Source organism: Gracilinanus agilis, chromosome 4, assembly GCF_016433145.1.
Source record: "Gracilinanus agilis isolate LMUSP501 chromosome 4, AgileGrace, whole genome shotgun sequence".
NCBI lineage: Eukaryota > Metazoa > Chordata > Mammalia > Didelphimorphia > Didelphidae > Gracilinanus > Gracilinanus agilis.
This window is the reverse complement of record NC_058133.1, coordinates 190,435,912-190,499,751: the sequence shown is the minus strand read 5'-3', so window position 1 is coordinate 190,499,751 and position 63,840 is coordinate 190,435,912. Positions and strand designations below refer to the sequence as shown.

The window sequence follows — 63,840 nt, the reverse complement described above, 5'->3', positions numbered from 1 at the left end:
GGAAGGAAAGAGGGAGTTTCTAGGGTCTGAATATACCTCCAAGTTCCCTCATTTATTTGTTCATTCCATAAGCATTATCAAATGCCCACTATGTGTAATGCATCAGGGGAAGCACAAAGATGAGATCCATGGGTGGCACCTAGTGGCCAACATTCTGGTGATAAAGCTTTCCATACTTAACTGGACTGAGCCTCAGATAACAGATTCAGAGCCAAACACTGACTGGAACCCTGGCCAAAGACTTGCCATCCTAATAGGGCCTGCCACAGCTTGCACTCCTCTGGTATTTATTTTTAAAGACTGTAGGGTCATGCTGGGTAATTGGCCTCAAAGAAGAGATGAGGAAGTATCATCAGAGAGAAGAGGGACTAGAGGCACTAAATGTTATATACTGATACAGTCTCTGTTTTGCTTAAATATTTTTCTTTGTCACAAGGAAGTGTTCTTTGACAGAGTATTTCCCATCTAAGATATAAAAACAAAAAAGCACCCATAAAGTTTTTTTAGTTTTTGTTGTTGTTGTTTTTATTATTAAACCCTCACCTTCTGTCTTGGAATCAATACTGTGCATCAGGGCTAGGCAATGGGGTTTAAGTGACTTGTCCAGGGTCACCCAGCTAGGAAGTGTCTGTGACCACATTTGAACCCAGAAAGATGAGTCTCCTTGACTCTAGGCCTGGCACTCTATCCACTGTATTAAAGACTAACCATTAAAATCCCAGAGTGAGAGGGTAGATACAATCTCTGTCATCAGATAGCTCACAGTCTAATGGGAGGAAACTTTTCTTGTTCTCAGAAAGCACCAAACCCTATGGATGGGACACAGTTCCTCGTAGGGGAGAGACAGTCTCTGCCCTCAATCAATCAACAAGCATTTGGTTGATTGGCTTTTTTTTTTTTTTTAATTTTAAACCCTTAACTTCTGTGTATTGACTTATAGGTGGAAGATTGGTAAGGGTAGGCAATGGGGGTCAAGTGACTTGCCCAGGGTCACACAGCTGGGAAGTGTCTGAGGCCGGATTTAAACCTAGGACCTCCTGTCTCTAGGCCTGGCTCTCAATCCACTGAGCTACCCAGCTGCCCCCATGGTTGACTGGCTTTTTAGTTTGACTTTTAAAGTTTTTTGTAAGTTAGTCCCTTCCTACCTTTCTAATCTTCTTTACTCCCTTCTCCTCTCCTACTACCAGGGACACTGGCCTCCTTACTTCACCAGGGGGCACTTCATCTTCCAGATCCACATTTCACTCTCTTCCCAGGCCTGGACCGCTCTCCCATCACCCTCCACCATGTGGCTTCCCTAGTCTCCTTCAGTCTCTGCTCACATCCCACCTATTGTCACAAGTCTTTCCTAGTCCTTCAGATGGGTGCTCTCTTCTCTCTGAGCTTACCTCTCATTTATCCTGGATCTTTTTATGACACTGGATCTATTTTTTACACTTTATCCATTTACATGTTGTCTTCCCCTCTTCCCCTTGACCTTCTTAAGGACAAGAGCTATCTTTGCCTTTTTTGTATCCCCAGGGCTTAGCGCAGTGCCTGTCACATAATAAACATTTAATAATTTCTTGTTGATTGATTGACTTTCAAGATGAAGTCTCTCCACCCCTCTGGCCCGCCCCGCCTCCTACTGCATCCCTCCCATCTGGTTTGGTGCTTTCTGAGGACAAGAGAAATTTCTCTTCTATTAGACTTTGAGCTCCCTGAGGACAAAGATCGTATCTTCCCTCTCCCTCTGTTGGATTCAGTCTAACACTCCACCGGTTGGGAGGCTTAGGATGGAAGGGCTGACTGCTCGCCAGCCACCCTAGCCTATGCAGCCAGTTCTGGGCTGGCATCCCGTCTCCCCCAGCCCTGAGAAAATGCATGGCCTGGGCACTGATCTCCGGTGCACACAGTCACAGAGCACATTCACATGTCCCAACACACCTGGAGCCACAGCACAGCACTTACAGCAGGTTCTGGGCCACACAGATGGAGCCTTGTGTGTTTGGGTCAGACGATGAAGGCAATTATGAACTCTCAATGGAAGGTCATGAGAATATGATCTCCTTGAGGGTCTGCTGTTCAGTCATTTTCAATCCTGTCCAACTCTTTATGATCCCATTTAGGGTTTTCTTGGCAAAGATCCTGGAATGGTTTTGCAATTTCCTTCTCCAGCTCATTTTACAGATGAAGAAACCGAGGCAAACAGGGGTAAGTGACTCACCCAAGGTCATACCGCTAGTCGGTATGTGAGGCTAGCATTGAACTCAGGAAAATTAGTCTCCCTGACTCCAGGCCAGGCACTCTATCCATTGCACCACCTAGCTGGTCATTTCCTTTGCAGTCCTTCATATTTTATTTTATACATTTTAAAACATGAATCTGAGAAGGTGTCCACAGGTCTCACCAAACTGGCCCAGGGCACCACGGCACCAAAAGGTAAAGAGCCCCTGGGACTCGGCGGTCTCTAAAAGGCCTCCCAGCGCTTAACCCTGAGATCCTATGTTTCCTAAGGCCTCAAGGGAATGGGGTCTTCTCTAGTCTGGGATCCCAATCACCAACCTTTGGTCTAAGGTCTGACTTGGCTCCTGGCAACCCTTCAACCTACCTTCTCAGCTGGTTTTCCTTGGGCTGTGCCCAAAATACAGCTCTGACTAATCCAAAGTCAGCTCATTTTCTGTGCCTCCACCTTAATCTGCCTTCATTCTCTTCCTTTCTTGTCTCCCTCTTTTGACTTAAGGTTTTTCTAGAGGATCCATTTTACTTTAGTGGCACAATGGGTAGAATGCTGGACTCGAAGTCAAGAAGTTTTGTTGTTCAATCGTGTCCAACTCTACGTGATTCTATTTGGGAGTTTTCTTGGCAAAGTTACTGGAGTGGTTTGCCATTTCCTTCTCCCATTCATTTTATAGATGAGGAAACTGAAGCAAGCAGGGTGAAGTGACTTGCCAGGGTCACACATAGCTAAGATACTGGAGTGGGTTGCCATTTCTTTCTCCCATTCATTTTATAGATGAGGAAACTGAGGCAAACAATTAAGTGACTTACCCATGGTCACATACAACTGGGAAGGGTCTGAAGCCCATTCTGAACTCAGGAAGATGAGGAGTTTTTTTGTTTGTTTTTTTAAACCCTTACCTTCCATCTTGGAATCAGGACTATGTACACAAGAGCAATAAGGGCTAGGCAATGAACGTTAAGTGACTTACCCAGGGTCCCTGAGGCCAGATTGAACCCAGGACCTCCCTATCTCTAGACCTGGCTCTTGATCCACTGAGCTACCCAATTGCTCCCAGGAAGATGAGTTCTTGACTTCAGCCCTGGCACTCCATCTAGCTGCCTGGAGTCAAAAAAAAAAAAAAAAGTTTAATTCCTGACCAAGATACTTCCCTAGCTGTGTGGCCTTGAGCAAATCACTTAACTTCTCTCAACCTCAGTCTCCTCAACTGTAGAATGAGGGAAATGGACTCCTTGTGCCCTAGGGCCCCTTCCATCTCTAAATCTATGACCCTAGTAATATATCGCCTTCCCTTTCCTTGGTCACCACTCAGGCTATGCATTTTCTCAGGGCTGGAGGAGAAGGGATGCCAGCACAGAGCTGGCCACATAGGCTAGGGTGGCTGGCTTCAGGAGAGGCTGAGGACGGCGAGCAGTCAGCCCTTCCATCCTAGAGCCTTTTCTACTTCTCTGAGGTTGACTGACTGACTGACTGAACCCTGCGTCCCACTGAATAAGTGCCTCACTCTCCAAGAACTTCTGTGCCCATAAGGTCTGACCCAGAGGTTTGTGTCATTTAAAATCACTTGAGATACTTGGAACTACATTTCCTGTGGTCCAATGGGTTTCCTGTTTTGGATTACGTATTCAAGGTGAGGGACTGTTTTAAAAAGAGGGGGAAGTGACTTGGAAGCTCTTTAGCTACCTGAGCGCACGGGGAGAGGAAAGGTAAATGGCTGAGGGTGAGGTTGGAAGAGGTTTCTTACAGGCGCGTGGTCAGTTTATCTCTATCAGCATGGCTTTTATTAAAATACTATTCTCCCTTCAAATCTCGGCCCTCATCATTTTTAATCATAATAGGTTCCCTCTTGAGAACAGGGTTCACCAGGACCAGCCTCTTCACAGTGTCTCCACCATATGGGCTTCTCCTTGCTCCATTTGTATAAGAGCAGGTTAAACACATCCCAAACAATCCTAGCATTATCTCCCACTGACTTAAGCCTTTCCATTCATATTGTACCCCAGCTTCCTCTACAGGAGTCCCCACCCAAGCCCAAATTCTAATTCCCAGTCATTTCCTAGGAGTGATTTTCTCTCTGAGAATACAAACACACCCCATGAACTCTAGAGCTTCTAACTAGGTTTTCAAGACTCTCCACATAACCTTTGTCCTAGCCACCGGCTCTCCCATGGTCCACAAGCTCCCCTCCTCCCCCTGCCCACGGAGGGAAGGGTCTCTGCACCCTGATTCATCCCTTCAGCCACAAGTCACAAGTCCAACAAAGCCCCCTGTTTCTAGGTTGATTCATCCCCCTCCTGTTCCCCAGCTCCACCCTAGGCATGCCGAATGACACTGGCTGAGTCAAGACATCTCTCTTGGTCTCAGTGTCTTAATCCATACAATGGGGAGACTCTTCCCAATTATTTCTCTGGTCCTTTAGGATTGTTGGGAGGATACATGAGATCACCCTTTGGGTTCCTGGGAAGGGTTGGGCAATGAAAACTTAAGACTGGTTCTTTAGATTGGGAAATTTGCCTCCCACCCCCAGCTGCCAAAGGAGAATGCTTTAGAATCAGCAGCAAAGATCCTCTCCTACCCGAGAACATCCTCTGCCTCCTCCTCCCTCGTTTCTGCCCCCGGGGAAGTCCTCACGGTCTGAAAACAAGCTACTAGAAAAGAAAAAATATACATATATATTTATTCCTTTTCTCACCTTCTAGGGCTCCTTCTTCTACCTCCTCTTTGGAGGGGAAAACTTTTTAGATAGAGTCACTGCCCCAGTTATATCAGCCATCCCAGGAATCTCTAGGGCTTATAAGGGTAAGTCATAGATGCTTTGTCTCTCATGGAGCTTCCAAAACTTAAAAGGCACAGAAATGTAACATTAATTCACCCGTACCACTTAACCGAATTTGTCCTAATTACCGCTTAGGCCATTCATATACTGTATTAGCCTGGATAAAATATTACCCCCGATATAGTGCGATCCCACATATTTTGAAGAGTAACTTAGAAAGAGGAAACCCTATATTTGCTCCTTTTAAATGACAATTTTCTCTTAACCCATGAATAATGCAGGCACTTTGTATTCGAAGTTTTTTCAAGGTCCTGAAAACAAGTTAAAGAAGTTTTCATGCCAACACTTTTATTAAATATGTATTACTTTTATAGATACTTGTGAGAAACTACCTTCCAATATTTAATCATGTTCTCCTCCCTCTTCTATCTCCTCGTCTCCCAAAGTGGAAGCATCATTGTTGTCATTGCCATCATCCTCTTCTTCCCACAAAACACCATCTTCACTATCATACATCCTGTTTGATATACAACATTCTTTAAATCCAAGCACAGTGGACTCTGTGGAGATTTTGTCCCAAACGATTTTGATTCAGTTCCCTACTATTTCTTTGTTTTTCCAGATGGTTTCCAGCCAACTCATTATATTCTTTCCTCAAATGATCACACAGAGATTTTTCCATCTCCCCTTCCCTTATTCAAAATGGTGGGAGGAGAGACCACAGCAGGCCCAGATGGGACTAACCCATTCTTCCCAACACTCCATTTCTTCTGTGACCACTGACCTCAGTGCCCCCATCTTGTATTCTAATCTCCCTTTCTTTGACTAATTTTTAAAGCTATCTTGTTTCTTGTAAATAAAAGGGGAAAGTAGGGGAAGGAAAAGGAAAAGGGGAGCAAATTGTTCTCCTCCAACAGTAAGGAAGAGGATAGATTCTTAACTCCAATAGGGTTAGGGAGAAGCTGGCAGCAGCAGTTATCAGGAGATAACTGAGTCTGGAGAAAAGATGTTTGGAGGATATCTTGAAAGTTAAAGTTAGAGAAAACGATTCTGGGATGGGGTCCAGGTTTATGGTCTTTTTGCTATCCTGAGAGCCTTTCTTTATACCTTCTGCCTAGCAATGTCCACAGTGAACCTGATCCCAGTTGTCTGGGCATCAGAGACACTCTTTAGGGTCTCCATGTCTCCATCTTTCAACATTCCTCCTCATTTTAACTGGCTATCATTTCCCTCTTGGTGCATTAGAATGAATACCTGGCTTCACATCCCACCTCTGATACTTACTCCCTGGGTGACCTTGGACAAGAAGACCTCAGTTGTCTCATCTGTGAAATGGGACTGTGGTGGGGAGGGGAGGTTTGAGCTAGATTCAACTCTCTCTGACATCCCTTCTAATCCTAGGTCTAGGATTAGAAGAAGACTGCTAAGATTTCTTCTAGCTCTCTATCTATGTGATCCTAGGATTTCACTGGAAGCAAGAAGAGGCCACATGGCACCTTTCTCCTTCTCCCACCACCTTCATCACCTTATCTGTGAGTCTGGTTTGAGGGAAAGGTTCCAGCCAACAATCACAGTCACCACCCAAGAGAAGTATTTTCCTAAAAAGAAAATAGATCTGTCGGTGTCTGCTCCCAGCCTCTCCTCCCTAAGCGGTGGGGCAAACCACTTCCGTCTCCACCCTCCTCCTCTTCCCTGGGGCAGTAGAGGGAGGAGAGTAAGACTTCCAGTCAAAGGAGTCTCCTGGAATCTCCCCACATACCATTCCCCAAAGGAGACAGTGCTCCCAACACCCTACCCCAAAGCTAAAGGCCCTTCCTGCTCAGGGTCTATTATACCAAGATGACAGTGCTTATTTCAAAAGTTAAATTGATCCTTTTCAACAAAGCCAACTTGTGTGTTCCCCCAGAATGCCAGGTGTCCAGGCACATATCACCATTGTTCCCTACCTACAAATAAATAATATTGTCTCCATCCCCACCCTGGGCTCTTCCGGAGTTCTTGCTCTCTGCCTTTGCTACAGGGAGGTGTTAGGATAGGGGGGTCCCCAGAGGGAGCTTAACCTAAATTAATGCTTGGGTTCTGAGACTGGGAGACTAGAAATTCGCAGAATATGGGAAGTCCTTCCTCCCCATTCCCAACAGTCTGTGAAGATGACACTTGGCAGAAGTAATGTGGCAAAGATGGTCATCTGTAAACTTCACTGCTTTCTCTTCCTTTCCTTCCTTTTTTTTTTTTTTTTTTTTTTTTGGAATTATCTCTAGAGCCTGAGATAGCATCTCTAGAGATATATGTAGAGAATTCTCTCTAGAGCCGCCTCCCCATCCTTAGTACTTTTCCTAGTTTCTGGAAACTTCTCTCTGAGCCCTAGCCTAGATCATAGGATTGAGAGCTAAGAGATTTGTCCAGAGCTTTCATTTTATAAATGAAGAAAGTGAGACCCTGGAGGTTTAACGGAATCACTCAAAGTCATTCTCCTCCATAGTTGTAGGGGGAAGGATTGGGAAGAGTATTAATGAGTCCTCTCTCCTACCCCATCCACCTGAGGGTTTCTCTATAGGTTAGACCCAAGACTCAGACTGGAGCCATGGACCTAAGTTATCTGAAGCAAAAGAGGGGGAGCATGGACCTCCAGTCTGCTCTCTTCAGACTTTCCCCTAGAGCTGGGCTTCTTAACCTGAGCTCTGAAGATCCCCAAGGATGTGTGCATAGATTTCAGAGTATCTGTGAATCAAATGAGGAAAAATGTGACATCGGGATTTTTAACCAACCTCTAACTGAAATTTAGCATCTCCTTCAATTATGATTTTGTTTTTAAGCCCTTACCTTTTGTCTTAAAAATCAAGGCAGATGAGCAATAAGAGCTAGGCAATTGGGGTTAACTGGCTTGCCCAGGATTGAACAGCTAGGTCAAATTTGAACCCAGGACTTCCCATCTCTAAGGCCTGGCTCTCAATCCACTGAGCCGCCTCATCCCCCCGCCCCCCACTTATGAATTTAAGTAACAAGATGTTTTGATAAAGAGGTCCATAACCTCCAAAAAAGTTAAGTAACCCTACAAAAGAAGGTTGTCAGATGTAGTCTCTGATCTTTGGATTTCACGCTGCCCACTGTCCAGACTGCATCAGGGAGCTGATACGTAAGGGACAAAAGATAAAGAGAAGGAATAACGAAGAAACCTAAATAACATCACTCTAGCCCTAGTCAATGAATAATGGCTTATAGGAGCAGAGATATAGAACTGAGGGAGGGAAGGACACCTCAGAAGTCATCTGGTTCAACCTCTTCATTTTACAGATGAGGAAACTGAGGCTTAGAGAGTAGACTATAGAGTTCTTTCAGGACTCATCCTATGGGAGAAGCCTGAAGACACTGATAGAATTTATCATTGTGAAGAATCCCTGTCCCCTCAGGCCAAGTGCCATGTTTCTAAGAAGAAAGCGTACTGGGCAGAAAGCTGGGTCTCAGGGCCCCTCGGTTCCTTCCTCCATGGTCCCAGGCAAACAAGAGAGGTTCTCCTTCTTCTCTCCTGGACCCACTCTTGGCAGTTCCACAGGGATTCCACCTTCTGGGTCAACCAAGAACCAAGACAGGACTCCAATTTTCTCTCTAAATCCACAAGCTTTATTGTTGGGAAGGGTAAGAATCTGAAGATCAGAGGCATGAGCCTGGGGAGGGAAAGGGGCTACATCAGGAAGCTGAAGGAGGGAGAGACATAAGCAGGGTCCCAATCGAAGTCACTGAAAAGTGACTTTCCTGTTGTTTCTCCCTTGAGCCAATGAGGTTCCCTCAGACTGCCAGGTCTTAGCGGGTGGATTGGTGGACCTGCTCCCGGGAAGAGATGACCTTGCCATCCTGCACCTCCTCCACAATGGTGCGAACCTGGCGAGTGGTCACAGCTGCAGAAGAAGCCAAGAGATTAGACATTTGGTGACGTTGCCAAAACCAGGTCAGAATCTACCTTCTGGCTACAGCAGAGGTCAGCCAGCCAAAACTCCCATTTAGACCAGAAGCCCTTGGATGTTGCTCATGTGTTGTTCTACTGTATGTACGTAGATGTCTGTGGGTTGTCTCCCCCATTAAAATGAGAGCTTTTCTTTGCCTTCATTTGTATTCCCAGCTAGCTTTGTTCCTGGCACATAGTAAGCACTTAATGGGTGTTTGTTAAACTGTTAACTGTCTGACCCTTCCCACTCTGTTCCCAAGCCTATGACATCAGCTCCTCAGCTTGACATTCAAGATTCTTCTACCAACTGGCCCCAGGCTCATTGCTCCCTTCCTCCTCCCTTTTTCAGGACAACTAATGTGATCCTCATCTCCAATGCAGATCACTCCCTTTGTTTTCTACATGCCCTTCAATGTGGCCATTCCTCCCACACAGAATGACTGGGTAAGCCAGTGATGGTGAACCTTTTAGACACTGAGTGCCCAATTGCAACCCTCATGCCACATGTGAACCCTCTGGCTTACCCCAGACAGAGGAAGGAGGAAGAGCTCCCATTGGGCGACTGGGCAAAGGGGTGGGTGATGAGAGAAATGTCCTCAGGCACACATGAAAGGGGGAAGGGAGCAGCCCCCTCCAGCACATGTGCCATAGGTTAGCCAACATGGAGTTAGAAGACAGGGATGGTAGATGAGAATCAGAGCTGTTTTCATGACTATAGGGAACCCCCAAGAGAGGAAACTCCCTCTATCAACCAAGATCAGCACCTTCTCTGCAATTTATTGCCTTAAAGAGTTGCCTAGAACACTGAGAAATTAAGTTACTTGCCCATATACAGCAGTATTTGTCAGTGGTGAGACCTGAACTCAGGTCTTCCTGATTTCAGGCTAGCTTGCTATCTACTTTGCCACCCAGACTCTCATGGCTCCATTTGTGCTCTTAAATTATCCTCTTATGTGTCACCCTGCCTTTACCACTAAAGTGCAAGCTTCCCCAAGGCAGGGGCTGCTATGTTGCCCTTACCCACCCACCAAATGGTCTGAGAACCCTTTGAGAATGGGAATTTTGTCTCACATATTGGACTGAGAAGTCTGGAAGGGCCAGACTGAGATCTCCCTGCTGCCTTTCCTTTAATCCCTACACAGCATCTCTCACAGGACTCTGACTGGAGTCTGGATGGGTGACAGTAACCAATGAGTGACTAATGATCCCTCTGCCTTCTTGCCACACCATTGTGGTTTTGTCATGGTTTCTCATGCCACCTGGACATAACTTTACAAGCACCCCACTGAACCTCTACAGATGTGCCCAGTGCCCAAAAGGTTTCCCTGCCCTTATTTCTGGCTGTTACTCTACTTACGTTCTTTGGGCTTGTACTGAGACAGGCTGTGGAAGAAGAAAAAAGAAAGTATTAGATGTGAGGTACCTAGGATTGAGACTCCTCAGATATAAAGGAACCCACCTCCCTTCATACATACAGATTCCACTGTTCCCATAGGGATCACAGACAGAGTATCTAAAAGGGCAACTATTACAAAGATAAATGGATGGAGAGGGCCTGGTGAGGGATATTTTACTTTTCAATATTATGTTTGACAAATGCATGATTTTTTTAAATTCTTACCTTCTATCTTAGTCTGAGTTCTAAGACAGAAGAGTAGCAAGGGCTAGGTGATCAAGGTAAAGTGACTTACTCAGGGTCACACAACTAGGACGTGTCTGAGGCTAAATTTGAACCCAAGGCCTTCTAGCTCCAGATCTGGTTCTCTGTCTGCTATGCCACCTAGCTGCCCATGTTTTTAACACCAGAAAATTCTGCTCTCCCTGCCACAAAAGGCATTTTTTTAACCCATACCTTCCCTCTTAGAAGTAATACTAAGTATTAGTTCCAAAGCAGAAGAGCAATATGGGCTAAACAATGTGGGGTTAAATGAATTGCCCAGGGTCACACAGCTAAGAAGCATCTGAGGTCATACTTGGACCCAGGACTTCTTGTCTCAGGATCTGACTTTCTATCCACTGAGCCTCCACCCCCACTATGCACAGAAGTGTTTATTTTTCTACATGTCAAGTCTCAAAATCTCTGATGGATACTGATGCCCAGGGGGTTGCTCTCATCCCTAGTCATGGATCTCACCATCAGACTCTCACCCACCCCCCTACCCTCCCTCAGACCACCTCACTACTGGGCCACTCACTGGGCATCCTCTCCCTCCAGCAGGCGGCGGTAGGTGGTGATCTCCTGCTCCAGCCGGGTCTTCACGTCCAGGAGGATCTTGTACTCTTGGTTCTGCTGTTCCATCTCACAGCGAAGCTGAGCCAGCTGCTCCTCGACACTGCTGATGAGCCCCTGGATCTGGGACAGCTGGACACAGTAACGGCTTTCTGTCTCAGCCAGGCTACCCTCCAGGGAGGCTTTCTGTAAGAGGAGAGAGAAACAGGGAGTCACTGATTTGTTCTCCATCCAACTCAGAAGATCATAGGCTTAGAACTGGAGCGGGCATCAAATCCGATCTCCTCATTTGATAGATGAGGAAACTGAGTCCCAGAGCAATCACACAGCTACTATCTAGGATGGAACTGGAACCCAGATCTATATCACGCTGCCTCTTTTTTTCACTGGAAACCACATCTAGTAAATATCTAAGGTAGGACTTGAATTTATATCTTCCTGACTCCAAGCCAATCCTTCTATCCACTACGCCACCACTAGTGGTCTAGCCTCCAATGAGGGGCTGGGGGGACCTACCATGAGGCAACAAGCATGGGATACTTACCATGCTGAGTTGAGACTGCAGCTCAATCTCCAGGGCCTGGACACTGCGACGGAGCTCAGAGATCTCACTCTTGCCACTCTGTAGGAGCTCACTGTTGGTAGCTACTTCTCGGTTCAGCTCTTCAGTCTAGAAAGGAGTAGGAGAAATTAGTTTGGGCCCACTCCCTACAATCTGACTTCAGAGCCCCTGATCCATTTATCTATAAAGGTTAGCACCCCTCCATCAAATGAGCAGACTCAAGTCCCACAATGCCAGGCCACCAACAAGCCACCAACAGACACCAGATGTCAGAGCTCTGATAAGAAAAACAAACAAGAGAGACCCCCCCCCTTCCTTAATTCACAAAGACACTCTGGTACCCACCTTGCTGAAGAACCAGTCCTCAGCATCCTTGCGGTTCTTCTCTGCTATCTTCTCATACTGGTCTCGCATCTCAGATAGGGTTCGACTCAGGTCCACACCAGGTGCTGCATCCATCTCCACGTTGATCTCACCACCCACCTGGCCTCTAAGGGCATTCATCTCCTGTGGACAATCATAGGGGATATCTCAAAAAACTCTTCAAAGATTATATTGCCCAACCCCCTCATTTTACAGATTAGGAAACTGAGGCCTAGAGGAAGCTATGTTATTTGCCCAGTGTCACACAAGTCATATTTAGAAGATTGGAGATTTGAACTTAAGTCCTTAGATTCTAATTCCATCATCATCATCATCATCATCATCATCATCATCATCATCATCATCATAGCATTGGGCCATTTAAGTAGCTCAGTGGACAGAGAGCCAGGCCTGGAGACAGGAGGTCCTGGTTCAAATCTGGCCAAAGATATTTCTTAACTATGTGATCATGAGCAAATCACTTAATCCCAGTTGTTTAGTCCTTACCAGTCTTCTACCTTGGAAACAATACTTAGTATCAGTTCTAAGATAGAAGGTAAGAGTTTTTAATAATAATAACAATAATAATATTTATATTGCTCTCAAAGGTTTGAAAATCACCTTACATATTTTATCTCCACTGCTTTTCACAATAACTATACAGTAAATACTATTATTATCCTCATTTCATAGCTGAGGAAGTTAAAGGTCAAGTAATTTAAACAGCTATTAAGTTTCTGAAGTTGGATTTGAACTTAGGTCTTCCCAGATCCAAGTCCATTATTTAGCATCTAGCTGCCTTAGACTGGGAGTTGGAAAGATCATTTTTTAAATAGGATACTGAGGCAAATAGGATCAAGTGATTTGGCTAGGGTCACATAGCAAGAAAATGTCTAAGACCAGATTTGAACTCAGGTCTTGCCTCTAAGTCCATCACTTTCTAGTATTTCAAATGGCCTCTTTTATCATTGTGTCATGCTAGGACTTTCAGCTCTGGGGCATGTCTGACTAATGACTCCCCAAGTTGGTCATCTCCTGGATGCTTGGCAGAGAACATATGATCTTTACTTCTCAGGTCAGCTTTCATCCATAGGACTTCTGAGGTTAAGTATTTTCTAGTTTCCTTAGAAAATTCAGGGCTCTGAGGCTTCATACAACCTTCTTCTGGCCATTCTTTTCCTTCAATCTTTTGGAGCTCAATTTGTACTTTATTTTCCTTGCTCCTCTCTCTGTCTCCCCTGTGGTGTGTCCAGTCTCCCCCATCAGACTGGGAACTCTCTGGGGTCAAGGACTTTGTCTCCATCCCTCAGAATGGAAGCTCTCTAAGGACTCGATCTCCCTCCCTAACCTTTACAGGGTAGATAGCACCACTAGACCGTCAACCTTTGACATCAACTGACAATCCTGAACTCTAACTGTACCTTTCCAGCTTTCTAGTCAGTCTCCTCTAATATCCCTAAGCCTGCAGAATGTGTAATTCACATTGTCTCCATTTTAACCTGTCTTGGGTTCCCACTGCCCCTTCTTTAGACTCACCTCATCATGGTTCTTCTTCAGGTAGGCCAGCTCCTCCTTCAGATTTTCAATCTGCATTTCTAGGTCAGCCCTGGCCAGGGTCAACTCATCCAGCACCCTCCGCAGGCCATTGATATCAGCCTCCACGCTGGTACGAAGGGCCAGCTCTGTCTCATACCTGCAACAGGAACCAGACTGGTCAGGAAGAAAGGCATAACAATCCTAGAAACTGACCTTTCCTTAGACCTTCCCAGGAAACGAGGGCCTAGAAATGGTTAGTCCTGGAAGATAACTAGAGGAACTGAGGCTGTAGAGATGTCATCAGTGGACTCAAAGCAACTGAGGCAAAGCCCTACCCCTTACCCACTCTTTTCTCTGTCTGTCTTCTGTCTGTCTGTCTGTCTGTCTGTCTGTCTGTCTGTCTGTCTCTCTCTCTCTCTCTCTAATAGGATTTAGAGGTAGAAGGACCATTAAAAATTACTGAGTCATTTGAGACCCAGAGTAGTTAAACAATTTGCCCAAGGTTACACAATTAATAAATAACAAAGTAAGGATTCAAACCCAGATCTTCTGATTCCAAATCCAATGGTATTTTCCCTTTGCAATGCCCCCTTCTCCTCATTCCACTTTTCTCTCTCTCCTTTTTTCCCCCTCTTCCCCATCTGAGATTTTCCAGAAAGTTCCAGGGTCCCCACTGACATAAAAGTTGCTGTCCTAGTGACTAAGGGATGGGAAAACATCAAGTCTTCCACCTTTAGGGTCCCCCTCCTTGGCCCAAAGATCCTGCCAGGAACTCAGGAAAAGAGCTAACCTGAGAACAGCCCAGCTGCCCCAACCCCTCTGGATGAATATGCTTAATTGTGAGGTACTAGGGAGATCCAAAACCACCCAATCCAACATGCACATAGTGGAGACAGAGAGAGATAAGATGGCAACCCATAAATGGCAGGATGCTCCCAAATCCAGCCCACAACTCACTTTGTCCTGAAGTCATCAGCAGCCAGGCGGGCATTGTCAATCTGCAGAAGGATGTTGGCATTGTCCACAGTGGCTGTGAGGATCTGAGGGAGGGACAGAGGGAATGGGTGAATGGAGGGGAAGAAAGAGTTGGCAGGGATAGACTGGATCCCAGATGACTAGATTCTCCTTTTCCCCACTCCGCACTGTCTTCAGCATCAGAAAAAACAGGACCCCCCCCACCCCCACCCCCTCTGGCCTTAACTGTCATATTCATAGGTTTCAAAGGCACAGGATATTGGCATCTCTTCCACCCAGACCCTCCCTCCCTAACTGCTCCTCTTTCTAACCCACCAAGATAATTGCTCAGGGGAGCAGACAGGAGCTGAGTAGGAGTTGAATGAGCTGAAACTTGCCCCTCTTCTCCCAAAATTGGCCAACCCCCCCTTGCCCTGATTTCTATGAAGAGAAGGCTTCAGGCTAAGTGGAAGGAAACCTGAGGATCTGAACCAAGGATGTGGCAGATCCTAGACTTGGTTTGGGGCATAGAATGAATTGGAAATTTTGGAGCAGTAGGAGAACTTAGAGCAGCCAGGTAGCATTGTGGAAACAGCACCAGATTTGAAGTCAGGAGGATTTAGGTTCAAATCTGGCCTCAGATATTTTCTAGTTGTATGACCCTGGGCAAGTCATTTAAACTCATTTGCCTAGCTCTTGCCCTTTTGTCTTAGGGCTATTAATAAGATGGAAAAATAAGTGGGAGATAGAAAGAGAGAGAGAAACAGAGAAAGAGAGACAGAGACAGAGAGAGAAAGAGAGGATGAAAGAAAGAGAGAAAGGGAAAGAAAGAGAGAGACAGAGAGAGGGAGGAAGGAAGGAAGGAAGGAAGGAAGGAAGGAAGGAAGGAAGGAAGGAAGGAAGGAAGGAAGGAATATTACAGGAGAATAAATCATTTCATCTCATTTTACAGAAAAGGAAACTGAGTCTCAGTTGAATTGGTACCCAGATAGTAAACTGTTGAAGCTACATTTTGAACCCAAGTCCTCAGACTCCAAATCCAGTGTGCTTTCCATGACTTCATTCTGCCACTCTGGTCCAACCCCATCAGGGAAAGGGAAACTAAGGCCAAGGGAAATGGCCTAAAGAAGTCACTGAGGGTAACATCAAATTCAGACCCAGAGGAGCTTATTAAATAAACAGTCAGCATCCCAGGGATGCTTCGACCTGCAGATGCTCCCACTTAGGTTTCCTCCTTTTCAGGAATGCTCTGAAAACAAGCTTCTGGAGCAGGAAAGGAAAGAGGGAATCCCTGATTTCTCCATACAAGGTATTAAAGATACCTACAGGGCACTCACTGAAGCCTTCCCCATCCTTGGAGTCCTTCCCTAGTCTGAACACTTCCTTAGATGGCAACATCCACCACCTGGTATAACAGGTACCTTTATACTCTTGGCCCTCTACCAAGCCACATTAGCCACCAACTTCCCCATCTTTCTTCCCTAGTCTCAAGAGATTTGGGATCAGAACAGGCCCAGAGTGTGGGGAGAGCCTGGGTGTTGACTCTACCCTTGACAAGGAGAGGAAGTCATTTGTCTCTCACTGCACTCAGTCTCACAGAGAGAGATGGGAGTGGAAGACACTCTAGGACACAGCTGTTCCAGCCCTCCCAAAGGGCCAATCATGACTCGTCGAGAGAATCATATGTGCAGAGGATGACAGATTTAGACGCTGCAGGGAGACTTTAGAGATCATCTCTCCAAGCCCCTCATTTGACAGGTGAAGAGATGAAGGCATGGCGATGTTAAACCCAAGGTCACATAGATGGTGAAGTGGCCCACAATGGAGTCCAAACCCAGGAATTCCATGTCCACATCTGGCTCTCTTTCTCTGGACACTGCCTCTTTTTGCCCTCTCCTCTAGGAAGCCCTCGATGTCTCACTTGAGCCATTCTCTGAGCCCTGGCAATATGTAATAGAAAGGACATCAAATTTGGAGACGGGGGTCTTTGCCATTTACTAACCTGTAGGACTTGGGGCAGGGTACTGCCCACCTCTGTGAGCCTTGGATTTCCCCTCTATAAAAGAAGGGGGTCTGAATAGGGGTTCCTTCCAGCTCCGAGGATTTTATAAAGCAAATCCGTGCGTGTGCATGTGTGTGGGTGTGTGTGAATGGTACCTTGTTCTTCAAGTCCTCGATGGTCTGATGGTAGGCGCTGTAGTCCCGGGCAGGCCCAGGCGCCTGCTTCTGGTACCAGTCCCGGATCTTCAGCTCCAGGTCGGTGTTGGCCTCCTCCAGGGCACGCACCTTGTCCAGGTAGCTAGCCAAGCGGTCATTGAGGTTCTGCATGGTGGCCTTCTCCCCACCAGCCAGGAGGCCATCCACACTCCCGAAGCTGCCTCCATAGCTGCCCCCCATCCCGCTGCTGAAGCTGTACCCACTTGAGTAGCAGCTGCCTCCATAGCCTCCCCCCAGACCCCCTCCTGACACCAGCCTAGAGGAGGAGACAGAACCAAAGCTGCCCGGGGCCCGGCAGGAGGCTCGGGAGGAGCCCCCGCCGAGGCCAGAAGAGCCCTTGATGGAGCTGGAGGTGGTGTACTGGCGAATGGTGGTGGTGGCCATGGTGAGGACAAGAGAGAAGGCCCACTCTGTTTTCAGGCACGAGAGGAGGCGCTGGGAGGGCTGAGAGGTGTGTAAGCGGTGGCTCTACTCCCCCTGCCTTTATAGCCCGGCTAGTGGGCGTAGCGATTACAAAAGCCCTCGCTTTTTTTGTTTCCATTCTCCTGGGCTTTCATCACCGCTTGGCCTCCCGCCAGCTCCCAGGTGGCTCTCTTCCCCCCCATTAGCATCCGGGGGGTTTGCCTCATTTCTTCAGATCCTCACCCTGGGCGTTTGTGTGCGTGCGTGCGCGTGTGTGTAAGTGTGAGCGTTGTGCGTGAGTATGTGTGCTTCTCTGTGCTCAGACACCGTCACCTGTGATTCAGGCTGGACCGGGCCCCCGGGCTATGCTTTCCCATGACCTAATGAGGGAAAGAGAGGAGCAGCAGAGAAGTCAGGAGGAGCGAGTGCCCTCCCAGGCAGCGGCAGCGGCAGGAGGAGGAAGGGAAGGAGGGAGGGAGGCCCGCCGGCATCACTCCAGGAATTGGATCTCGGGTGACCTAGATTCGGGGAGCTCTCCTAGGCTGGAGTTGCCTTATAGGGAAGGCAGAAGGAACATTGAGCTACAAAAAGCAGCAAAGGGCAGGGAGCCTCATCCCTGAGCTAATGCAATCGCTCCCCAGGTATCTCCCAGCTTCAGCTGAGCCTCCCAAATGGTGAATGGCTCTAGTCTCAAGCCCTTCCCCTGCTTAAATCAGCTGACACCGAAGAGCCTCACCGGGCGACGGCTCAAAGAAGGGTCTCCCTTTAAAAATCCACCTGGGGGAAGCTAAGTGGCTTAGTGGATGGAGAGCCAGGCCTAGACGAGGGAGGTCCTGAATTCAAATCTGACCTCAGACACTTCCTAGCTGGGTGACCCTGGGCAAGTCACTCAACCCCCATTGCCTAGCTCTTATCCTTCTTCTGCTTTGGGACCAATACACAGTATTGATTCTAGGATGGAAGGTAAGGGTTAAAAAAAAAAAAAAACGAATATGGCAGGGGCACAGAACACTGCACAATCACCCAAAGAGTGGGCTGGACCAACCCTCATCAAGAAGGAAGGAAAGGCAGGGCCCAGCTTGGGCTAGCAAAAGACCACAAAAGGAATGTTCTTGGACAGGGAGGAAGCAGTCCCTTCCCATTGGCACCCTGGAGCAACATTCTATTCAGCCCAACAAGTTATTCAGCCCCCTCTTCTGGGGCAAATCTGGTGACTATATCCCCGTATCTGCCAGTTCTCCATCCCTGGGTTCCAAGTCCCTCCATCACAAAGGAGTATGAATTTTAATTCTTGAATTTTCTTTTTTTTTTTAAACCCTTACCTTCCATTTTAGAATCAATACTGTGTATTGCAGTGGTTCCCAAACTTTTTTGGCCTACTGCCCCCTTTCCAGAAAAAATATTACTTAGCACCCCCTGTCACATACTATCACCGCCCTCTTACAGTTATTCACTGCCCCCAAATGCACCTGTGGCCATCACCGCCTCCCTGGATCACTGCAGCACCCACCAGAGGACAGTGGCACCCACTTTGGGAATCAATGGTGTATTGGCTCCAAGGCAGAAGAATGGTAAGGGCTGGGCAATGGGGGTTAAGTGACTTGCCCAGGGTCACACAGCTGGGAAGTGTCTGAGGCCAGAATTGAACCTAGGACCTTGCGTCTCTAGGCCTGGCTCTCCATCCACTGAGCTACCCAGCTGCCCCCAACTCTTGAATTTTCAGAGAAGGTACCAAATCTATCCCTCACCACAGGCTTGGCATAGACATTAATCAACCAACCAACATCAATTAAACACCTATACTATACCACTGTATACAGTGGAAAGGGATGGGCAGAGAGAAGGTGATGGAAGGGATAAAAGGAAAGTTATGGTAGGGAAAAAGTTATTCCTTCATTTGCCCTGACCCTACAAGGACCAGGTAGATTCTAGAAGGCCTGGTATGAGTCGGGAAGTCCCCGGCACTTAACCATGAACTTGGGAATGCTTCAAAGGACTGGGGAGGTGGGGCCTGGCCTTGACCCTGAAGACACTGAATCAGCTCTAAACCAAAGGAACATTTCAGTGAGGCCCCACCCTCCGTGAGATGAGAAGGTTCTGAGCTCATCTCCCCCCCTAGTTTCGCCATCAACCATCATACCAGTGCCAAGAGATCAGTCACTGCTTCCTATAAAGCAGTGAATCTTAATCTGAAGTCTGTGAACTTGAAATTTTTTAATATGTTGATACCTGTGTTTCCAAAGAATGGATTTCCTTTGTGAGCTTCTATAGTCTGTTTTTGTTCTCTTGGAAACTTTATTCTCTACGACACCTATCTGAAAAAAAATTGTTTTGTGTTATTTTAAAAGTTTGTATTTTTAATGTGATTCAGTTATTATTAAATTAAGTTCAGTTGAGTTTTAGTTTCTTTAGTTTGAGTAAATAAAAATAGTCTTTATGATTGAGTTTCCAATAAATGTTTTTCTAAAAACAAAAAAAAAGAAAACTTTATTCTGAAAAGGGATCCATAGAATTCACCAACCTGCCAAAGGGGTCCATGGCCCAAAGAACATAAAAAAAAAAGGAACCCCTGCTCCAAACTTCAAAAGGGAGGTGAGTAGGGCCCCTGGGTCTCAGTCTGCCCCCACCCACTCTGTCGATTCCCAGGCCCAGCCCTGGGACCCAGGGTCCAGGGCAGGCAGGCTAGACGACGGAATGTGGTCCTGTCTGGGGCTGCCAGCTGCTCTCCCATCTCTCCAGGCAGGTCCAGACAGTCCCTTATTCTCAGTCAGCAGAGATTCCACAGTGGCCCAGGGACTGCCAGAGAGGAAGAACAAACAGGCCGCCCCCCACGCAGGCACACACACCCACACCCAGCCAGGGAGGAGGGAAGAGCCAGGCAGGCCTAGATGTCAATGCTGCCCTCTGAAGATGCCCTCCAGCGCCTTCCTCCAGCTGAATATGGCATGCTTTGGGAAGAGGAATTGAGAATGTGGCTGTAATGGTGGGAGTGGCACCCCTTGTCCGTGGCAAGAGCCTCCGCCCCCACCTTTTCATGGATGCCACGGGGTTAAAGGGTCAGGACTCTCCTGGGGTGCCCGGGCACCCCAGACAGGGCACAGGTTACAGGGAGGGAGGCGGGGCTCCTCCCACCTCAGGCTCTGGTGGGGATTCATGCAACAGGTAAACAAGAGGCGCAATCTCGGTGGGGTGTGTGGGTGATGAGTCGATACCCAAGGCAGGCACCTCTGACAAGAGATACCAACTTCCCCAGCTTCCGCCCACCCCCCACCCTATGCCTCTGATCTCATCTGGCTCTGCCTTGAAATGGGGTGCGGGAGAGGCCAGAGGGGTCCTGAGCTAATAACCAAATCAGACAATAACCAGGATGGAGCTGCAGAAAAGCTTTAATAGAGTATGAACCCAGGGGGGTGCCAGGGTGCCAGGGGAACGGGGCAGCAGAAAGCCAACATAGGAAAACGTTAGCTCAGAGACCAAGATCCAGGCAGGGACTCCCCTGCCGCAGTGACGGGGGAATACCCCCTTCCTCCCTCCACGTTGCCCATCAAGGTGCCCGCTGCAGGCTTAGTGAGTGGAGCGGTGGAGCTGCTCCCTCGAAGAGACTATTTTCCCATCCTGGACCTCCTCCACGATGGTGCGCACTTGGCGGCTGGTCACCATGGCTGTAGGCAAGGTAGGGGAGCAAGGAGCGGGGAAGGAGGGGAGGAAGGAAAGAAAATGAGGAAAGCCCTGGCAGGGAAACCCTGTCTCTGCCCAAGCCTGTCCCAGCAGCCAGCCCCACCCCCTCTTCCCTTGTAATCACTGTCTCCTCACCCGACTCCCCCCAGAACCCCCAGACCACCCCAGCAGAGGGGGCTCCAGGCTTCACACCACCCCACCCACTAACCGCCTCTCCAATCAGAACCATTCCCAGCCCCTTCCCAGAGACTCTCCCTCTCTTCTAACTGCAACACCAGCCAGCTGTCCAGAGGTGCCAGGGGTCAGGGTGCTCACTTACCCTCTCGGCCAGACCCAGAGCTCAGAGCGGAGGAATACTGAGATGCCAGGCTGCAGGGAGGAGAGGAGGGGACCAGTTAAGACAGTGATTCCAGGTGGGGGCCCAGAAAAGTCTTCTTCGGTACCATACTCAGATACTTTTCTCAGCCTCCAAAGCCCCCATCCTTGCCTGCTGTCCCTCCCAACTCTCTGCTCTGTAGCACATGGAAGGTGAAAAGAAGAATCAGAAAAATCCATTCCTGAGGTAAGGAAATGAAGACAACCCAGCATCAAGTACCACATGATAGTCAGCAGAGTGGTCCAGTGGGTAGAGCCCTGGACCTGGAGTCAGAAACACCTGAGTTCAAATCCAGCCTCAGACACTTACCAGCTATGTGACCCTGGGCAGGTCACTTAACCTGTCAGCCTCAGTTTCCTCATCTATTAAATTGGGAAAATAAAGCATCTACTTCACAGGTGAGGATCAAGTAAGATAATCTTTGTAAAGCATTTTACAAACCTTACATAAGCATTAGTTATTACTATCACTTAGAGACTCATAGCTTCATGTGGAACCTTCTTTCTGTTTCATAGTATATAAGGAAGTGTTCGGTGTAGTTGAGGTTTGTGACATTTAAGGGGAAAAATTAAATTGGGGAAGGAGGGAGGGAGGGAGAGAAAGAGGAAGACAGAGAAAAAGAGACAGAAAAAGAAAGACACCAGAAAAGACAAACCAGGATGAGGGAAGGCAAGCCCCAAGTCCATGAAAGTGTTTATAAGGAAAGAATTAAAGTTGTTCTCCATGTCCTTGGAAAGGCCGAACACAATGAAATGGGTGGCTTTAAAGCAGGAGAGATTACGATTGGATAGCAGGAAGCACTCTTCTCTAACATGAGTGAAAGAAAGTACAGGGCTAGGTGCTCAAAGTATTTCCTGGAGCCCCCAAACCTAGAAACAGTAGGAACCAAAAAATGGGTCACCAGATTTGGAGGTTTCAAAAGATACCTGCTGGGAAGCTGGGGCCTGAGCCAAAGGACTCTCAAGACTCCTCCAAGACTAAAGATTTTTACAGTCATAGATTTAGAGGCAAAAGATTGGATTCATTGAATCCAATCTTCTAACATTCATATCTAGCCTGTGAGCTTATAACAGAGTTTACACAAGACATAACTCCTGGGCCTCATTTTCCTCACTTGTAAAATGAGGAGACATATGATTCATTAAGGGTCCTTGACATTTTGATAGTGATGGTCCTACTGGCTAATGGGAAACATGTCAGGATGGGTAGAGAGCCATCCTTCGGGTCAGACCTGGGTTCAAGTCATTCCTTTGAAACATACTAGCCATGAGATCATAGACAAATAACTTCCCAGTGCACCCTGCCAACTCCTGAAGACTATTCATCAGAGACGCGTTGCTAGTTTGCATTGGTGGAGAGAGTTTCCACACCAGGAATTCCTCATAGGGTGAAACCTACCAATGATCCTACCAAAGACCTTTTAACTTGCAGATGGCCCAACCAGACAACAACAAGGATCAAGCTACAGGGAAGCTTTCACAGAGAATGAACCCAGTAGGGTCTCAATAGAATTGGGGAGTTGGAAGCCAACATAGGAAAGCATTAGTTGCGAGCCTAAGACCCTGACAGGGAATCCTCCTATGGTGATAGAGGAAAAATGTCTCCTTCAGAAAGCTGGTCCTCCTTCCCCTCAGACCTCACATAATACTTTGTTCTGTACATTTCTAGTGGATTTATATAGTTTTCTCTTTTTAAAATGTTTATCTTCTGTTTAATGCAGAAGGGTGGCAAGGACTAGCAAATTGGATTAAGTGACTTGCCCAGGGTCACACAGCTACGATGTGTCTGAGGTCAGATTGGAACCTAGGTCCTCCTGATTCCAGGGCTGGTGCTCTATCCACTGAGCCACCTAGCTGCCTCTGTATTTTTCTTTACATTTCATTGTTCAGTTGTTCAGTCAGTCCAATTCTTTGTGACCCCTTGGACCATAGCTATCCAAAAAGTTTTCTTGGTGAGGATACTAGAGTGATTTGTCATCTCCTTCTCCAGTGGATCCAATGGATCCAAGCCAGTTCTTTTTCCAGTTCATTTTACAGCTGAGGAAACTGGGGCAAACGGGGTTAAGTGACTTGCCCAGGATCACACAGCTGGGAAGCATCTAAGGCTGGATTTAAACTCATGAAGATAAGCCTTCTTGACTCCAGGCCCAGCACTCTATCCACCGCACCACCTAGCTGCCCCTTTGTTGACATAGGGACAAATAAAGGAGGAACAACTGAATTATATCTCAATAATATGCAGTTTAATCATACACACATACACACAAGCACATGGGAACTTACATACCCAATTGTACCACCCCTAACAGTAGGGACCATCATTCCTGAACTAAAAATTGTCCAGGTCACTTGAACATCAACCAAGGGATCAACGTCAACCAGTGGTCTCCTTCCACTTGGAACCACTTCTCCAGTCCTTCAGTCACACCAAGCCAGGAATGCATCCATCCATCCATCCATCCATCCATCCGCCTCTCCACCACAGCCAGCCCCACTCTCCCACTCTCTTACAGATACCTGCCCTCCCCACTAAGAGCAGAGGGACCACTCACTGGGCATCCTCTCCCTCGAGCAGGCGGCGGTAGGTGGCGATCTCCTGCTCCAGCCGGGTCTTCACGTCCAGGAGGATCTTGTACTCCTGGTTCTGACGCTCCATGTCACAGCGGAGCTCACACAGCTGCTGTTCAATGCTGCTTATCAACCCTTGGAGTTGGGCCAGTTGGGCCCCATAGCGAGCCTCCGTCTCTGCCAGGGTGCCCTCCAGGGAAGCTTTCTGTAAAAGGGAGAGTGGAAACTGGGTGGATGATGAACCCTAAGACATTCCACCCAGTGGCCCAGCACCTGGTATGTTCTCAAACAAGAACATAGACTGAGAGTTGGAAGGGGCCTTGAAGGCCAACCTAGTCCAACGACCTAATTAACAGATAGGGAAACTGAGCCCCCAAAAGAGAAGCGATTGCCCAAGTTATGAAGTTAGCAAATAGCAGAGGCAGGATTTCCATCCCAGGCCCCTGACTCTAGGAAGCTACTCACCATGCTGAGCTGGGACTGCAGCTCAATCTCCAGGTTCTGCACAGTGCGCCTCAGCTCGGTGATCTCAGTCTTGCTACTCTGCAGAGCCTCCGTGTTGGTGGCCACTTCTCGGTTCAGCTCTTCTGTCTAAAATGAATGTCCCCTCGGCTGAAGAGGCTATCCCCAGTGGGGAATAGCCTGCAGGGAGAGGAGCCTGGGGGCAAGACTTTGACCTCTCCCCAGCCACTGACCCCCCTAGAAAACTCCCCATCTCCAGGCTCTCCTACCACCACCCCCCACTGTACATCCACATACAATAACTAGCCTTCTATTGCTGCACTATATACTGGGGGGAATACAAAATTTAGCTAAATCTCTACTTTAGTGGAACGTAAAGGAGAGAGACCAGTAGACACCATCATGGTCCTGGCTAACTTTTATACCAGGCATTATGGTACATGATTTGCAATTATAATTATCTCATTTGATCCTCACAACAACCCGGAGAGAGAGGCTAATGTTATCCTCATTTCACAGATGAGGAGACTGAGGCAAACAAATTAAGTGACTTATCCAGGGTCACACAACAAGTAAGTGTCTGAGGAAGATTTGAAGCCAGGTCTTCCTGATTCCAGGGCTGACACACTATCAACTGAGCTACCTAAACATAACCATAATATACAAACAAAAATACATAAGCATGCCAGAAATGTACAGAATAAAATACTAGGTGAGGTCTGAGAGGGAAGATATCTTCTTTACCATTTGAAGGGATCAGGGAGGACTTCCTGAAGGAGGTCTTTGAATTGGGCTTTTGAAGACGGGTGGATAGTCAGCATTCATGATACTTTGCTCACAGTTACCTTATCCTCCTGAAAATTCTGACTTGTATTGTTATTTGTGTGAACAATATCCCATTTATTAGAAGGTAAACTGTTTTAGGGCAGGGATGGTGTCTTGCTCATCTTTGTGTCTCTCTCAGTCTTTTGCAAGTGGTAGATATTCAACAGCTATTTCTCGAATAAAAGAATGAGTAAGTAAATTACGCACCTTGGTGAAAAACCAGTCCTCGGCATCCTTGCGGTTCTTCTCAGCCATTTTCTCATACTGGTCTCTCATCTCAGATAAGATACGGCTCAGGTCCACCCCAGGGGCTGCATCCATCTCCACGCTGACATCCCCACCAACCTGGCCACGAAGGGCATTCATTTCCTGGCAGAGAGAAGAATAAGAGTTGACCAGGGCCAAACAAGGGCATCAATCACTCCACTAGAGAACAGATCAAAGGGACATTGCTTCTGGAGCAGCTAGGTAGCTCAGTGGATTGAGAGCCAGATCTGGAGTCAGGAGGTCCTGGGTTCAAATCTGGCCTCAGACACATCCCAGCTGTGTCCCTGGGCAAGTCACTTAACCCCCATTGCCTATCCTTTACCACTCTTCTGCCTTAGAGTCAATACACAGTATTGAGTCTAAAATAGAAGGTGAGGGTTTTTTTTAAGTGGAGTACATGGGGGGATATTTCTTCCTCAGCACTAGCCAGGGATGGGGGCATTTACTGGCAAGACCCTCATAGTCCATCCCCAGGCCCTTAGTTTAAAGACTGACTCCTTCCCCAACCCATTTCAGTCCTGTTCTCAAGGAAAACAAGCACCATCAAGAATGTTAAGCTGCTCCAGAGAAAGAATTGTGGGAGTAGAAACACAGAAGAAAAACAACTGTTTGATCACATGGGTCAATGGGGATATGATTGGGGATGTAGACACTAAATGATCACTCTAGTGCACATATCAATAATATGGAAATAGGTCTTGATCAATGACACATGTAAAACCCAGTGGAATTGCACATTAGCCGTGGGAGGGGGATGGGAGAGTGGGGAGAAAAAACATGAATCATGTAACCATGGAAAAATTCTCTTAATCAATTAAATAAAATTTAAAAGCAAAAAAAAAAAAAAAAAAAAGAATGTTAAGCTGCCCAGGGGGCAAGGGGGGTTCCAGGAGAGGCCCATAATGAGCTTCCAAGCCAAAGTGGAAATGCTTTGGGGATTTATTGCTATTAATGCTTAACTATTACCAAATGGCTAAATGTGTTGGTTTAGTTTGTCACCTGGCAGAGGGCAAGGTCTTAAGGGAACTTATCATCCCACCTAGAGGGAAGGTGGTGACCTTGAACAGGGAGAGTAGGAATAGAGATGATAGAAGATTAGGAAAGGTTAGAGGTTGGCCTGCTGCCCAATAAAAAAAAAAAAAAAAAGCCTGCCTTGGGGTTCTTGGCACAGGGAGGACACCAAGCACAGCCATCATGATTTTTCTGAGGTCAAGCCTTACCCATTTTTCATGTGAACCTTCCTAACTAGGCCAAAGAAATCCATTGCCTGGGGCAATAAGGGACAAACTTAGGGGAGGAACAGAGGCATCTCCCTTTTGGAAAGTGGGGTTAGGGAGGTGTTGAGGAGGATCTACTGCTATCACTAATAGTTAGGTACTGGCATCCAAACTAGAACACCTAGGGAGGCAAGGATATAGGATGAAGAATCCAGATCCAGAGTTCCTTCTCTGGCTGAATTATGCATAAGGAACAAGGAATGGTAAGACTGAAAAGGCCCTGGAGGATTGTTTCCATACCCATCCACCCCTTCCCTCACTTCAATGAACCATCCCACCCCAACTTCTTCTAAGATCCCCCTCCCTTCCATGGGCCATAATTTGGGCCTCCCTCATATAGTTTCTCTGCATCCCTCTCCATATCACCTCCTCATGGTTCTTCTTGAGGTAGGCCAGCTCTTCCTTCAGGTTCTCAATCTGCATCTCCAGGTCAGCCCTGGCCAGGGTCAACTCATCCAGCACTCTACGAAGGCCATTGATGTCGGCCTCCACACTCAGACGCAGGTTCAGTTCAGTCTCATACCTGAAAGAGTTGGAGGAGATAAGCCACCCAACAATGTAGACTCAAAGCATCATGGAATCCAGAGCAAGAAGGAGACTTAGAGATAATCTGCCCTATTCCCTTCCTTTTACAGATAAGACAGCGAAAACCCCTCAGGTCCACAGATTTCTGTGAATTCTCCCCTAGGAAAGAAATTTCTCTCTCCTTTTACCCTCTACCTGTCAAGAAGATCCTAACTCACTTGGTACGGAAGTCATCCGCAGCCAGACGGGCATTGTCAATCTGCAGGACCAAGCTGGCATTGTCAATGGTGGCAGCCAGGATCTGGGAAGGAGAAAGGCATGGAAATGGATGATTAGCAGGCAGATTTGGTCAACTCTTCTGCAATTCTTCAGTCCACTTTGTTGATCAGTCATTTTTCAGTCCTGTTCCATTCTCTGTGACCCAATATGGAATTTTCTTGGCAAGGATACTGGAATAGCTTGCCATTTCATTCTCCAGCTCATTTTGCAGATGAAGAAACTGAGACAAATAGGGTTGAGTGACTTGTCCAGGGTCACATAGCTATTGTCTGAAGCCAGATTTGAATTCTTTGTGACCCCTTTTGGGATTTCCTTGACAAAGACACAATTGCCATTTCCTTCTCCAGCTCATTTTATAGATGAGGAAACTGAGGCATAGAGTTAAGTGACTTGTCCAGGGTCACAGAACTAGGAATTGATGGAGGCCAGATTTGAATTCATGAAGACAAGTCTTCCTGACTCCAGGCTTGGCACAGTATCCCCTGTACCACCTAGCTTTCCACTGGAACAGTTTGCCAGAGTAGGTCAAATGATCCCTCCTACTCCTCCTCACCATCTCCCAAATCTTCTGGTGGGACGAAGTCTTGGTTGACAATATTCCATCAGTGACTTTATGCCCCCTTGTGCTTTTGTTGGAAATACAGGAGGAAAGGGGAAAGGTGTTCTAGATTTTCTTCTAGGATTTTCTAGAATCCAATCGCTTTACCTTTCACAGGCTCATCTATCAAATGAGCACACTGGGTTCCTTCCAGTTCTAAATCGTTAGACCAACATTGTATAAGAGAAAGAACATTGGCTCTAGAGTCAGACCACCTGAGTCACTTAATCATCCCTCAGTCTCAGTTTCCTCATCTATAAAATGAGGGGATTGAAAGCTAGGTAACATAGTGAATAGAGTGCTAGACCTGCAGTCAGGAAGACCTCAGACATTCATTAGCTGTGTGATATCCAGAGCAAGTCACTTAAATCTCTCTCAGTCTCAGTTTACTCATCTGTAAAATGGGAAAAATCACAGCATCTCAATATAAAAAAAAAAATAATAACAGCACCAGGGCTATTGAGAAAGTTAAATGAGAACATACTGTACTTTGCAAACCCTAAAGTGCTATACATATGCTAACTGTTTTTATAATTATTCAATTTTAGGGGGCAGCTGGGTAGCTCAGTGGAGTGAGAATCGGGCCTGGAGATGGGAGGTCCTGGGTTCAAACCCGGCCTCAGCCACTTCCCAGCTGTGTGACCCTGGGCAGGTCACTTGACCCCCATTGCCCACCCTTACCAATCTTCCACCTATGAGACAATACACCGAAGTACAAGGGTTTGAAAAAAAATTAAATTATAATTATTCAATTTTAATTATTGGTTTAGATGGCATTGGAGGTCCCTTTCTGCTCTAGAGCTATGGCAATCCTATGAAAATAAACTTCTCCTTTTTTCAGTCTCCCCATCTGTAATCTAAGAGATTTCACCCTTGCCCAGCCTCCTTCCCAGTGATGCCAAGTAGAATGAGTTAACCAGATACAAGAGCCCCTGGAAGAATCCAATGCTACACAGAGCATTTTTTTTAATCGTTGTTGTTGTTACATGTCTGTTATTTGGTGGAATGAGGCCAGGGGTCTGGAAACTTCCCCACATACCCACACCTTAAACAGGGGCCCCCTTTGCTCAGACTTGGGCTCCAGACACCAGGGGTTCCCCTTGAGGGTTTCCCCCTTGAACAGACTCATTAACTTATCTGATCTGGCATCTTGGGCCCTCTCTACTTCCAAAAAGGAGATTCTCAGCCCTGCTAGTGAGTAAGAAGCAAAAGCAGAGCCAAGACCCTCAACAGGGTGAATAGGAGAGCCAGGATGGGGCTCTCTTGGCCTAAGAAACAAGGCAAATGGGGCAGTTAGGTGGTTCAGTGGATTGAGAGCCAGGCTTAGAGATGGGAGGTCCTGAGTTCAAATGTGAGCTAAAGACATTCTCTGGTTGTGTGACCCTGGGCAAGTCATCTAACCCCTATGCCTAGCTCTTATCATTCTTCTGCCTTGGAAGATTTTTTTTTAAAGTAAGAAAGAAAAAAAAGCAAGGCACTCCCAGTCAAAGATTACAATTCTGCCCTCTCCTCCAAGTCAAAGTCTAGCTCCACATTGACTTTCAGGGAGCCTTCCTTGCTTTACCAGCTCTGTAGCCCCCTTTGCTACCATAGATCCCATTTGCATTCACTTGCTAAATGGTGCTCTTGGGAGACAAGAGAGGGAACCCTAAGCACCATATCCTGTCTGCCCATCAAACTGAGCTTCCAGAGGGGAGTAACTGAGGCAGCCCTGAGGGCAGGGATGATGCCTGGCAGAGGGGTCTCCTTCTCCGGGAGGTCTCCCACTGCTGGGTCAGGCAGCACCTACACACCCCAGACAAAGACAGAGAAACACTTAAAAAAAACAAACAGGTATAAACAAGTGGAGTAATACATGGGCATGAAAGTATTGAAAGGACTCAGAATAAAGGAGAGATAGTAAAGGGTTTAGTTAAGCCAAGAAGACTCCCTGGAGGTGGGGAGAAGGAAGGATTCTAAGATGGGCAGATGGGTCCTTCTAAAAGGTAGGAATGAGGGGCAGCTGGGTAGCTCGGTGGATTGAGAGTCAGGCCTAGAGACAGGAGGTCCTAGGTTCAAATCCGGCCTCAGACACTTCCCGGCTGTGTGACCCTGAGCAAGTCACTTGACCCCCATTGCCCACTCTTACCACTCTTCCACCTATGATCCAATACACAGAAGTTAAGGGTTTAAAAAAAAAAAAAGGAAAAAAATAAAAGGTAGGAATGAGAAGGTCATATTAGAGGGAGGACAGAGAATAGGGAACTGAAGACTTGATGGGGCAGGAGTTGAGGGCTCCCCAAAGCCACCCTGTGGTCCTCCGGCTCCTACCTTGTTCCTCAGGTCCTCAATGGTCTTGAAGTAGGCGCTGTAGTCCCGGGCAGGCCCCGGGCCCTGCTTCTTGTACCAGTCTCGGATCTTCAGCTCCAGGTCGGTGTTGGCCTCCTCCAGGGCACGCACCTTGTCCAGGTAGTTGGCCAGACGGTCATTGAGGTTCTGCATGGTCTCCTTCTCACTCCCTCCCAGCAGGGCATCCCCTACCCCATAGCTGGTGCCAAAACCTCCTCCCAGGCTGCAGCTGTAGCCCCCGCCATAGCCTCCCCCCAAGCTGGAGGTGAAACGGGATGAGGTGACCGACATGTTCCCACAGCCGCCGGCCCCCAGGAGGCTTGGGGCAAGGCAGGCCCCTCCAACCCGGACTGAAGACACTCGGGAAGAGCCTGGGCCCAGGCCACAGAGGCCTTTCATGGACCCAGAAGTGGAGTATTGCCTGACTGTGGTAGTGGTAGCCATATTGACGATTCAAGGTCCAGCTCAGCTCAGTCTGACTCTGGGCAGCAGGACCCCAGGGCAACCCCCTTTATACTCAGGCCAGGGGTGGGGCCCAGGCTCTCCCTCACTCTTGAAGTCTGAGCCAAAATCTCAGCAGTATAATTTGCCTCCTCACTCATTCCTGCATGGAGCCCCAGGCCTCCCAGAAGGACAAGCGATTTCTGTCCCCCCGGAAGGGCAGTCTTCTCTCCCTCTGCCGCTGCCCCAGGCCAAGGGGCATAGCAGGGATTTTTTTTCCTGTTGGCTCCTCCAGAAACAAAGGAGGTTGTCATAACCCTGGCTGACTAGCCCTGAGCAGCAGGAAAACAAGGGGGACAAGTAGTTTCCTGGAACTCACAACCTTCAATTAAGTCAGGGATGAGTTCGGGCAGATGGTGTGATTCGGAGAAGAAAACAGCCCTGGTGATGATGGTAGCAGCTTGGGAGGAGACATCACCGGGTCCCCTTAGCCCAACCATGACAGAGGCACTTTCCACCCAGAACCACCTTGGTTACTCTTTTCATTCCTGTTCTCTCCAAAGTATAGGATTTCTCCTCAGGACTTCAGGCAAAGCCCCACAGGCTCCTTCTGGGGGAACCTGGCCCTGGAATTGGCCAGGTGGATGGGAAGACAGGACATACTGTAGGAAACAGATCTAAGAACATTTAGACAGCTGCATAAAATAAACCAAGATGTAATGAATGGAATCTGGACTTGGAGTCAGAAAGACTTGAGTTCAAATTTATAGTAGTCCCACCTTATCCATGGCTTCACTTTCCACGGTTTCCGTTACTCCAGATCATTCCAAGGATAAAGGCAGGAAGGAGGAAGGAGGGGGCTCCTCTCTGTGCTGGAGGTCCACCTTGTGGCAATGGTCTGCTCATCGGTTCTGCTTTCACTCGGAGGGTCTTTTTTTTTAGGGTTTTATTTTTGTAGGGAGATGGGAGACTAAGGAATGCCAAGTCAAGGGGCAGGAGCAGAGAGAGAAGTCGCAGTGCCAGTTAACATAGGTGTTAAAAGTTAAACATTAAAGAGAGAATTGTCCCTGGTTTCAAGCATCCACTGGAGGTCTTGGAAGATATCTCCCACAGATGGGGGTGGGAGAGACTACTGTACAGTATTGTATAATAATGTGCAATGTAGCTGGTGGAGCTGTGACTTGATTCAACCATTGAATTACAGCAATTTGGAATTATGTCCAAAGGGCTATAAAAGGATGCATATCTTTGGATCTAGCAATACCACTACTGTGTCTATACTACCAAAGAGATTTTTTTTAATGGGAAAGGACCTATTTGTACAAAAATATTTATAGCAGCCCTTTTTGTGGTGGCAAAGAATTGAAAACTAAAGGGATATCCATCGACTGGGGACTGGCTAAACAAACTGTGGTACATGATAGTGATGGAATACTATTGTGTTATAAGGAACAATGAACAGGATGATTTCAGAAAGAGGTAGAAAGACTTATGTGAACTGATTCAGAGTGAAATAAGCAGAACCAGGAGAACTGAAATATTGTGGGACAATATCACAAACGTGATAGACTTTGCTACTAACAGCAATACAATGATCCATGACAATTCTGAGGGACTTATGAAAAAGAATGTTATCTACCTCCAGAGAAAGAACTTTTGGAGTAGGAATGCAAATAAAAATATGATTTATCACTTGTTTATTTGGATATATGATTTGAGGTTTGGGTTTTAAAAGACTTACAAAATGAATAATATGAAAATATGTTTTTCATGATAATACATGTACAACCCAAATCAAATTGCTTGTCAACTCCAGGAGCAGGGAGGGAGGGAGGAGGAGAGGGAGACAATATAGATCATATAATTTTGGAAAACTTGTGTGGAAATTTGTTATTAAAATAAAATACATTAAAAATAATGTATAATGTACTTGATTATTACTATATTTAATCATGGTAATCTTACTGTGTTTTTAATTTATCAATTAAACTATTTTATATGAATGATGTATAAGAAAATCACATCATATTAGGGGCCAGAAAGTGTTTGCTTATATCTGTGGTTTCAACCATCCATGGCAGGTCTTGGAATGTATCCCCCACAGATCTATAGATCTGCCTTTGACAAATGTGTGACCTTGGACAATTACTTAGTTGCTCAGAACTTCACTTTCCTTATCTACAAAAAGAAGGAAGTTGCCAAAATATTTATAACATATCTTTTTATGATAGCTAAGAATTGGGAACAAGGTAAATGCCCATTAATTAGGGGATGGATAAGCAAAATGCAATATGGGCATGGAATGGAATGCTATTGCATTTCTGTTTGCAAATGTCTGCTGAACCTAGTCTTTTCACCATGAAGCCTGGAAATACTTTCTTCCATTAAACATCCAATGTTTCTCTTGAAGAAAAAAAAAGAAGGGAGTTGGACTCAGTTTCCCTTTCAGCTCTAAGTCTATAATCCTATAAATATGGCAAAAATGGAGTCCATAGGTCCTGAGGAGAAACAGAGAAAAGAGTCAACAGAACAGGTTCCCAAGGGTCCAGGTTCTTCCCCCAACCCCTTGGAAATGAAAGACAAAATCTGAATTGGAGTTCATCAGGGAAGGCTTCCAGGCGGAAAGTTTGGGGCCAAGTTTGAAAAGTGCCAAAGACCATCTGGATTCTTAGTCAGATTTCTCATCCTTAGCCAAAATCCCCATAGCTCCCTGCCCCAATCTGAGCAACAAGGAAGATAATGCAGGCTAAAGGGTGAAGCAGACGATTGTTGCTCTAGGAGGGAACATAGGATACAGGTAGGGATTTAAAGCTTAATCTCCCTGATGCTAATGATTTATCAGGTGCCAGGAGAAGCAAGCAGGGCTGGGTGGCTCCTCTGGCTTGTTTGGAGCTGAAATTTCCCAGGCAGGGCAGAAGCAGGGTGGCCTGTCCGCCCCCTCGAGGGTGGAGTACAGTTTGCCCACAGCTGTCCCTGTCTGGTACAGCCCTGGGTGGCAGAGCTCAGATGCACTGGTAGCTGCCAGAAGCATCAAGGTGGGGTCCTAGGGTGGCACAGGGCATCCTACTCTTGGGCCCTAGGGTTGTTTCCACTGGCCAGCTCCTTACTTGGTCTTAAAAGGAGACCAGGTGTCATGGGCCAGATTTTCCATGCTAGCCTTGGGCTCTCTCCTACAGGCCTTTTGCACCTCACTCAAGCAGAGCTCTACTTTGTTCTTTCCTTGCTCCCCAAAACACCTACCACCCTTCCTCCAGACTCCTCTGGTTCCCATAGCCAATCCCTCTCCAATAATGCAGCTGGGAAAATGGTGCTTTGATAAAAGGAAGAGGACTACATAAGGGAGAGAAAAAGGGTGTCTCAGGCTCGTGGGAACCTCTGAGAAAAAAAAGGAAAGATTCTGTGTCTGTCTGTCTGCTCAGAAGCTAGAGGATGAATGGAATGACCCCTGGCTCTCTCCTTCCATTAAACGCAGAGTTCAAAGAAGCTGAAACTCTAGATGAAGGCAGAGCTAAGGCCTGGTGTCCTTAACCCTCACAAAGCCCAAATCATCTTCTCTCCCTTTTCTTTAGTCTCTTGAGACCACAAATGAAGTAGGAGCCAGTTGGACGTGGACAAAACATCCAGAGGTTCAGAATGTTTTGTTCCCTTCCCCCACCAACTTGAACAAAAAGAAGACAGCTGTTCCCCTGTCACCATGTACACATTCACCCCAGGACATGGGCACAGGCCTCCTATCCCTTCCCAGATGTTCTTCCTTCTCTCTCCTTCAGCATCTGAAACCACCCCCATAGGCCCTCCCCTGAGCAGGAGACAAGCTTCCCCACAAGACAGAGGAAAGAGAAAAGCTCTTCTTCCATCAGCCCGCAGGCCCCAACACAGCTGCTGTGGGCAGCAAAGGGCAATCTCCCCAAGATCTTTCTTCACCATTTAGGGAAGGTTAGGGAGCTGAGTGGAAACAGAGACCTTTGCTTCTCAACTTTCTTCATCCTATTCCTTTAACGTGCAAACTGCTTCCACCCTGTTCCTTCTTCACCCCAGGCCAAGGGGATTATAGGCCCAGAGGGCTTTGAGCTGAAAAGGAACATTTAAGGGCATATAATCCAAAACTTTGGTTTTGCAGCTAAAAAAAAAAAAACTGAAGGCTGGATAGGTGGAATGAATGAATGAACATTTACTAAGTGTTTATTACATGCCAAGCAATAGAAATATAAAAACAAAAGCAAAGGCGGTCCCTGCTCTCAAGGTGCTCACTTTCTATTTGTCGTTCTTGTCCAATTTTTTATGATCCCATTTGGGGTTTTCTTGGTAAACAGATTAGGGTGTTTTGCATTTTCCTTCTCTAGTTCATTTGACAGATGAGCAAACTGAGGCAAACAGGGTGAAGTGATTTGCCCAGGGTCACACAGCCAGATTTGAACTCAGGAAGATTCTTGACTTTAGGTCTGGTGCTCTTTCCATTATACCACTTAGCTGCCCCATTTTCTCTTAGGAGAAGACAAAATATGTAGGAAAGAATATTTCACAAAGGTCACAGAGCTGAGATTCCAACACAGGCTTTAAGTTTCCAAATTTAACATTCGTTTCCCTCTACTACAGGCCTCAATTGCCTTCCTCCTTGGGACTTTCTCATCCCAAGTTCCCCAGATACGAGATCATATATTCCAGGGAACCCAAGGGTCCCAGGTAGACAAGAAATGGAAACCTCCAAGGTAGAGTAGAAAAGGGTAGGGGGAACTGGTTTGAAAGAGTAATGAGTACCATCTCCCTCAAGAAACAGCAATTGGAGGATAGCTGGGTGGTTTCTGGGAGAGAGCCAGACTTAGAGATGTAAAGTCTTGGGTTCAAATCTGGCTTCAAACACTCCCTGGCTATGTGTTAAGTCACTTAACCCCCATTGCCTAGCCCTTACTGCTCTTCTCCCTTAGAACCAATGCACAGCATTGATTCTAAGATGGAAAGTAAGAATTTTTATAAAGAACAGCAATGGTTCCTCTTTCTTCTTATCTAGTGGGTGACCCCTAGCCCAACCTGAGTTGGCTATGATTGCTGGCATGAGGATCTCTAAGCCTATTTCTTCATCTACACAATGAGCGGTTTATACCAGAAAGTCTCTCAAGTCACTTTCAACACCAATATTCACAGGATCTATAATTATTTCTCGTATATCCCCAGATCTCGACATTGCTTTTGTCCAGTGGTCTTTGGAGCTCTCACACTTGGGAGAACATCTCATCCTCCACTAAAGGCAGAATTAGAGGAAACCAGTTGAGACCACAGGAAGGAAGGGAGGAAGGAAACAAGCATTTATTAAGCACCTGCTATATGCCAGGCACTGTGTTAAACACTTTACAAACATTACTGCATTTGGTCTTCACAGTCACCTTGAGAAGTAAGTGCTACTATTATACTTTCTTCTATTATGATCCTCTCTCCTTAGATACTTACTAGCTGTGTGATCCTGGGCAAGTCACTTAGCTAATTTGCCTCGGTTTCTTCATCTGTAAAATGATCTGGAGAAGGAAATAGAAAACCACTCTACTATCTTTGCCAAGAAAATCCCAAATAGGTCATAGAGGTAGACTCTACTGAAAAGGACTAAACAATTATCATCACCATTTTAGCAGTTGAAGAATCCAAAGCAGATAGCAGCTAAGTGAGATGCCCAGAGTCACACAGCTGGTACGTATCTGAGATCAGATTTTAACTCAAGAATTCCTGACTCCAGGCCCAGTGTTCTATCCCATGTACGACGTAGCTACCTTATACCCTTTGGGTGGAGAATTGAAGTTGGACATTGAAGTTGAACTTTTAGGGACTTCTGAAAGGGAGAGAACTTAGGAGTTGCCTTCTCTTTGCCAGAATAAAGAGGGTTATCCTAAAACTTCATAGGATGGGGAGGAAGAGGGGAAGAGATGTACAGAAGACTTGTCTAGGGTAGGTTGAATATCTAAAGATAAATGGACGCACTTCATGGCCATACTTAGGTCTTCTCAGCCCTGGGATTCAGATTCCTGTCCTGGCCTGTCCACCACCCCCAGGAAGGAGAGGCTGCTGGCAATAGCAGTTAGGGCAGATCCCCAGGCATCATGCCCTGACCATCTATCAGCACCTCTACCCAAGGTAGAGAGGAGGAGAAAGGCAAGTGAGTTCTCTCTTCTCCAGGTCTTAATGCCTCCACAGGATAGGGGTATAAAGAGAGGACAGAAGGAGCTCCTGCCCTGGAGTGATAAGGGAGACAGACACAGTGTTCTCTACCTATAATGTTCTCCACTCTTCGTCTCTCCTGCCTGAGAATCTCCCTCTGGGATGGCTCAAGGAAGAGGAAATCAGAATCACAGGCATGTAGATTTAAAGTTGGAAAAGATCCAGGTAGCCCAAACCCTTTATTTTACAGATGAAGAAACTGAGGGACAAAGGGGTTAAGTGACTTATCCAAGGGCATACAAATTCCTAAGTGGCATAGCTGGGATTTGAGCCCACGTATTCTAACTCCAAATCTATCCATCATTCTTTCCACCACACCTTTCTACACAAGAACACTGCTGGTTCTTGTCTCATTTATGGATGACATCTTCCCAGGGCTGCCCAGTGGATATGGAAAGCTATGTGGACAGGGATGGAGTTGGAATAAATGGAGTTGTGATATTCACCCTGAGAATCTCCACAATACAGTCAATGTGGAACACTGATGAGCCAGGGGCTGTAAGGAGATGAAAGAGATGACATCAATTAAGCATGTTCTGTGTTCAAGGAACCCTGCTCACAGAATATGGTTAAATGATTTGATTGGTGATTCCCCAAGTATAAAATTCAGCAACCATTTATTAAGCATCTTCTACATGAAAGCCCCTAGGCTAGGCTAGGAGTACCAAGACAAAAATGAAACAGCATCTGCCCTTAACGAGCTGACATTATACCAGCTCATGGAGAGATGACAGAGACAGAGACAGAGACAGAGAGACAGAGAAAGACAGAGAGACAGAGACAGAGGGAGAGATAAGAGGAAGCAAGATAGAGACTGAGATAAAGAAAGAGAAGTGGGGGAGGTAGAGAGAAAGAGAGAGTCAGGGAGAAGGAGAGAGGCAGACAAACAAACAGGGAGAGAGAGAGACTGGTAGAGTGCAAGAAAAAGAGAGGAAAAGAGAAAGAGATGGAGGGAAAGTAAAAGAGGCAGAGGTAAAAATAGAGGTAGAAGGAGAGAGAGAAGAGAGAAAAGGGGAAGGAAAGGAAGAAGAGGAGGAAGAAGAAAGAGAGTAAGAGAGAGGAAAAAGAGAGAGGGGAGAGAGGGAGAGAAACAGAGAGAGATAAAGAGAGAGGGAGAGAGAGAGAGAAGAGAGTGAGAGAGAAGAGAGAGAGAGAGAGAGAGAGAGAGAGAGAGAGAGAGAGAGAGGAATGATGTCCTCTACCTGGGGATTTCAAAGGATATGAAGAATACCACTGAAATCACAAACAGAGGGTCCTGAGACATGAGGAGAGAGAACAAACGATCCCAGGTAAAGAGAAGACCAACTCTCATTCCCATTTACCACAGGTCAGGCTTATTTCAACTTCATCCTTCCTATCCTCCTAAATCCTGCTACTATTGCTGGGTACCACTGGCCCTCCTCTGACCTCCAATCCCACACCTGAAGTCCTGTTGCTCTTCTACCATCAGCCTGACATGAGGCCTCAGCCCCTAATTCCTTCTCCCTCCTCATCACCTCCTTCACAAGCCTACATCACTGTCCTGTTGGGATTCAATCTTCAACCAGTCACAGCATCCTGCCCTGAGCCCCACCCTGTCCCACCCTCATTACCTCACCCCCAAAGCATCCCTGGGTGGCTGTCCTGTCCCCCTGTCTACACCCTCAGCCCCAAAGCCCATCATCTCCTGATTCCCACTGTCCTGCCAATTCCAGCATCCCCAGCATTCAAGGAGAGTCTCAGTGCTTTCCCCCCACACCCTGAGTTCCCCTATTTCCCTACTTCCACTACCCACTCAGAAGATTCCTTTGTCTCCTTGCTCAGCTATTGAGTGGCTGCCTCAGGAGGCCCCAGGGCTCAGGGCTCACCCACTAAGGGTTTGTTTCTTATTTCAAACAGAGGAGGTGGGGTGCCTCCTCCCCCCAGCTCCACCCCTTTGTTTTCCCCTTAGGTGATGCTAGACTAAGGGCTAGGGAACATTCCTTCTCTTCTAGAGGAATCTGGGACTAAGGCCTGCCTCTTCCCAGATGTGAGAGTCACAGGCCCAGTCCCGTCCCCTTACACACCCCTCTTCTTATAGAGGAACACCCCACTCCCAGTCACGGCCTCTGAAGACTGGGGAAGCAGAACTCTAAGGGGATCCAGGGGAAATCACTTCAATTCAATGTAATTTCAATCCAACAAGCTTAAAAAAAAAAACTCTTATCTTCATATGTGTATAACCCAGATGGAATTACTTGTCAACTCTGGGAGCAGGGAGGGAAGAAAGGAGGGAGACAACATGAAATATGTGGAAATTTATTACTAAAATAAAATAAAGATAAAATATTTTTAAGATAATAAAATAAAAAGAGAACTTAAATTAAAAAATTCTTATCATCTATCTTAAAATCTATACTTAGAATTGATATTGATATTCTAAGTATGGATTTCAAGGCAGAAGAGTAGTAAGGGCTAGGCAACTGGCATTGTGACTTGCCCAGGGTCACAAAACTAGGAAGTGTCTGAAGTCAAATTTGAGCCCAAGACCTCTTGTCTCCAGGCTTAGTGCTCTAGCCACTGAGCCACCTCGATGCCTTTCAACAAGCATTTTTTTAGGCACCTACTTCTGTGTCAAGCACTATACGAGGTGCTAGAGATACAAACATAAATGACATTGAGCCTACTCTTAAGGAGCTTACATTTGATTGGATATAGACTGTATATGAAAAATAAGTACATATATATATATATATATATACAGAGTAAGTAGAAAGTGGGAGCAGCTAAATGGTTCAGTGGAAAGAGCACTGGGCTTGGAGTCAGGAAACTCCAAGTTCAAACCTAACCTCAGACCCTTATTAGCTATGTGACCCTGGGAAAGTCTCTTAACCCTGTTTGCCTCAGTTTCCTCATCTATAAAATGAGCTGGAGAAGGAAATGGCAAACCACTCCAATATCTTTGCCAAGAAAACCCAGCATGTGACATGACCAAAAAACAACTAACAACAAAAGTAGAAATTGATAGGAATGGGAAAGAGATAGAGAATGACTGGAGAGATCAGGGAGTGCCTCCCTTAGGAGATAGCCCCTGAGCATGGCTCCTGTAGGAGATATCTTCTGAGCTATGCTTTAAAGAAAGCTAGAGACTTGTGGGAACCTAAGGGACTCCATGGATGGAGCCCCAAGCCTGGAGACAGAAGGTCCTGGGTTCAAATTTGGCCTTAGACACTTCCTAGCTGCGTGACCCTGGGCAAGTCACTTAATCCCCATTGCCCAGCTGTTACTGCTCTTGGATCCAATATTTAGTGTCTGTTCTAAGATAGAAGATAAGGGTTTACAACAAAAGAAAAAAGCTAGATACTCTATGAGGATTTTGTTAGATGGGAAAACATTCCAGGCATGGGACACAGGCTGTGCAAATGGAGATGGAATGTCATGTACCAGGAAGAGCAAGTAAACCAATTTGGTTGGAATTCTGTGTGTGCATGTGTGTGAGTGTGTGTGCATGCATACGGGCATGCACGTATGTGTATGTGTTGGGAGGGGGAAAGTAACGTGGTAGCCTAGAAAGACAGATTAAAGTCAGATTGTAAAGGCATTAAAAAATCAGAGGTTGCTTTTTTTTTCTAAATCCTAAAGGCAACATGGAACCACTAAGGAGAATGACATGGTCAGAGCTGTGCCCTATGAACATCCATTTGATAAGTGCCCTATGAACATCCATTTGATAAGTGGGTGGAAAATGAATTTGAAAGAAAAGAAACTGGAACCTGTTGGGAAATTATTACAATAGTCCAGATAAGAGGTAATAAAGGCTAGAAATAGTACAATAGAGTGAAATTTTGTTTTGTTTGTTTGTTCACTCATTCCAGTCATGTCCGACTCTTCATGACCCCATTTGGGGTTTTGTTGCCAAAGATGTGGTTTACTATTTCCTTGTCCAGTTCATTTCTAAATGAGGAAACTGAGGTAAACAGGGTTAAGTGACTTTCCCAAGGTCACCCAGAAAGTATCAGAAGCTGGATTTGAATTCAAGAAGATTTGTGACTTCAAACCCAACACTCTAACCCTGTGCTACCTAGCTGCCCAGAGAGAGAAATAGACAGTGAAAATAAGGAAACAGATGAGTGGCCAGAAAATCCAAAGGACATGGCAAGCCCTATGTAAGGAGTGAGGGAAGAGTGATGGGTTGATTATGACTGACTGTGAATTCTCTTTTGTGGATTTCGATTTCCTCTTCTGAGTGTGTCAGACAAGAACAACAGTTCTCAAAGTGTCCCCAAGAACCCTTCAGGGGATCCATGAAGTCAAAACTATTTTCATAATAATATGCAGATGTTATTTGTCTGTTAAAATATTCCTTCCCTTTCTCCCTACATATCTGTGTGAGGCCGGATTTTCAAACATATGCTCCAGTTCCTTGGATATCAATTGAATGCAGAAACAGATATGAGAACCCAGCTGCCTTCTGGTAAATCAGATATTAGGAGACAGCTAGGGGGTTCATTGGATTGAGAGTCAGGCCTAGAGACAGTAAGACTTAAAAAAAAAGATATTAAAGAGATTTTCAGATATATATTATATATATATATATATTTTCAGATATATATATATGCAGATATATGTGTTGTGTGTGTGTGTAAAATGAAATGACTCCTCACTAATTTTTTTTATTTTGGAAAATATATTTTTCAGAAAAATATGTTATTTAGGTTAATATTTAATGGACTTGTTATTTTTAAGTGAATTAATGAATATTTCAAATTGCCACATTTTGATTTCTAATATGGTAAATATTAATACCACATAAACAAAAGCACTTGGAGGGACCTCAACAATTTTTGAGGGCCAAAGGATTGAGAGAACAAAAAGGTTTAGAATTATTATTATTTTTTTTGCTGTTGTTCAGTTATGTGTGGCTCTTCTTGACCCCATTTAGGTTTTTCTTGGCAAAAATATTAAAGTGATTTGCCATTTCTTTCTTAAGCTCATTTTACAGGTAGGGAAACTAAGGCAAACAGGATGAAGTGACTTGCACAGGGCTATATGGCTAGGAAGTTTCTGAGGGCAGATTTGAACTCAGGAAAATGAATCTTCCTGACTCCAGGTTCAGCATTCTATCCACTGCACCACCTCGCTGCCCCTTCCCTAATATTCTTTCCAAATTCATAGGATACCACTACTACTCTGACATAAGAAATATTCTCCCTGAGAGCCAGCTGGCATACTCCTATGACAGAAGTCAGGGTGTCAGGGCCTTGAGCTGTTGCTGCTACCTTCCTCTGGGAAAAAGACTTATAAGATAAGTCTCCCCAATTCAGACTCCCAGACAAATTTCCCACTGGCCTTAGGGAAGTGGTGTCCCTCAGACTGACAGAGGATAATGTCCATCAGCCCTTGGGAGGAAACTCAAAAATGTTCCCCCCCACCCTCTTCCCTATTACTTACTGTAGAGAACACCACCACACTCGCACTAGGAGTCACCCTGTATTCCTCACTATCTCTTATCCCCCATAACCAAGCTGTTGCAAAGTGTATTGGTTTCACCTCCACAGCATCTCTCTATAAGCCTCCTTATCTGTTCTGAAGCTGCCACCACTCCAGTGCAGACCCTCATTACCTCACATTAAGACTTGCGCAAAAGCCTGCTACTGGGTCTGCCTGCCTCAATTCTCTCCCTATTCCAACCCATCCTCCATTCAGTCACCAAAGTGATATTCCTACAGTCCAATCCAACCATGCCACATCCCCACTCAATAAACTCCTATGGCTCCCTCTTGCCTCCAGGATTAAATACAAAATGCTCTATTTGGCAAAGTCCTTCATAACCCAGCTTCCTCCCACCTTTCCAGTCTTCTGACAATTTACTCTTTGATGTAGTGACCTCTAGCCTCCTGGCTGTTCCCCAAACAAGACATTCCATCACTCAGCTCCAGGCAATTTTTTTGGCTGTCCCCTGTGCCTAGAATGCTCTCCTTATCTCTGCCTGCTGGCTTCCCTGGCTTCCTTTAAGTCTCAACTAAAATCTCAGTCTACAGAAAGGCTTCCCCAACTTCTCCAAATTCTATTGCCTTCCCTCTGTTAATTGTTTCCTATTTATGCTCTATATAGCTTGCTTGGGATACATTTGTGCATATGTTATCTCCCTCATAAGTTTATAAGTTCTTTGAAGGTAGAAACTATCTTTTGCTTCTTTGTATCCCCAACAGCTAGTACAGAGCCTAAAGAATAATAGATACTTAATAAATATTGATTGAGGGGGTAGTCAAATCTGGCCTCAGACACTTCCCAGCCGTGTGACCCTGGGCAAATCACTTGACCCCCATTGCCCACCCTTACCAATCTTCCACCTATGAGACAATACACAGTATTGATTTTTTTTAATAAATAAATATTGATTGATTGATTGATTGATTGATTGGGAAGCAGTAGGTCTCTCTCTAGAGGTCCCAGTCCAAGCAGTTGACAGATTCCTCCTGCTTCCCAAACCTTTGAAACATCCACCCTATGTGTTGTCTTACTCCATCACTATGTAAGCTCCTTGAGGGCAGGTACCATTTTGCTCACTTGTATTTGTATCCCTGGCCAGCTAGATAGTGAAGTAGGCACAGTACCCAGCCTGGTGTCAGTAATACTCATCTGTCTGATTTCAAATCTGGCCTCAGACATTTCCAGCTGTGTAACTCTGGGCAAATCACTTAACCCTCATCTGAGCTGAAGAGGGAAAAATAAACCACTCCAGTATCTTTGCCAAGAAAACCCCAGATGGGGTCACAAAGAGTTAGACACAACTGAAAAAAAATTACATCCCCAACATTTAACATTGTGGCAGAGATTAAATGCTTAAAAAGTAATTTTCCATTAACTCTGAGATCAAGTAGAATAAGTGATTTTCCATTTATTCATTCATTCATTTATTCATTCATGTAGGAGAAGAAGAAAGGGAAGTCAGCACTCTTTTTCCATTTTCAACACCATTTTTCCATTCAGATAGTGAGAAGGGGAGGAAGGGGAGAGAGGGAGGTAGATAAGGAGAGAGAGATTAGAAAAAGACAAGGATTGCCTAGCACAGTGATGATGAACCTTTTAGAGTCCATGTACCCAAAATACACCCTCAAGCCACTTGTGAGCCACCACCCCACCCCACCCCCATTGCATTACCTCACTCAGGAGAAGGAGGAAGTGCTCAAATTGGGCTGCTGAGCAAAGGGGTAGGACATATGAAAAATGTCCTCAGGTAAGGTGAAGAAGGGGAGGAGAGCAGCCCCCTCTGGCATGGGCTCACCAACACAGGCCTAGCACATCACTGGGTTCCCTTTCAAAAATATTCTTTAATTTCTTTCATCACTCCTCTTCTCTCCTTTCCTGCGTCAATATCTCCAAATATGAATTTTCCCTTCTTAGCTCACACCTTAATCCATAATCTCCCAAGCCTGGGCTCTTCCTAAAATCCTAAAAAAAGGATCTGGTGGCCAAACTGGCCTTACCCTGAACCTGTCAGGGAGCTTTCTGTAACTCCTGCATTTACCAGCACCACCACCATCACTACTCTATCTCAGATGACAGCTCTTCAACCTTAGAGGTCATCAAGTCCAACCCTTTCATTTTAAAGATGAGGAAACTGAGATCCAAGAAAGTAATTTGCCCAAAGTAGTCAATGACAATTGGGAAATAGTTCTGATTATTCCCAGGGCTACCCCTCCCAGAGATCTGATTCCCCTTTGCCCTAGTATGACAATGCCTATGACTCTGTTTCAAGGAACCCTTTCCCCCAGGGTGGGGCCAGGTGTCACTCAGTCATTTTATTTAGCTTTTTTCCCCTACCCAAAGCCCTACAGCTGTCAGCTTCCCCGACTCAGAATATAACTAAGACTCAAGCTAGAAAGAAGGTCTTAGGAGAATCCTATTCCTCCTACCCAAAAATTGTGATATGGTAGGAAGAGTATTGGATTGGGAGTCTGAAGACCTGGATTCAAGGACTATTATCTGTATGATCTTGGGCAAATTAATTAATCTCTCTAGACCTCAGTTTCTTGATGAATAAATTATAAGGATTGGCCTATAAGGTTCTAAGGTAACTTCCAGTTCTAAATCTCCTGATTGGCTGAGATCAAAGTTCATTCCGAGGAGAGGAAACAAGGAGATACTACTGAGAAAGAAAGGGAAAGAACGAAAGGAAGGAAACTGGAATCAGGAGGAAGAGGAGAATGGGAAATTGTAAAGAAGAGGAACCAGTCCTGGGAAACCTGGGGAAAGAACTAAGCCCAGGAACACAAAGAGACAGACCTGGGGAAAGGAAGTAGGAAGGGACTGAGGGAAGGGATAGGATGACATACTTAAAATGGAACCCAAGGCCCAAGGGCAATATTAGTATGGGAAATAAGGCTTCCAAGAAGTCTTCCCATTCTGAATTGGCAAGATTGAGTCCCTTGACACAGTATTCCTCACCAGGGTGGGGTGCCTATGGAAATGGTCAGGAAAGTGTCTAAGGAGCCTCCTTTCTTCCCCTCACATGGGAAAGATCATAAGATTGCAGATATAGCCTGGAAAAGATCAACTAGTCCACCATTTTGTAGGAAACTGAGGTTAAATGTTCACACAGGTGGTAAGGGTCACTTTGATTTGAACCCAAGTCCTTTGACTCCAGAGTCAGTTCTCTGTTCTCTCTCTGTTCTCTCTCTCTCTCTCTCTCTCTCTCTCTCTCTCTCTCTCTCTCTCTCTTTCCTCCTGTTGAACCACCAAATTAAAAGATCCTATTAAGGATTCTATGAGAGAAAATCAGTTCATTCAGTGGATTTCAAGGATCACCTCCAAAATTCAACTCTTCCAGGAGGCCTTCCCTGATTAGTTCCACCCTACTCTAATGACTCTTCCAGTTCCTATCCCCTGGGGACTGGGCTTTCATCCATTAATTTGCACTCATTTGTATGCTGCCTGTTAAACGCTCTTAAGTGGTTTCCTCTCTATAGACGCCTTGCCTAACCTCTACCTTCTTCTGAATCATTTGTACATCTCGAGCCTCCAAGGAACAGGACACCTCCAAAGGAGGAAGCACTACCCATGGTGCTGAGGCTGCTAAGCTCTCCCCTGCATCCCAGAGCTGCCATGTGATCAAACAAGATCATATCTATGATGGATAATCATAAACTACCAAGTCTTATAAATGCAAAAGAGAAAGCCCAAGACTTGGAATTGGAGTCATCATCTTACTATAGAAAGAGTGCTGGGTTTGGAGTCGGAGAATGTGGGTTTGAATCATACCCCAATGTAAAGCAAGACAATTGGAATCGAAGGTCCCTTCCAGCTCTAGCCTGTATAATCTCACAATCTTCTGAAGATCTAGGCAGCCCTCCTTAATTTATAGTATTTGGGCAATGGAAGGGTAGAAGATCAGTAGCCTCTAACAATCCACTCACCTATATAAGGTCCTAATAGCTTCTAGGCATGAAGAGATGATTATTCCTCTGTATGCAGCCCTGGCCCCGGCCCATCTGTAGTCCTGTTGCTGTTTGTGCTGGGATGGCATTACAGGGGATAGCTTGACTCCAGTACCAGCGCTCTTTCTATATGAGGATTAATTGAAGCATGTAGGGGAATTTATCTTGAAGAAGAGAAGACATAGGGAATGTGTTAATTCTCATCGAGCATTTGAAAGTCTGTCATGTGGAAGGAGTCAACTTGTTTTGTTTTGTTTTTTAAACCCTTACCTTCCATCTTGGAGTCAATACTGTGTATTGGCTCCAGGGCAGAAGAGTGGTAAGGGTAGGCAATGAGGGTCAAGTGACTTGCCCAGGGCCACACAGCTGGGAAGTGTCTGAGACCAGATTTGAACCTAGGACCTCCCATCTCTAGGCCTGGCTCTCAATCCAGTGAGCCACCCAGCTGCCCCCGAGTCAACTTGTTCTATGTAACTTCAGACAGTAAAATTAGAAAAACGTAAGTTATCCAAGGGCAGGCATCATTCTTATTTTTATCTTTGTATCTCCAAACTAGCATAATGCTTGGTACATAATAGAAGCTTAAGAAATACTTGTTAAATTGAAATGAACTAGGAGTGATGGATAGATTAGACAGCTAGGTGATTCAATGGATAGAGTGCCAGACTTAGAGTGAGGAAGAATCATCTTCCTGAGTTCAAATCCGCCTTCAGACACTTACTAGCTATGTGACCCTGGGCAAGTCACTTAACCCTGTTTTCCCCAATTACCTCATTTGTAGAATGAGGTAAGAAGGGAAATGGCAAAAAATCTAGCATCTTTGCCTAGAAAAGACCGAAAGGGATCACAAAGAGTCAGATATAACTAAAAAATCCTGAACAACAAATGGATGAACACTGAGGAAAATTGATGTGAGATCTATAAAAGGAAAAATATCCTAACAATGAGATCTATTCCTTAGTAGAATATATTGCTGTAGGAGAGCATGGATTCCTCCTTCTTAGAAGAAATGTTAGATGATCAGTTGTTAAAGTGAATTTCATCAGGTATGGGTTGGACTCAGTGGCCACTGATGGTCCTGTCAGCTCTTTCATTGTATCATCCTTCTTTTTCTGATAGGTCCTATAAGTGTTCTCAAGGCCTTTTGGAAGGTAGATGGCAGAGTAAATAGAGAGTCCCTAAGATTTGTGTTAGAATCTGCTCTCAGACACATAATTCACTGGTTGATCCTACACAAATCACTTAACTTCTATTTTCCTTAGTTTCTTTCTCTGTGAATTGTGGATAATAATAATAGCACCAACCTCTCAGGACTGTTGTGTGGAGACATTTGTAAAGTGTTTTGCAAACCTTAAAGCACTGTATATGATGCTGGGCATTATTTATTATTGCTATTATGATTTTTACCACTTTATACACACAAGTCATCATTGATAATACTCAGCAGACTACTTCCATCTATTGTGAGTGTCTCCATTGCCCTTTGAGTCATCCACAGTTGTGAATATTCTGAAATGAATGAGTGAGTAAGTAGAAAAGCATTTATTGAACATCAATTATGTGCCAAGAATTGTGCATTGTGATCTTAGGAGGATTCTTGGTACTTCATGATTCGCAGTCATAAAGCAACCGTGGGAGAATATTAGTGTATAAAAAAGGTGAGTTTTTTGGTCAGACTTCATAGAATCCTAGATCTAGAGCTGAAAGGGGCTTCAAAGCCTTCTACTCCTCCTCCCTCTCATTTTATATATGAGGAAAGAGGGACCCAGAGAAATGAAGTGACTTGTCTAAGACCACACAATACTTGACCATTGGCAGAGGTGAAATTCAAACCCAGGTCCCCCAGTTCCTGATTCTTCACACTACAACTTACAGCCTTCCTAAGCATCTTGGGGTCACCAGGGCCACAAATTCCCAGAAGCAATCCAGAATTCTTTTCCTCTTCCAATTTAGTTATGGGCTCAGCTCATTGTCTATCAGTTGCAGCTGGACAAAAGAGAAACAATTGACTGACCAACTCACTAGAATGCTCATCCTGATGAGAGATAATTGGAACAATAGACATCCTTGTAGAAAAGGATTGACCATCTCTGACACCACCAGTACCAAATGCTGCCCAAATATCACCTACAGACAGGCAACTCCAAGAGGTTCCGAAATAGCAGTGGCTCCCAGACCTAAGTCCAGCCTATTGCCTTCAGGAGAACAACCCTTGTGGAAATGCAACCTGACAACTATCTCTGCAGTTGCTACAGCTCCCCACCCTATCAGCAGGCATAGTTACTGAAAACCTAGAAAAGAGACTTCTTACCACCGAAATCCTAGCACTGCCAAATGACTCATTTTACAGATGAGGAAATCGAGGTTTATGCGATGCCCAAGATTACATAGCCAGCAATCACTAGATTCGAACCCAGGTCCTCTGACTCCCAATCTAGCAATGTGTCACTGCTGCCTTCAGATCATCTGATTAGGGGGTAACTGGGTGGCTCAGTGGATTGAGAGCCAGGCCCAGAGACTGGAGGTCCTGGGTTCAAATCTAACTTCAGGCACTTCCTACCTGTGTGACTCTGGGCAAGTCACTTAACCTCCATTGCCTAGCCCTTACCACTCTTCTGCCTTGGAACCAATACCCAGTATTATAAATAAAAAATAACGAGAAAAAAGATCATCTAATTTAACATCGTCTCCCCCAAAATGTTACAAGGGAAGAAAAGCATTTGACACGGATATTGTTTTGTCAGTGGAAACTACATTAAAGATGACACCCATATCCAAGGACCCCAGGATCTTTCCATCTATCTTGAAGCCAAAATTATCTATGAGTTGTCTCCCCCTATTAGAATGTGCCCTTGAAGACAGACACTGTATTGGTTCTCTATTTGTTCTCTATTTAATAAATAGTAAGTACTAAATACAGTAAGTACTTAATAAATGCTTTTTCTTTCATCCATTCATTTTTTCATCTCTACTTTCTCTCCAACTGAGAATAGGATTCTGGCCCTGGAGCCACCATGGGCTTCAAGAAACTACCCTAAGTCTCTTCAGGCTCAGTCCAGGTCTCCACTGCACTGTAGGTCATTCTCAGGCATGTTGTCTGCCCTCCACTTCATTTGTGCCATCATCTCCTCTCCCTCCTTCCCTGAGAATGAGATCCCCTGAGCTCTCCTGGGCTTTGATAGACCAGCTTGGGTTTTATCTTGCTCAGAACCAGAGGCTTACAAAGATTAATGACCCAGACATGGCCAACTCTACATAAATGCCAGAGGTAGGATTTGCACCCCATTCTCTCTTGACACCAATTTAGAGGGGCTTTGTCAGGGGGGTTGGGGGCAATGGCCATTGCCACGTTGTATGGTCTTGCAGGATGCTGATGGAGGGACAAGAGAACCTTTCCTGGGAAATGAAGGGTTGGAAGACCCTGGGAGGATATCTGGGATATTGCCTCAAATTTACAGTTCTAGAGCTGACTCCAGTCCCACTAGAGTGCCTTACTTTGCTTTCTCCACACTCTGGTTCAATGGGTCACATTCAGTCTCTGCAGAGAAGTCTATGGTACTCAGGTTCTCTGAACCATGCCTGGAGCCGTTGCCATGGTTACTTTGCATCTTTTTACTCCCAGCATCCAAAATTCCTTTCAGGTGCAGCCCCACCAGACCTGGCCTAGGCCCTGAGCTCAGTCACCTTCAGAGAGCAAAGGCTAGCCACCCAGAGGAGAGCAGATGAACAACCTGGGCATCCTTAAATGTGAAGCAGCCAACCACTATTCCCAAATCTTTAACAGGCCCTCCCTCTACTGGCTTTCTGGGGGTACTGCAGCTCTGCGGTACTGCGATTAAAGAAGAAAGGCTATTCAAGACTATATATAGTCTCATAGCTGAAACCAGTTATAAAGGGTATAGATCCAGAACAAGGGCCGAACTCATTTTACAGATACGGAAACTGAGGCTTAAGTGATGCCCAAGATTACACAGCTAGTAATCTTCAGCAAGGTTTGAACCCAGGTCCTCTGACTCTAGAGCCATTAATCGTTTTTTCCACAGTCCTACTGCTAACTCCACATCATTTGATTTAACACCACCACTTCCCAATTTTAGGAAAGGAAATCAAGAGCCAGAGAGAAATAACTTGTCCAAGGTCACACAGTGAGCAGTCAGGATTTATACCCAGATGCTCTGATTTTTCATTTGGAGCTCCTTCTATTTACACTTCAATCCAGCAGAGCTTTGGGGAATTCCAGGCAGCTGTATGGTAAAGAGAAAGGCAGATATATGTAAATGCCAGCTATTATTGGTGTTATTATTCTCATGATATCACTAGGGGAGTTTTGATATCTAAAACACAGGGAAAGGGGAGACACCTAAACAAAGTCCCCTAGGAAAATTAGAAGACAAACAAACAAAACACTTTCATCTGGGAATGAGATAGGGATGGTCATCTGAGGTGGTACCTGCACTGGGGCTTAAAGGCAATCTGCCATAACAACGATATCATATTTCTGGAGTACTTTAAGACTTATAAAATATTGTCTCATAACTAAATGAGTTGGGGAACAGCTAAACATAGACAGACAGACAGACAGACAGAGAAACAGACAGATAGACAGACAGACAGGTAGAGACAGACAGAAAGACAAACAGACAGAAATAGAGAGAGAGAGAAAAAGAAAGACAGATAGACAGAGACAGACAGAAAGGCAGACAGCCAGATAGTCAAAGACAGACCTAAAGAGACAGACAGAGAAAGAAAGACAGAGAGATAAAGACAGAAAGAGAGACAGCCTGGCAGAGACAGACAGACAGAGAGAAAGAGAAACAGACAGAGACAGACAGAAAGACAGACAGAAAGACAGACAGAAATATATACAGAGAAAAAGAGACAGAGACAGATAGAAAGACAAACAGACAAAGAGAGACAGACAGATAAAGACAGACAGAGATAAAAACAGACAGACAGAGAGACAGGACTTGAGGAAAACAGCAAGCCGACCTCAGACATCTAAGTACAGTTATTAGATCAGACTGGTGTCAGGAGGAAAGGCAAGTGTATCCACTGAGGTGTGTCTGTTTATCTGCCTGCATTTGTCTATAGGTAAAAATGTACACTTGTGTCTATACAACATATGTGAGCCTAACCCAACAGTATGAGATTCAGGTCAAGTCGCCCCTTTGACCATCGGGGCACCTTCCCCTCCACCCCAGCAGCACTCTGTCCCCATCCCTCTGCTCTCTAGATCCCTTTTATCCTCCAAAATCACTGTGGATTTAGTTTTCATCTGCACCCAGTCCTCCATCCCCAAGTGGGGCGATATCTAAAAGGAAGCAAGAAAGAGCAGCAGATTGAAGGAATTAAGGAGACATTTACTTTCCCAAGTAAGGTGAGCAGGAAAAATTTTCTGATCCCCATCACCCCCCAGAGGGCAGCACTGAGCCACTTGCAAGAATAGAAAACAGCCCTGGGAATGGAGTCAATGGCGATTCATATCCATCTCCTCTGACTCCATTATCAGATGGGCTACTTCCTACCTGTTTGACCAGAGACATTCCGTCTTTCTGTGTCTCCGTTTCCTGATCTGTAAAGTGGAGAGGCTGAGCTAGATGGCTCTGAAGTCTTCCAAATCTCCATCTCAGATTCTATCAACAGTTAGGAAAGCTGTGTGACCCTGGGCAAGTCACTTGACCCCCATTGCCTACCCTTACCACTCTTCTGCCTTGGAGCCAGTACGCAGTATTGACTCCAAGACAGAAGGTGAGGGTTTAAATTAAAAAAAAACAGGTAATCCAGAGTTCAGCTCCCCAAGCCTTTAAGGGAAGAGAGAAGGGATGCTGTTGGGATTAGGGGAGAGCTTAAGATACCTTCAGAATTAGGACACTGGGAATTCCTTCCACCCACTCACCCCCTCATCCACAGATCATCAGTATCTAACTCATGCCTGAAACCTTCTGGGTTATTGTTGTTCAGTCATTTCAATCATGTCTGGCTCTTCATGACCCCAGTGAAGTTTTCTTGGCAAAGATAAGTAAGTGGAGTGGTTTGCCATGTCCTTCTGCAGTTACCTTCCATACCACATACCAGACCATGGACATTGTGTCCTGTTAACATCTTCTTCCCTTATATTCTCCCATGGAACCCCTCTCCTTTAGAAGAAAACAATAGAAATCCCTGAAGTCCTTTTCCCTACAGTATGGGTTGAGGATGACCTCAGATGCTTCCTAGCTGGATGACCCTGGGTAAGTCACTTAACCCCCATTGTCTAGCCCTTACCACTCTTCTGCCTTAGAATAAATACACAATATTGATTCTCAAATGGGTAAGGTTTATTTAAAAAAAACATGAGCAGAATATAGGCTACAAAGATGAAAATTAAAATAAAATGATAATAGCTCACATGAACTTTAAGGTATACAAAGCACTTTAAATACATTGACCCAACTCAAGAAGATTGCCTTCCTCTATGAGGGAACTAGGTGATGCAGTGGCTAAGAATGCTGGACTTGGACTTTGAAAGACCAGAGTTCAAATTCTGCTTTAGATACTTACTCAGTAGCTGTGTCACCCTGGAGCAAATCACTTAACCTCTGTGTCTCAGTTTCCTCATCTGTAAAATGGACATAATCATAGCACCTACCTCAAAGAGTGGTTGTGAGATTCAAATGAAATGACAAATGTAAAATGTTTTCTAAACCTAAAAGTGCCATATAAATGCTAGGTATTGTTGTTGTTATTATTACCATTATATCACTAGGAGAGTTTTGACATTTACCCAAAAGACAGGAAAAGAGGAGACACCTAAACAAAGTGCCCTAGAAAAATTAGAAGACAAAAAACACTTTCATTTGGGAATGAGGCAGGGAAGGTCATCTGAGAAAGTTTCATGGGAGAGGTGGTACCTGAACTGGGGCTTAAAGGCAATCTACAATAACAATATCACGTTTCTTTAGTACTTTACATTTTATAAAATATTGTCCCATAACTAACTGAGTTGGGGAACAGCTAGATAGCACAGTGGATAGAACACCAGGCCTGGATCAGAGAAAACCTGTGTTCAAACTGGCCTCAGACACTTTCAAGCTGTGTGATCCTGAGCAAGTCACTTAACCCTGATTGCCTAGGCTTATTACTCTTCTTAGAGTTGATACTAAGACAGAAGGTAAGAGTTTTTTCTTTAAATAGTAAAAATAACTATAAGAGCTGGGCCCTGCAGTTATTATTATCCCCTTTTTACAAATTAGGAAACTGAGGCACAGAGATATTAGGTGACTGCCCTAAGGATGGTCAGTGCTAGAAGAATCAGGATTTGAACCCTTGTCTACAACAGAGATGTGGAAGGACAAAAAAGTGTCAAGTAAAATTCAAGACTAGATTAGAAATTGTGAGTAATCTAATTGGGTGAACATAGAATGCACAAAGGGGAACAACATGAAATGAGGCTAGAAAGGTAGACTGGAACCTGACTGTGGAGGTCCTTGAGCATCAAGCTAATGAGCTTGTATTTGTTCTACACCAGTGGTTCCCAAACTTTTTTGGCCTACTACCCCCTTTCTTGAAAAAAATATTACTTAGTGCCCCCTGTCACATACTATTACCTCCCCCTTACAGTTATTCACCACCCCCAAATGCACCTGTGGCCATCACTGCTTTCCTGGATTGCTGTAGCACCCACCAGGGGGCAGTGGTGCTCACTTTGGGAATCACTGTTCCAAAGGCTAGGGAGCTACTGAAGATTTTTGAACATGGGGAAATCATGGTTGGATCTTTAGTTGTTCTTGCTGAGTCATTTCAATGGGGTCCACTGTACCACCTAGCTGCTCATGGTCAGACCTAGCAAAAAAAAAAAAAATAGCCTGGATGCATGATATCAATAGTATAGGGAACTCCCAGTGAGGAGGAAACTTTCTACCAGTGCAAGGAAGCACCTTTTCTGCACCTGAGTCTTAGAAAGTTGCCGGGGGCACCAAGAAATTTAGTGACTTACTTAAGTATGTGCCAAAGGCAGAATTTGAACTCCAGACTTCCTAACTCTGAAGTTAGTTCCCTAAGCCACTGTATCTCTTACTGTCTCTCACATTAAGGTCATTATTTGGGTTTTGTCAACCCTTTTTCCTTTCCACATCTATTCACTATCTCTCTTTGACTCTAATCCCTCAACCCTATTGATAGGAATTCTAGGATTTCTCTCTTATATGTGGCGATAAGGAAGTTCTTCAACTCGCCTGGGTTTGCCAAATTGTCTTAAATTCATCCCAGATGCTCCCATATCCTGGGAAAAGACAGGAGAAACAAACTGGTAAGTACAACTTCCCAACAGGTTCCCAACTCTTTGGCCAAATGTAAGCTGCAGAAATGACAAAAGAGTTCTGAGAAACAGTATACACTAATAAAAAGAATATGGGAGGCAGCTAGGAAGGAAGGGAAGGAAGGAGGGAAGGAGGGAAGAAAGGAAGGGAAGGAAAGAAACAAACAAACAAACAAAGAGAGAGAAAGAAACAAAGAAGCAAAGAAAGGAAGGAAGGAAACAAACAAAGAGAGAGAGAGAAACAAACAAACAGAGAGAAAGAAACAAAGGAAGGAAGGAAGGAAGGAAGGAAGGAAGGAAGGAAGGAAGGAAGGAAGGAAGGAAGGAAGGAAGGAAGGAAAAAAGGAAAAAGAAAACCAAATCGTCCACCAGGAGACTTAAGGTAAGCCCTGGATAAGATCCTAGCTGGTTGTGTATTCTTAGACAAATCACTTCCTGAATCAATCCTTCCCTCTCCTACCTCAGTTTCTCAGTCTATAAAATGAAAATGATTGATCTATAAGATTTCCTCTAAATCCACCATAAAGAAGCTGCAAGGTGGTGCTATGCTTGAAGTTGGGACCACCTAAGTTTAAACCTGGCCTTAGATATTTATTAAATATATGACCCTGGACAAGTCACTTAATTTTTGTCTGTCTCAGTTTTTTTTATCTGTAAAATAGGGAGAATAATAGCACTTAACTCCTATGGTTGTAATAAGAATCAAATGAGGTAATAATTGTAAAGTACTATAGTATACACTACATAAATATTGTTCAGTCATGTCCCACTCTTTGTGATGCCATGGACATAGCACATCATTGCTGTCCCTGGGATTTTCATGGCAAAGATACTGGAGTAGTCTACCATTTCCTCCCTTCTCCAGTGAATTAAGGCAAAGAAATTTAAGTGATTTACCCAGGGTCATATGACTAATAAGTGTCTGAGGCCAGATTTGAACTCAGATCTTCCTGAATCTAGGCCCAGCTCTCTATGCACTGAGGTACCTAGCTGCCTCTTTATAAATATTAGCTATTGTTATTACTTCATCTTCATCCCAAGTTTCAGGCCCCCTAGATCAGCCTCAAGGACTCGGAACTTCTTTGCACCAAAGGAGGAGAAGTATTGGCTTCAAAAATGTGTGGGATAAAAAGGGGTTTCCCACTGCTAGTCTCTCCCTCTGAGGCTGCTGGCTACGAAGGAGAAGTAACCATCTTCCCTGACCTTAGTGCCAAAGCCCAACCTTGATCTCACTTTTAGTCCCTTGGATGCTTCCTGGTGAAAGTTCCTGGAGGGGACTTTAAAACATTCCTGGCTTTGTCAAAGGTCAAACACTACTGCCCAGGGCAGCCCAGGAGCAGTCTCTGGGACCTGGACAGTCTGAAAAGCCAGCTCAGGGAGCTGAAGAGAAGTTAAGCCTTCTCCCAGTGAGGCTCTGCCTATGAAGACCTAGCAGTCCTGGGACCAAGGTGAAGAAGAGCTTCTGGTCATCCTTACCCAGTTTCACTCCTCAGAGCTGAGAGGGGAAAACTGAAAACCAACAGAGAGAGACAGAGACAGACAGACAGAGACAGAGACAGACAGACAGAGACAGAGAGAGACAGAGTCAGAGACAGACAGAGAGACAGACAGGAGAATGACTGAAGCAGAGGTGGCATAGGAGAGAAGGAAGAAGGCTGGGGGGAACTATAGAAGAGTAGTAGGAACTGAAAGCCTTGGAAGAGAAGAGATCATAGAGGATGGGAGAGAGGACTGATAGAACCCTGGAAAATGGAAGAAAGGGTTGGGGAACAGAAGGAGAAGGGAAGGGGCTGGAGAAACACTGGAAGGCAGAGGAGAAGGCTGGAGGAACATTAGGGGAAAGAGAAGGGACTGGAGGATACCAAAGGATTAGGAGACAGGTCTGAGAGGGGGCTCAAGGGAGAGGGAGAAGTTGGGGGATGTTGGTGGAGAGACAGAAATTAGGGATATTGGGGAGAAGGATGCCAGGTAGGGAAACAGAGAGAGAAACGAGTTGAGGAAATTAGAAGATTAGGGGAAGCTGCCAACGTGCTAAGGAAGGGACCTGAGGGATGTTGGTGGAGAAGCAGGGGCTGAGGACACTAGGGGGAAGAGTAAGATGAGGGTATGGCGGGAGAAGAGAGGAGCCTTGGAGGACACTATGAGAAAGGGAAGGTAGCTGAAAGACATTGGGGGTTAGGGGGAGCAAAGCAGACAAGGGGGACAGGGACTAGGGAATAGTGGGAGAGATGGGAAAGGGACTGGAGGAAAAGAATCACTAGAGAAGAGAGGCAAGACCCAAGGAGGCACATAGGGAAGAGGGGCTGGAGCTGAGGCCCTCTCTCTCCCCATGTTTTACAAGCACATTCTTGGGCTGGGCAGGATCTGGGCAAAGACTCAAAATAAGACCTTGCTGAGCCTACAGGTCTCCTAATTCCAGGAGCCACACCCTGCCAGGTACTGAGTCCTTCCTGTTCTCACTAGCTCCCTCCCTCCCCAGAATGGTCTGATTCTAATGCCTCCACCTCTCAGCCTGGGCTTTGGGGGCCTTTCCCTATGTCCATTTCCTAGAGGGCAAGACTCCCTCTCTCAAGGCCTCAGTTTCTTTATCTATAAGATGTAAAGGGACTAGAATAATCTGAAAAAGGAGGATATTGTATTAAATTGCTTCTAAGATCCCTTCTAGCTCTTGATCCTACCACTGTCTTCTTCTTGTAATGAAGTACATATTTTAGACACAGGAATTTCTTTTGCTTGACTATGCAAATTTGTTGCTAAGATTTCTTTTGTTTTTCTTTTCTTCTTTAAAGGGGGAAAAGGTAGGAGCAAAGGAAGATAAATGTTTGTTATCTGTAAAAAAAAAATGGTGTTTTTTTGTTGTTGTTGTTTTTCTAAAAGAACAAATTAAGGAGGTCCCTCCAGGCCAGAAGCAAAAGCTTCTTCTAGAGAAGCCCCTGGACTCCTGATCAAGCCTAAACCTCAGGACAGGGCCCTGGACACAACAGATATTCTTTTAAATACAATCTATAGACCCTATCCCAATCTCTCCCACCCTAAAACTTCCATGAAAGTTGGGCCTGCCCATGACAGAGGGAACTAGGCTCCCTCATAGTTTTCTTCTGGAAAATATTGGGTAATGCCTCATGGGGCCACACAAGGCCTCCCATCCCCAACCCTCAGACGAGGTCCTTCTAGTCCCAGACCACATTTTCCTATGGGATCCATGGCATCAGGGCAAATGGCATTGCCTCAGTGCCCTTGACAAAACTAGAAAATCAAAAAGGGGGAAGATCCAGGCTTAGAAAGATGAGCATTCTCAGTGACTTAAAGTCTATATCATGGGAAAAGGGGAATGTTACTCCACCCTCCTTGTATCCCAATCCAGGTAACCCAGACTTTCCTAGGCAGAAGGCTGTTTTGAGGCTGTAAAGAAGAGAGATGGAAGAAGGGTGCCAGAGAAGGGCTGAAAAGCTGTCCTTCAGAAAAACTAGATAAATCAATCAATATTATTGAGTATCTTTGAGAGCTATAACTCCAGCCCCAATGTGGATCCGGCCCAGAGAATCCAGTCCTCTCTTCTCCCTCCCCCAGAATCTTCTCCCACTTTCCTTGGGGCTTGGCAGAGGGAAAGGTGGAGGCTGTTGATCATTGGCATATACCAGAAATGTAGTTCCTGGCCAGAACAACTTTTTTTTTTAATTCCAAGCTTAAACACCAAATAAAATTAGTATTTCTACCTATGAAGTAGAATTTTTAAAATGAAGATTGTACATAAAACTGTAAATCCCTATCGTGAAACTTACTGGCCCTTTTAGGCATATAATAAGTTCAGCATGTAACTTTCAAAGCTAGTCTGCTTGTTTATGTTCCCCTCTCTTGGCAGAACTTAAAGGGAGCTGAAGCTAGGTGGCGAGTACAAGTCAAATAGGCATGAGTTCATATTCTACCTCCAATACTAACTGAATTGTCCTGGGCAAGTCATGTAACTTCACTCTTCCATAGCTTCTTTCATCTTTAAAATGAAGATAGCAATAGTGCCTCTCAGGGCAGTTATGAGAACCAAGTAAAATAATACATGTAAAATGTTTTACAGACCTTAAAGAGCTATATCAGGCCAGCAAAGTGGCTCAGTAGATTGAGAGATGAGAGGTTCTTGGTTCAAATCTGGGCTCAGACACTTCCTAGCTGTGTGACCTTGAGCAAGTCACTTGACCACCATTGACTAGCTCTTACTGCTCTTCTGCCTTGGAACCAATACTCAATATTGCTTCTGAGAAGGTAGAAAAAAAAATAGCTATATAAATTTTAACTATTACTTCTTTCCCAAGACTACCCCACCCATATCAAGAGCCAAAGTTACCTCTGGGAACTGCCCACTCACCCCACACCCAGCTTAAACTAACTCTATACCTGCCTCCCCTCCACCCCATGAAAGGGGGAAATGGATCAGTCATTCATAAAATGATAGGTGATCAAAAAAAACCCCTTTACTAGAACTTCTTATCTTACCTGGAGTTTTAATCTGCAGTCTGTGAACATTTAAGCAAATGTATATTTTGACAACAATATTTCAGTACAATTGGTTTCCTTTGTAGTCCTGTGTATTTTATTTTATGCATTTAAAAATATGATTCTGAAGAGTCCATGGACTTCACCAGGCTGTCAAAAAGAGTCCCATGGCCCTATAAATCCCTTCCTCAGGCCTAGATAACATCTGAGATCTCTTCCAACTCTAACATTCTACAAATACAGAAATCTACTTGTGTCAAGAAAAGCTTGGTGATAAGGATCAGAGATCAGCTTTCTAAGTCAACTTCTTCATTTTATAAATGAGGAAATTGAAGTCCAGACAATTGAAGAAACCTGCCAGTAAAATAGCAGACCTGGGATTCAAACCCACTTTTAAATCTAGTCCTCTTTCCCATTACCCAACAGGTTCCCAGGATTTCTTAGGTCCCTTCCTCTTTACTTCCTTCTCTATCCCACCCCCATCACCCATTCTCCTCCCCTAAGCCAGGCTGGCATGTCCGTCTAGAGAAGAATTCTCAGACCCTGCCACAGACCTTGTCCCTTGTTAAGACTGGAGACCTGGTCCATAAGAGACTCCCACTCTATCCTGGGAGCTAGCCTCCCTCCTTGCATTGTTGCTGGGGCACATCCTACCCTGGCCCAGTTGGAGGGGCATGACTAAGTGAGCTGGGATGCTGGGATAGAAGCCATATCCAGCACAGAGGCTCCTAACTCAGAAATAGCTGAGGCCAATAGAACTAAGCAGAGAGGATGAAACTCGCAGCTTGGTGCAACCAGGCCCCAAAACCCACAGAACCAACAACTCAAGCTCTCTCCCCTCCCTGACATGAGAAAATAAGTCAAGAGTCCAAGGCATGAGAGACCCTGATTGCATTTCCTCTGACTTAAGTTTAGAGGATCATAGATCCAGGGCTAAAAGGGACCTCACAGGCCTTCAAATCCAACCCCTTCATTTTATAGATGGGAAAACTAAAGTCCTAGGAAATGAAATGTCTTGCCCCAGGTCTCCCAGATGATAATCATCCAAAGTAGGATTTGAACAAAGGTCCTTTCAATACACTGCCCATATGATGCCTCTTCTGTTCTTTCCCAAAGGAAGGAGTCTCCCAGAGGGAAATAGGACCAAGGAAAAGTGGCCATATTTGGTTTTATTTTAGTGGAAGAACTGAAGAAGGAACAGAAATTATCTCAAGGTCCTAGCATGGTGAAGGGATGGTGTCCAGGTGGCACTGAGGAAATCTCAACTAGAGAGGCACTGATGGTTCTTTTATGAGAGATGGCAAACGCAACACTAGAGCTACTGTGGTGACAAAATTTGCCACTATTTTGTCGGCTTCAAATATTAGTGCTCAGGGTACAAAACTGCTAGCTCTAAATCATGCCTGTAAACTTGCCAAGGGTAAAAAAGCAACAATTTACCCTGATTCTAGGTATGCCTTTGGTATATACCATGCAATGGGCATATTATGGCTCCAAAGATGGTATCTAACCTCTGCTGGAAAGTGTATTACAAACACAAAGATTATTAAAGAGGTGCTCTCTGCTCTCTAGCTACCTGAGGATCTAGCTGCAGTTCACTGTTCTGCCCATACAAAGAATAATGACCCTGTCTCTAAAGGAAATCATCTAGTGGATACTGTGGCTAAGCTTGCTGCCTTAGAAGGACCTGAGTTGATTTTAGCTCTGACAAATAGTAATGAGCCAAATTTCTCTCTCTCTTATAATGAACAGGCACCAAAGACAAAATAGAGACAGATGACAAAGAGGGTAGAGTCTAGTAGACAAAGAGAATCATAGGATAGGACCAGAAAGGATTGAGGGGCCATATTGTTCAATTCCTTCATTTTACAGAGAAGAAACCTGAGACCCAGGATGCTTACATGACTTGTTCCAGGTCACACTAGGAATAAACATAAAGAGGTAGAATGAGAAACCAGCCGTCTGTCTACAGAACTGGTTAACTCTCTCTCTCTCTCTCTCTCTCCACTGAGCCACACTGCCTCCTCTTCCTTAGTCAAAATAGCTCATTTTTCTAGTGCTTAAAGCTGGCAGACTTTACACTTTCTTCACAGCAACCCTGTAAGCTTGACAATGTCACAATCATCCCTCCTTTCTGGCTCAGAGTGGTTCAGAGAGTTTAAGTGTTTTACCCATCTTCATAGACTTATAGAGGGACTAGAACTCAGGTCTTTAGAGTCCCTATGAATGATTTTGAGTGCCAGGCCAGGAGACAGAAAGACTCATCTCCCTAAGTTCAAATCCAACCTCAGATACTTCCTAGTTGTGTGACTCTGGGCAAGTCATTTAATCCTGTTTGCCTCCATTTCCTCATCTGTAAAATAAGCCAGACAAGGAAATGGAAAACCATGCCAGTATCTTGGCCAAGAGAATATGGAATGGGGTCACAGGTTTGGACACAACTTAAAAAATGACAGAACAGCATGAATGGTCTAGGCAGCTACATTCCACACCACCTGCCTCTACTGCCCTTAGTCCTTCAAAACTTGAGCCCCTAGATATTTAGTAATCCCAACACCTCTCCCCCCCCAAACAATCTGTTCTTTCCAAATTCTCAGGCACCCAGGTTTTCCCTAATCTAGCCCCCAAATCTTCCCCAGCCCTGCCTACCAGCTCCCTAATCTCAGAACTAAAAGGAGCTAGGTAGGCAAAGTAGTTTTGACAGCAGAGAATGGGGTATCAACCGGAGGGACCTCTAAAGGCTCTGTCTATCTTGGGGCTTCCAGGGGGGCCACCCCTTCCCCCCAAGCCTGTCAGTGCTAAGCCAGCAGTTCTCACAGCCCAGCCCCAGCTCAAGAGCCAGCCTGTTACCTTACAAGGTCAGGAAGCTGAGCTGGCCGCAGGCAGGGTGAGGTTTTAGGAGGGGTGCACACACCTGGCTTGGCCAAGCCTGAAAGGCATTGTAGCAGGAACGTGGGCGCCGCCCAGACTTGTAGCCTGGGAAAAGTGCCTGAACCCCGAGGCTCTCACCCATCCCTGCAGTCTGACTCATCCCTGGGGAATAAAGAAAACAGCTGCCTCAGCGGGACTAAAAGACTGTCCCCACCCCAGCCCTCAGTCCCCAGCCCTAGCCTCCCCAGGCCTGGGAAAGAAGGTTCTTGGGCCTCAAGACCAGCATCTGAGTAGGGAGACCTAGCTCCCACAATCCATCACACTAGAAAGCAATGATATCTTTGCTCTTTTCCCATAGAGAATGATGGTATAAGCTTCCTGGACACCCTGCTCTGTGGGCTGCCATTGCGGGTGGAGAAATGTCCCCAGCTAAATTCTGGGGAGACAAGGAAGGCATTTCACTTAGGGTGTCCCCCAACAGCTACCAAGTTAAATGAAGCATCTGCTGACCACCTCAGCAGCCCAGGGACAGTGGGGAGGAAAGAGAATAAGGGAGAGGGGCTGCTAGGTGGAGGAAGAGGTCCATTGAGTTTCCCAGTTCCCTGGAAAGCAAAGACTGAGAAGGATTGGCCTATGGCTGATCTTGGGCCTAGTACTAAGAGATTGGAATGACAAGGGAGAAGAATCAGGCATTTGTCAGTTGTGGCTTCCTTATGGGACTCCTACAGAGGGCTCCCGGGAGAATAGACCAAGAGAATAGACCCTTCTCCAACTCCTCTTGTTCCCATACCATCAGCATTTAGGCTGAGTATGTGCCGGAGTACCTACCCCTCTCCTCAATCTCTGGAGAGAGCAAACTCTCTGAAGGCAGGAGAATTATCCCTCTCTCTTTCAGACTGGAAATCCCAATGGTAGTACACTGGACTCTGGCTGAGCCCATTCATCTGCGCCTCCCCAGACCTATTTCTCTAGGGAGGAAGAGACAAGAGACACAAGGATGGATCAGGAAAGGGCTTTCTTTCCTGAACACCTCAATTTCCCAGCCAGCCAGCCAGCCAGTCAGAGCCAAGACAGGAGCCCATGAACAGCCTCAGTGAGCTCAGGAACTCCATACTGAGTGCTGGGTTCAGAACCTGAAGTTCTAATCCTGACTCTACAGCTAGTTCTTTGGACAACTCCTTCTCTTCTCTAGGCCTGAGTGCTCTCTGGGAATTGATGGGGTCTGACTCTAGAGTGAATTCGGACCCAAAGAGACCAACAGCAAACAACCAATCCCAGGCCCATTAGGTCTCTCCATCCCTTCTCCTTTCCCACAAAGACGTTAGCCCATTCCCTGGCTAGTGGAGATTGAGGGTTCTCTTGTTTTAAGGGAAGTCACAACCTCCCTTCTTCCCCATAATTCTCCAGGGCCAGGACCCTGAGAGCCAAAAAGGCCTTTCCAAAGGCCACCCTCAGCTTTGGCTCTCATCCTGTCCTTTCCACCTGAAACCATTGTCCTCTCCAGAGCAACAAGGGAAGAGAAGATATTATAGGACCACAGAATTCAGGGCAGAAGGGAGAAGCCACTTCAAGAAGGGGAGAATATCATCAAATAGGAGGTGCTGTTGGGTTGTGCCTTTTGCTTTTGTGGTCTTGGGTGACTTTCAGAAAATCAAAGTTCTTTTTGCTGATCCTCAGTTTCCCCAACTAAGTAATGAAGAAAATAATACTGGCCCTGCCATGAGAAATGGAACCGAGGGTTGGAACAAAATAGGTC

At 45.5% G+C, this 63,840-nt stretch overlaps 2 protein-coding genes across 3 annotated transcripts; both read right to left on the bottom strand.

The window, feature by feature from the left end:
• Positions 1 to 8,798: 8,798 nt before the first annotated feature.
• Positions 8,799 to 17,186, bottom strand: LOC123247676 (keratin, type I cytoskeletal 17). Its single transcript, XM_044676647.1, has 8 exons — positions 16,743 to 17,186; positions 14,589 to 14,671; positions 13,632 to 13,788; positions 12,078 to 12,239; positions 11,715 to 11,840; positions 11,136 to 11,356; positions 10,298 to 10,323; positions 8,799 to 8,893 (listed from the first exon to the last, which is right to left on the bottom strand). Exons 1-8 carry the CDS (start codon positions 17,184 to 17,186, stop codon positions 8,799 to 8,801), a joined length of 1,314 nt encoding a protein of 437 aa, XP_044532582.1.
• A 3,535-nt stretch (positions 17,187 to 20,721) lies between these two features.
• On the bottom strand, positions 20,722 to 30,830 carry LOC123247595 (keratin, type I cytoskeletal 42). Of its 2 annotated transcripts, none has more exons than XM_044676538.1 (8): positions 30,369 to 30,830; positions 27,400 to 27,482; positions 27,023 to 27,179; positions 25,320 to 25,481; positions 24,291 to 24,416; positions 23,810 to 24,030; positions 21,202 to 21,251; positions 20,722 to 20,866 (listed from the first exon to the last, which is right to left on the bottom strand). In XM_044676538.1, the coding sequence occupies exons 1-8, from the start codon at positions 30,828 to 30,830 to the stop codon at positions 20,769 to 20,771; spliced, it is 1,359 nt and encodes a 452-aa protein (XP_044532473.1). In that variant the 3' UTR covers positions 20,722 to 20,768. The 2 variants fall into 2 exon arrangements, with proteins under 2 accessions (XP_044532473.1, XP_044532474.1); XM_044676539.1 differs by having other exon boundaries at positions 21,211 to 21,251.
• Positions 30,831 to 63,840: the final 33,010 nt, after the last annotated feature.

Bases quoted from the DNA above. Each gene is read 5' to 3' on its own strand.
- LOC123247595 (XM_044676538.1), bottom strand. From the start codon at position 30,830: ATGGCTACCACTACCACAGTCAGGCAATACTCCACTTCTGGGTCCATG. The intron at 24,417-25,319 runs GTGCGTAATTTA...CATTCATTTTAG, and splicing joins AGGACTGGTTTTTCACCAAG to ACAGAAGAGCTGAACCGAGA. The intron at 24,031-24,290 runs GTGAGTAGCTTC...TCCCTTTTACAG, and splicing joins TGCAGTCCCAGCTCAGCATG to AAAGCTTCCCTGGAGGGCAC.
- LOC123247676 (XM_044676647.1), bottom strand. From the start codon at position 17,186: ATGGCCACCACCACCATTCGCCAGTACACCACCTCCAGCTCCATCAAG. The intron at 11,841-12,077 runs GTGGGTACCAGA...ACTCCTTTCTAG, and splicing joins AGGACTGGTTCTTCAGCAAG to ACTGAAGAGCTGAACCGAGA. The intron at 8,894-10,297 runs GTAAGTAGAGTA...CTTCTTCTGCAG, and splicing joins TCAGTACAAGCCCAAAGAAC to CTGTGACCACTCGCCAGGTT.